The following is a 72,089-nucleotide window of genomic DNA, read 5'->3' as shown; positions in this document are numbered from 1 at the left end:
AAAGTCACCTGAGAATCTTTTTAACAATATAGATCTAATCCAGTAAATCCGGGGTGGGACCTGAGATTCTGCATATATAACAACCACTCTGATAATGCTGGTTCATAGCAAGAATGGAGGGTAAAGATTTGTAATGTAGGCTCCATAGATATGTGCCAAGATTCATGTAAACTATATCAAACTATAGACAATGTGTGTGTGTGTCTGCGCATTTTCAAGAGTGAATACTCATACATTTTGTATATTTTCAAGACCGAGTCACTTACTACTCTGAAGTATTTGTTAGCATTTCCTTAGTATGCTTCTTGTACTGGTATTCTTGTGGTATAATCATTGAAAAGTTTGGGAAATGATATATGTTATCTCTCTTGTGGATATTTAAAATGAATATAATGTGTTAATTACTTTAGAGGACTCTAGTTATTAGACTTACTTAACTTTCTTTAACCTAAGCTTCTGTTAAACTATTTAGTAATGGAATTCTTTTTTTCCCAGATTTTACCAAATAATGTTCCATGAGCAATAGAATAAGATACTGGCTTGCATTAAATAAAAATTAGTATCTAGATCTCTGATTTCCCTTCAACTACTTTTTTAGCTGTCTTTCTGTGTGATACCTTCATTGAGTTGATCTGTCTAATACCCTGGCCTCTCAATCACATGGTCTCTTCATTTTAATATTTTTCTTCAGCCTTGTTTTAGCCACCCATTCCTATAGACATGATTCAAATAAATTTGCCTCCTCCAAAATTTGTATTTTAAGATCCCATTCTCTGGTCACCACTTACTATCCTCCTGACTATGCGTTCTCTAACCTTTTATGGCAACTAGTTTTTATCTTATTGGAACAACCTGTGCATGTTTTTCACCCTTATGTCTTTGTTTCCTGCTTTAGCTTAGATTTTATGTTCTATCACTATAATTACTCTTTTACTTAGACCCACAATTTTTTCCATAGAAAGTACTTTGGCAAAAGCTATGCCATCTTTCACGTGGTGGCTATAGTCAGTGACTGGTTAAGGTGGGGACAGATCATCTCCTTTTCTCAGGTTGGGTGAATCCTTACTAGCTCCAGAGCTTCTCAGAGTATCATTTGAGGGCTCAGTGTCAGCTTCTCCTTTTACACAATCTGGCTTCTTCATTTCCTTTTAGGTATGTCTCCTGCGAGAGCTCTGCATGTAGTTCTTTCATGTAAGAATCTGTTTCCAAGAATCAATCTACGATATACCCTATGTAAAACTGCAACTTCATATTTGTCTGTCATTATTTACCTGGTTTTATTTCTTTACGATATTTATCACCATCCCGATCTACTTCGTGTTTTGGGTTTTTTTTTTTTTTAACATGTCTGTGTTTATTACAGTGCTCTACACAATCAGAGAAACTTCTCTAGTAACAAACTATAGAAATGATCCCTGAAAGTATAGTCTTTGGGGATTGTTTTTATGTCATTTTATTTAATAGAATGTAGGCTTACTTGGTTAAAAGCTTTGTCTTTTTTGTTCTGTATTGTGTCTCAAGCACCCAAATTATCCTTATTTAATGGTAAACATTGTACATATTTGTCAATGAATTTGTGAATTTTGTGTTTATTTAAAAAAAATCACTCCAGGGTAATTATTATGTGCATAGTTACAATGTTGAAAATATTTTTTAAATACTTGTATAATAAGTATCGTAATGATAGAAATTTAATTTACTGATAACTATTAGTGTTTTGATGTTGATATACCAGAAGGGAAAAATAAAAGGAAAACACAAAATCAAAATAAGTTAAGGAAGTATTCTCAATAGCTTTGTTATAATAAACATTTAGAAAACATTAGTCCTGTGAGTACCTCACTTTATATTATTTTGCTTAATATTCTAATCTATATTTTAAGAACTAATGATTTTGCTCTAGAGGTAAAGAAGAATTTGTGAACAGATGACATATTATTTGATTGAAAATCTAAAAACTTAGGCAAGCTAATATATTTTTCTTAATTTTCAAATACTGTTTGCAAATAGGACATTTTATTTGCAAACTGACAGAAGAAGAAATGGAAGCTGAGAGAAGCTCACTATTCACAGAAAGTTACATATCTTATAAATCAGAAAATTCAAATTAATCTAATCATAGCTTTGGCAGTTACAAACAATGCCATCTTGAGTGATTCACCTCACCCCTCAGACCTCTATACTCACATATAAATGAAAGGGCTAATTGTTTAAGAGTCTCACTAGTTCTATATGTTCACTAATGGAGTAGACTTTGGGAAGCACGGTCTTTTAAGGTCAACATCTGGACAAGAAAAGATCTCAGAAACATAATCTTAGATGGCACAAGTAGTGTGTCTCTGGCAGACAGAGCATGGTGTCTAGAAATGGAAGTAGGCAACAGATGGGAAGACAAGGTCCTGTCAGGGATTATCAATGATAATTCTAGAAGGCAGGGGAAGCCTAGTGACAGGGAACCAAGATACAGGTAATATAAGGAGAGGCAGAGGAACAGGCCAGCAGGAGCGCCTATCAGGACTTAGAATGCTCTAATATCAAGGACTGAGGATAAGAGTAAACCCCATTCTGTAGGAACAGTTGTACAAAAAAAGGCAAGGGGCCAAGGCATAGAAGCCTCGTTTGCCAATACTAGGGCCTAACATCAGAGTGGAACTAGCATACTCTTGATTTGGTACTGGATTGCAAAGGTAATCAAAGAAAAGTTTGTTTGTTGGTTTGTTTGTTTGTTTTGGTTTTCCTGGAGCTAGGCTTAAATAGGCACCTAAAGTATGTTGGAACACGCTTTAGGAGGAGAGTTGCAACACACTTTAGGAAAAGAGTGATCCTATGTGAAGACCAGGCAGGTCTGGGTTCTTGACTCCATCTGAAAGGTAATTATGTTCACCAAGATTTCTTCCCAAGGCCAAGGTTGACCCTTTTCTCCTTTTGATCTGATTCTTTAGGCAGAGCCATTCTTAAATGTATTATTTAGTTGCTTATAAACCTTTCCTCAGTGGTCTTTTCACAGCCTTTTGTGATTAGAGCATTCACTTTAGAAAGTCTTTTTAAGATATAAATGTATTTATCTGTATGGTTATTGTCTGTATTTAGCACAGATTACTTGATGAGAGTAACAGAGCAAGCTGGAACACTGAAATATGGAAAACATAACTGGTAGAGAGAGAGAAGTGGGAAAACTCTAGTTTTCCCACTTCTGAGTATGCTTCCTGAGTATGGTGCTTCTTGAGTATGGAAGTTTTCCAGGGAAGAACAGGTGGTATCAGAGCACTCTAAAAGGGCTTCCTTAGGAGAAGATAAGATAAAGAATACGTGAAGTTCTCTGATTGTACTTCTCTAATTTTATATAATCAGGGCCTTGGTTTTATTTATTTGTGTACTTGTTTATTTATTTATTTATTTATTTTAAAGATGGGTATAATTCTGGGCTAGGTATATGAGATGTGGTTTAAATTTCTAGGTAGTGATGTAACTATTGCAATTTTGTTTACATTATCAATTTTCAGTCTTGCTTTGCTGTTTGATTCAAAAACAGAAGTTCTCCTTAGTAAATAGAACAACCTATTGTATAGTTAAGGTCTCATTGCTATCAGAGTATATATTTCTTGATTTTCAAATTACATTCCACAAAAATCAAATTTGAAAATAGATTTCATATTTATCACACTGCACCAGTATGTTCAGCTATAGATATTTTATTGTTATTATATTATCTCTCCTGGATTCCCCACAATAACTACTAAACCAAGAAGAATCCTAAGCTCATCCCTAGCTTTTTTACAAAAATATTTTTCTATGGTGGTTAGAAATTTCTGTGTGGAATTTATATTGAAAAAGATGAGATGAGACGAAGTGAACATTCAAGAGGCATATTAGGCCAAAAGCATAAAGCAAAATTAGGCCAGCATAAATACTCAAATCCCCCAAAAATTCTCTTTGACCTCTTCTCATTACTCAAACTTTTCCAGGGATTTCCCATTTGATTCCACCCTCATTAACCATGTATTCAGAGATAAGTTAACTATTTTGTACATAAGAGACACCTATAATACCCAGAAAATATCAATAGACATGGACTTGATAGAATAATAATTAGGCTGATAGGATAGCTTCAGAAATTTCATAACTTTTTTAGGTACAATGTATCTATAAGCAAAAATAAAATGTCAATGCTTTCTGGGGTTATTTTTTGTATTCAAGTTCAACTTAAATGTCAGAAGTCTCAAGAAAGTGAGAGATGTGTACTTGTGGTCTGCTTGTATAGATAAGAAGTAGTATGAAGAACTCTCCAGTTGAAAAATGTCTTTTCACTCCAGTCTGTAAATTATATATTCATTTTCAGCTAGGTTACTACCTACTGTACTTTTAAAATGTTTAATGTACTCATTAGACATTTGAATTACAGACATTGACATTTTAGTTTGAATTTCTTTAATCCAAATGTTGATTGCCAGGGTCATTTTCACTAAAGAGTAAGAGTATTATTGAAAGAATAAATGAGGAATTGGAGGAATATTTATATATCAAGAAGACCTTTATGGCCAACAGAGATAGGATACTTTGTATAGCTTAAGATTAAAGAACATTTGGTGTCTGAAAGAAGAAACATTAGAAAATGAGATACAGATAGAAGGATACTGAAGAAAATCTCTGTCCACTTTACAATTTTTACCTGACCCTATGTGCCAAGAAGAATGATCTGGGTGCCTTCTGTGTCATGTGAGAGAACCTTCAGTTTGTGACTAAAATATGACATATACTTTATCAAGATAAATGGTTGAAGAAAGTATAGTTTTGCATTTGATGGGGAAAAAAAAGCCATCATTTGAAAAATGACAATTGTGCACAAAATGAAGATTTAAAAAGTACAGTCAACCCTCCAGCACCCAGATCATTCTTCTTGGCACATAGGGTCAGGTAAAAATTGTAAAGTGGACAGAGATTTTCTTCAGTTTCCACATCCATGCATTCAACCAAATGTAATCCAAAAATATTTGGAAAAATAAATTCTGCAAATTTTCAAAAAAGCAAAACTTGAATGTTCATGTGCATCGAGTACCATGTTGAATTCATGCTAATGAAGTGATTGGTAAGCATTGTATTAGGTATTATAAGTAATCTAGAAATAACAATGTATGTAGGAGGATGTGTGTAGGTTATATGCAAATACTATACCATTTTATATCAGGGTCTTGAGCATCTTCAGATTTTGATATCCATGGGGGTCCTAGGATCAATTCTCTACAGACACAAAGGGACCACTGTAATTTGACAGTGTTAGAATAGAACTGTAAATAAATGAAAGCATTTAAAAATTACTACATTAGCCGTTAGCTTCAAATTACTATATGACATATCAAAAGCTCATTTAATTAAAGAACTAGGAGGGAGAAGGGATATTTAAAAATTTGAAGTAATCTAAGTAACAGCAATGTTCAAAACGTCATAAAAATTAGTTTTATTATTATCAGTACTAGGTAGTTCTCCTATCGCATGTGATGTTGGATAACAGAAGGGCCATCTACTTGATTTGTACATAGGCTGCTTTAAAAATGGAGTGGTGAAGTAGCAGTAAATGTCACTAAAATATGGTTTTTTAGATGTGGTTTGGGTAGAGTTGAGAGTGTGTTATAAAAATGATGAATTGACTCAAATCTTTCTTTCCTGTTTTCTTTCCTTTAAACACAGTTATTTAAATTCCCTATATAGTTAGAATACATGCACTTTTAAGAAAGCAGAATGCTGAAAGTAATTGGGTATTTCCCACTACCACATAAATCTGCTGGCTGGTGTTTGATATTCTTGGAAAGTCAGACAATAGGCATTTATTTCTATCAGAGGAGACTTCAAAAGAGAAAATTCATATTGTTTTATAAAACAGAGAAAATTAGTAAATTCTACATAAATAAAATTCTTTGAAAGAAACCTTTTAAAACTTAAGAAAGCAAAACAGATCAACACTTTTGCTATAATGAAGATTATCTATGGTTGTTTCACTAGACAGTCACAGAAAATGTATCTATAGCCTTATTCATAATGGCATAATTATACTAGAGTAGCAGCATCAAGAAGTGGTTTAGAATAAAAGCTCTTGAGTTGAAATTTTTGAGTTTGATTCTAACTCTACCACTTAATATTGGTGTTTGAACTTTGAACAGGTTACTTGATTACTGTTTGCCTCTGTATCTTTGATAGGAAGAAGATAATAATGCTAATTATATCTTTGTGTTCTTGGAAGATTAAAGGCAATACATACAAATGCTCAAGAATAGTTTATTATGATTAAAATGGCTTTTCCTCATACAGTTTCAAGGTTTAAAGCTCAGGCAATTGATACAGAAAGCAAATTCACATTCATTTTCAATTATTTTCTGGAACATCGGAAACCCAGACAGTAAGAAAGCTTATAAAACAAGTATATTGAACAGGGAAAGCCTTTCAGTAGACATAAAAGCCCCACAATATATGTATTAAATTTTCATTCTTCGTGGTGGTGATGGAGAGTGCCTAAAAATGAAGAGATGAAAGTGCGAAGAGTCTCAATCATCACCTCTCCATCACACCAATGTATTATGAATCTGACTGTTCTTAAATGGCAATCCTCAAAAAGGAACACGTGAATCCTCTTTGGAAGTCAGGAGGATGCATATAGTTGGAAAACATTCCTCAAAATTACTCTGATGTTTTCAGACTCTTAAAATTGTGATTAGCTGGCATTCAACAGTGTTATTTTCTTTGTGGAAAGATGGGATTGCCGATAGCACTTTTGGAGAAATTTGTCTTCCCTCCTCAAATCATAATGTTTAAAAAACGTCTCCTTCCACTGTCGAGTAAAACCTAAGGAATTAAAGTGTATGCTAAGGCAAAGAAGTCAGTCTGAAAGAATTCTGCTTTCAATATTCTGCTGAGAGGAAATGATGTGTCAAATCCTGCCACAACCTCTGATATTGATATTCACTGATATTCTGATGAGGAGAATAGAGCTAAAGCAAAGTATGAAACCAGGAAATTTAGTTTGAAGTCTGTTTTAAGAGGAAGGTTGCCAAGGAAAACCACAACCTTGCAAGCCAGTGTAGCACAAGACAGAAATGTTGGACATCTGAATCAAGTAAATTATAACGTACAGCTCAAATGTGAAATGCAGCAAGAGAATAGGAAATGCAGACAATAGTGTTATTAAAAGAAAATCTCCAAGAAAATGTTCAGGAGAGGCTGGGCGCGATGGCTCAAGCCTGTAATCCCAGCACTTTGGAAGGCCAAGTCGAGAGGATTACCTGAGCTCAGGGGCTTGAAACCAGCCTGGGCAACATGGTGAGACCTCGTCTCTACAATAAATCAAAAAAAAAAAAAGAAAAAAGAAAAAGAAAAAAGAAGAAAGAAAGAAAGATAGAAAAGAAAAGAAAATATTCAGGAGATATTTATGTGGTTTTGTGTTGGGGAGAAGTATAGGCTTCCTGCATTACTCATATATAAACAGAACAGTATATACAAATGGAAGTAAAAATAGGAGTCACAACATAACTAGTTATGTAATGATTCTTATGGCTGGAAAGACAATATCATTCCCTTAAGGAAGAAAAATAAAAAGGTAGCAAGCACTCGCAATTAGATGCACTGTTTAAAATTATCCATTACATGTTTTTTTTTCTTAAATAATTATTTTTTAAAATTGAAATAATAACAACATGATTTACCTAGTATATATTATGTGCCAGACATCAGCTAATCATTTAATATAAATTACCTAATTTAACACCACAACCATAGGTTTTTGTGTCAAACATTATATCACAAAGTTTGACTATGTCTAAGTTAGACCTGTGTAGCAAGGAATGCCACCATGGTTATTTGACTCCTTAAACATGTTTGGTTCCCATCAATGTATTGAAGACAGAGCCCCCCCCCACCCCTTGTTGTCTGTTATAGCAATTGTAAACCCTAATTAGAGGTACCATGAAGCAGGTCCTTTAGACAGTTGCTTAACTCTTCTGTATCTTTTCCTACTAATAAGAAAAAGGTAAATGTTTACACAATCCCACCAAACTCATGCTGGCCTTAGGGTATCACACCTACTTCCCCTCACCACACTCCTCTTCCTCACTTTAAAATGTTCTACCTCTAGTTTCATAGACCTAAAGTATCTTCTCTAACCATTTTAAGTAAATGTATTTATAAATTGCTCTAAAATAAATGTTTGGCAGTACATTGTTACTTTCAGATTTGTTATTTAATTTCATATCTTTCTCTCCCAATGGACTTTAAGCTCAAGACCGTCAGGACTTTTAAAAAATATTGTTACTGTTTACCTTGAAACTAGCAAAGTGTCCAGCACATATTAGAGACCCAAGAAATATATGCCAGGTGTATAAATAAAGCAGAGTACACAATAACCATCTTGCAAATCAAGTTTCTATTAATTGTTAACATATGAACAAACAACATAATCTGCAAAATAATTAACAGAAAAAAATGTAAGAAAAATGCTAATGTACAAAGTTTATTCATTGTAACAACTTTTATTGGGTGCTTATTATATTCTTGACACTCTTTTTGGCAGTGTTGATTTAACAGATGGAGAAGACAAACTGGTTTCCCTCAAGAAGTTCACAGTCTAGCAGGGAGATACATGGGTAAAGAGAAAGATGAGCAGCAGCACGTTAATAATCTCTGCGTCTAGTTAATACTTTTGATAGTAAAGATGCAAATAATTGAATTTAACACAGTCTCTTTAATATTATACACCTGGTCGGTTAGTGATTACTTTCTTATGTTTCCTGAATTACCAATGACATAAAATATAGCATAAATTAATAACAATTTATAAATCAAATCAATTTATCTGAGTTACTTCACATTTCATGTGAGATGAAATAAGTTATTATCTTGTTTAACAGTATTTTAATCATTTATTCAAATGTACCCACAACCTGAATGAACTTATAATACGGACACTGAGTATTTTCCATTTTGAGTGTTTTAACCTCATTACTGGGATTTAGAAATGAGTGTATAATAATACTTTTTAAAATTAGGTAAGTGAATAGATTGGTTGAGCTATTCTATTTATTGTTTAAAAATAAAAGAAATTGAATTATTTAACAATGGGACCAACTTGCAAAAGTAAAATCAAAATATAACAATAAATAGTATTTGCATGCATACTAGGTGGCCAGGTAGTATACATTTTTTGTATATTCGTATGTAATTTTTACAACAGTCTCAGAGACTGTAAATCTTATTAACTGCATTTTATTAATGAAGAAACAAAAGTTATGGTTAATACTTTAGCAAAGGTTATAGAACTAATAAATAGCAAAACCCAAACTAGAATCCAGGATTCTGACAATAAGGCCCCAAAACTTATCTACATTTTAATGTCTCTATCTTATTTCTGCTCTCTATTTTGACATATCTTATGGTCTTTTCAGAATAATAGTAATCCTTGACTTCTGATTCAGAATACTCCCAGAAGTTCTCGAACAGTGGGTAGCAGTCATTTCTATGTTGGGTGGTCTATTGTTATGCCACACCCAATTACACAAGTGAGAAATATTCATCGACAGAGAAGTCAAAGAGTGCCTTGAGTTTAAATGAAGCTACTTTTAAATAAGCATCTGGAGTTGAAAATTCAACAATAAACTAAAATGTATCTATCTAGCTATCTGTTGAAAAATTGGATAAGTAAAATGAGTCATCTCAAAGAACAGAAGGAATCAGATTTCTTAATGAGAAGAGTCTATATTATAGCTGGGAAGAGAGAAATGAAACTATCAGAGATTCTGTGCCCAGACTACCTATAAAGTCAATGACATCCAGTTATAAGGATCTACAAGGGAGAGAGTTGGAAGTGGAGCTACCAACTATAAGTGCATATATGTACATAAAACTATATACGGTATGCTTGTATGTACATCTATGTGTGTATGTATATGGCACCTTTTCACACATGCCAATATTTACTATTGATGGCTTAGAAAGTTTACTGTAGGAAAATTGATTTCATCTCCCATTAAACCCTTCAGTCAATAACCTTTATGTAGTATACAACCTCTAAAACCATCCACTGAGGAAAAAGAGCTTGACGAAGAGAATTATTTAAGTTATATGGAGAACAAATAATACAAATTACTAATTGGGGCAGGGGAAAAGAAAAAATTTACTAATTATCTTATGACCTAATGGATCATATTTCTGTCGGTGACCAGCACTGACCAAGGGTGGGTTAGGACCCGCACCAGAGAATCTGGACAGCGAGAAGACCACTCGGAGGCAGTTCTTCTGGGAACAGTCTGGCCTGGACTGGAGCCAAGTTTATTCAAACCTTTTCCAACTTATATACCATTTTCTATACCCTCCAGCAATGTGATAATCACTCACTGGGGGCGTACAAGTTTCGTGCTTTACAAACTATGCATCACAAGACCACCACGAGATCTGCAATTTCCAAGCAAACAATTCAAATTCCATGATGCCTGCCGTGCTTACATTAAGGTCACAGGTGCACAATTTCAATACAAATCGTTCAAAGTGTTTTCCATAATGTTCAATGAATCATTCATATTATACTCTTTGCTCTATACCCTGATTAATACAAAAAACTTTCCTGAGTTAACTCTAGGTTCAATCCAAGTTCACTGATTCCCAATATTTTTAACAATTAATATTATCAACTTAACACTATACTATAATCTATAAGTTTAGTTAAATGACTTAACTGTCAGTTATACTATTATCCTATTACAATTTAACGTAATGCCTTATAACTCAGTTAAAACTTATTCTTAAACTACCAAACTTTACTATAATTCATATGTTTCATATGTCTAAACTTTAATTTTTATATGATCTAGTTATTGGACTTTAATACTATGCTATATCCTATTAAGCTAATACCTTATCGTTAATTATTTTATAAATCGTATAGTAACTATTACACTTGAATAATGTAGCAAAAGGAAACAAAACAGCAAGCATAGATTTACGCAACTATGAGTATACATGTATATATTTTATCCTAACAAGTCTACTCTAAAAATCAAATAGTAGCTGTCACACTCTTGAACAAGGAAATGCAGGGCTTCCAAGATGGCGGCCATGGGCTGAAGCAGACAGAGTTTCGGTAATTAACGAAACAAAAGAAAATGTCCTGCCTGGCTAGGGGCAGGTCGACAAAACTATCATGGTAATTTAGTTTCTAATCTTAGCCCTAGGGGAAACAGCTTTCGGGAACAAGAGCTGACTACCCAGTCTACCAGGAAATAGAAGTTAAAAAATATCTAGAAAGAAGTAAAACTTAGAAAGACAGAAATAATTCTGCTATGCACTTTCCATCAGGTGTATTGAGATTTACTTATAAGCTTTACTGCCATGTATGCACACTGGTCACTAATCACACGCCAATATTATAGGTATAACTGATATCCTACGTCAGAGGTGATCTTCCAGATGGGCCTTTACAGGCCTCAGTCATGTAGCTATAGATGTTGGCTCCCAACATATTTCTCTTTTCCTTTGGCTACCAGAAAGTATAATGACAAAACTGAGGGATATTAATAGTAATTCTGTTCAAAGTTATGGTTGGTTTATTTGTAGTCCTCTGTTTTTCATATTTTCTTTGTAGACATGTTTGCTTTTTTCATATTTTTCTATAAGCCTCTTAGCTCCATGATTATTCTTATAAGTATTAAGTCTGACAGGCAATAAAAAGCATATTATATATATGCACTCATATATGTCTATGTAAATGTGCATATGTGTATGTCTTTAGGATTTCAATTTGTTAAAAAGTGTGTAAATTATTATGTTTAGGAGTTCATTTTCAAAGTTTGCTGTTTGAACAAAGATATTATTTTGACATAAACAAGTGGTGTAAACTTAGGTTTGTTGGAACAGAGAAGTGGCATTGTTAATATCAGGCAACATGTATTCTTTCTTGGAACCTGGCAGCAATTATAAAAATTAACTTTTGAAATGCCGAAAGTACATCATATAAGTCAATTATGGAGAAAGCAGCCTCATTAGGACATGATTAAAATCACCACATACAGCTGTGTTCATCGAAAGTGTGATGATATTAGGCACAGATAGCATTTTCTTTAGATGACAGGATAGATCTGTGGTATAGCAGGATAAGGAACAAAGAAATTCTGCATTTTGGCTTGATATTCTGTGATGGCAGATGACATATTAAGTAGGAGGAAAATAGTCTAGTTCTTATTTAAGACCTTAAATGTTATTTAAAAATGTGTGGCAACCTCACTTTTTCACACATTTACCGCTTGAGAAATTATGATGTAGTGTGGAGTACCATATGTTAGAATTTACTTACTCTTGTCAAAGTCGAGCATTGTGTTTATCATTTGGGCTATAATATTTTACACTTTCGATGGGGTTTTTCTAATAAAATAATATGGATTTAAATGATCAGTTTTTTTCTTAAAATGTTGGAAATTCACTAGAGTGGAAGACACAAGAAGCAGCCAGATGCAGGAAAGGAAAATAAATCAGAGCCCATGGCTATACAACATTGAGAAAATATTCACAGATAATTTTGACTCAGGTGTTTGGTATAGATAATACTATAAGAAAATAAAGCTTATGCCAACATTCTGAAATTATATGAGGAAAGCAAGGGTGATTATAGCCCTTCAAATTATTATTGTACAGCTAACCTTAAGCAACAGAGCAGACCTGTAACGCTAAAAATAGGCAGTGAAATAAAGACTATACATACCAGTGAAAATTATTGTTTGCAGTTCAACAAACGTGATTGGGAAAAGAAATAAAATGGAAAAGGCAACGAAGTAAAAACTAAAGAAAAAGGAAATCAGACCAGATGTTGTGAATCTGTTTTTCATGCAGAGATGCTTAAATGCAAGGAATGGCCTAGGCAAGGTTGCTGAGATAATAACACTGAATTTGTTCAATATGGTTTGATTAGATGGTCTGATAGTGGAGGTTTAGAACTAAAAGTAGATTAAGGCACATAAACTAACTGGGTTGTTTGCATTTTAAAAATAAATTTCATATCTTTATTCAATATATTGAGTTGAATAAAAGAGAAGATGGTAATTTATCTGTTTTTTATTTAGTCTTAACATTAAAAAAATGTTTCATTCTATGTTTTCATTCAACTTTTCAATAGCTTACTTCTCATTACTATCAGCAGTTTTTGCTGTCATGTTACCTTTCTTCCTAATTTTTTATCACTGGCCTCATTATAGTACTTTTACTAGCTCTCCTACCATTGTTAGGGTCCGAGTAACAATCGGTTGCTAACCCTTGACACCAAAAAACCAAGAGGCAGGGAACTGGGCAAAATAAGTTTGTTTCTGAACTTGAATCCAGGGAGCAGACCCGGACTCCTGGTCTTTCTAAAATGGTTCTGCTCACCCTTCAAGTTTTTTTTTTTTCCTCTGAGTTGGAGTCTCACTCCCTTGCCCAGGCTGGAATGCAGTGGCATAATCACGGCCACCCCAGTGTCTACCTGCTGGGCTCTGGTGATCCTTCTGCCTCAGCCTTCCAAGTAACTGGAATAACAGGCACTCACTACCACGCCTGTCTAATTTTTTTATTTATTGTAGAGATGAGGTCTCCCCAAATTGCCCGGGCTGTTCTCAAACCCGTGGGCTCAGGCATAGCTTTAGACCTTCCAAAGTGCTGAGATTACAGACTTGAACCACCATGCCTGGCCACCCTTCAAGTTTTATAGTCCTCTTTTATAGGTTCAGGGTAGTTGGTATGTATACATGACTACATGACTGGCAGAGTATTGTATAGAGCTTAAGTTACAGCTGCATTTTGTCAATAATGGCATTTATGGTCCGCATTTCCTAGCCGCGATTACCAGAGATATCTCACAACTTCTCATCAGTAACACCCAGTAGAAAATTTAATCAAGTTTATCATAGAGTGAAGGGAGTTAACCAAGCCTAAGACATCATATATTACTACAGGTTGTTATACACAAAAGTCATATAAATCCAAGACTTAGATTACATTGATACAAAACTTATACAAATCATAAGACTTACGATTGATTACCTTGATACTGTAATATATTATTTAAACCTGTGACCACTAAGAAAAGGGAGTAAATGGGAGTTTACTTCTCTCAGTTAATTGGACACAGTCTGCAGGATGCAAGGAAATTAAGGATTCTTTGAAGTTACTTATCTGGAGTGCACAAGAGATAAGAGGAAGTGCTCCTTTTGTTTACTCTCAGGAATGTGGGTCCATGCAAGCCCACTGGAACACTTGCTGTGCCCTTCTCTAGGGGTTGTGGCAATATAGACAGACAACTGTGAGTCTCCGTGTCATTGAGATTCTTATTATATGGACATTTGCTCCTTGTGCAATTGTCTTTCCTTATGTTTGAGTCTTGGCAAAAATTTCTATCTACAATACCTTGTAGATAGATTACATTGGTACCATACAGTCATTGTAACTGTTGGACACATGACTGCTATTCATGCCAAATTCACTTTAGAAGTTTCTGTATGAGGCAAAAAATTTGTTCTTAAGCACAGATTTAGAAAATAAAAGGACTTTTCTTTAGTCTTTAATAAGTAGTTTTTACACTTTCATGCCTCTCTTTCCTAAATCTGGTCTAAAATAAACTAAGATGTTCATACACAAAGGTCACAAATTGTATTTTTGCAAGTTGTGAAAAAACATCTAAAAATAATGAAAATGTGCAAAGCAACAAAGACAATATACAATAAAGAAATTATTTAATAAAATAATATTGGTAAATTTGTTATATAGCATAAAATTCTCTTAATAAAATACCTTTCATGTAAATATCACTCTAGCAATGACTCCCATAGTAAGTCAGTGACTTGTCTCCAAACTCTCAATAGCTGTTGACATCAGTGCCTATTTAACATATACTTATCATTTTGATAGGAAAATGGCCCATCCCTACTCCAATCATCCAGGAACTTGTACATATGTAAGCTTTTAAAAATTATTTCTACAAAGACCAAGACATACACATTGTAATCAATCTGATTTTAATGGGCCAACTCAGAATATATAGTGCAATGTTGTACAAATATAGAAAGAGGAAGTAAGTTATTGGAAAAGGAAATGTTCTAGCATCACTTACCCATGTACATTATGACACATCATATTCTTTTAAGTCACTTGTTTAGGTGCTTATTTTTTATTAGATTGGGTTATTTTAAAGTAAAGACAGTGAGTTGTTTATCTTGACATTACATCTCACAAAATATCGAGTGGTAGGTTCTCTGTAAATTCTCATGAATGAGTTAATACCATTGTTCAATAAACAGTATATTGACTGAATTAATTATGTAATGTAGCATGAATATGTAAGTCCTCATTGAATTAAAAGTCAGTTTATAATTACTATAATTTTGCAGGCAGGAAGAGAGGGAAGAAAAGCAAATAAGGTCGGCATTAGTAGTATATATACTTCAGCAATGTATAGTTGTTAATAAATAGTAGTTTGTTTAGTTCCCTAAATCCTACCTATAGAGGTTCTCTGTTAATAACAGTTGCTAATTAAGTATAGAGCATAATTTTAATTAGTAATCATTAAAATAGTAATGCATATGTATTACTGCATAAAACATTTTATGGAAAATATGTAAATGTTTTAAAAATAGAAATTATTCATTACGTTACTATTGAAAACTACATTTAGGAGTTTGGAAATTTCATTCTTTTTCTGAAAAGATATTTAATTATACAGTATATTGTAGACAAACATATATATATATATACACTATGTATGATTTTTAAACAAAAGGTCCTGTTTTGATAGACATATATCCTGATTTTTTAAATTAAAATGGTCTCATAAGCATCTTTTTAGGAAATTTAATTATTTAATATGTTTTACATTGGTTTGTAACATTTTATTAAAGGAGTTTATTTATGTTCACCATTGGGTAGTTTTCTTTATAAAATAAATTCATTGTGAGTGTTATTTCAACCAGTAACTGTGGTTTAAATGTTATTATGACATGAATCCATAAACCTATGTATGGGTGGGAAGGTATCTTTGTTAAAAGGAAAAGAGTTTCTCTAAGAGAGATAATTTGGGAACTGTCATTTCCTGACCTAACTTCACCAATAAACAGAAAAATGATCTAATTTCTCTAGAATGTTTAGTAAGCTATTCCAGTGATTTGTTGTGATGCAATGGCTGAATTGCTCATAACATTTCTGTATCTGCCACAAACTGAATCCAGTTACAAGGTGTTAATACATATCAACTTAAGATGTCATCTTCATGTAAATGCTCAAGTTATAATTGAGATGAAAACCTTTAAAATCATTCTCTTGAAATTCTAACCTATGACAATTTTACTCAGTGATTTCAATACTTTTAAAAGTAAAGTTTAGTAAACAACCTTGTTGATTATTTCTGCCTGATTATATCATACTTACTAGGGAAAAAACTGGTTAAAAAATAATCAAAAGGGACTTTTATTATTCCTCATTTAATATTTGCGTAAATCTAATTTATTCAATAAGATTTGGGTCCAGTTATGTTTTTCGAGTTAAATTATAAAATCAAATAATAGTATGTAAATACACAGGGTATCGAGAAACAAAGAACTCTTAAGAGAAAAATTACCACAAAGTTCTAAGGAAGATTTTCTAAGGGTCCTACTCATAGTTATCCTGTAACCTCAATTTCCCTATGGCATATATCCACTTATGGTTTTGTTCTTTTTGTTACTCTTTTTTTTTCCCATGTGGAGAGAGACCGTATTTTGAAGGTAATCAAAATAATTAACATTATACTTAATAGTCTGAGGGGGAAAGAACCAAAAAAAAGTAAAATTTACCAGGTAATAGACAAGTCATTTATTTTTAATTTTATCTACACATTTGCATTTTATGTACCCTACTTCTTAGGGTTTCTGTTCTGTTCTATGTGTCAGATATCTCTGGGAGATTATTTTAAGCTGTGACCAGATTTGTATCTCTGTGCTCAAAAGTATAGATTTCATAATTGAACTTCCAAATTGTTCTGTATTTTGAACCATGAAAAAAGACTAGCACTCGATTGAATACTGACTGTTTTTTACAAGAGTATCCAACAACAGGGGCTTCCAACATTAGCATCCAATGTGCAGGAACTGAATGATTTTATTGCATGATACAGGAGAATTGCTCACTACTGTCTGTTCCTGCTGACAGTCCTGATGTTCAATTTGGCAATATCCTCAGAGCTTATCTGTTTGTTTGTTTGTTTTTAACCCAGTGCTTTGTTATTAGAAGTTAATAGGTTTTTGGTCTATGGGAGAGGAAGCAATGGGACAATTAATGTGAAAAAGCTGTGTTGGAGGAGTCAATGGAAAAAAAGTATAGTCAGAATGAGAATGCCTAAGGTTTGTTTTACGTTCTCTATTTGTTTATTGTGTCATGATAAGGGTGGCATAAAATGTAATAACCTAGACTTTAGCTCCTACACCAGAATAGCTAAGTAGCTGAGGCATTAAACTTCATTTGTTAATTTATTATTCTATGGACGTCTTCCCTGTGATGTTTCTAGAATATTTTAAGTTCCCTCCAGCTGGGATAGCTCCATACAGTTGCAAAATATTAACTTTACTAGAGCACTTTCCATGTGAGCTTTGCAGAATTAAAATTATCCTTCTAAAAATGCAGAGAAGATATGTTATGTCCAATTAAAATTAGTGTGAAACTTATAATGCATTCAGTTATATATTATAATAGTATGAACAATGCTTTGCATCATTTCTATAAAATTTAGAAAATACTCTAAGTCTACAAATTTCCCTTCCTGTCATACATTTAGAATAACTGAATGATATAATTATAGAATCACCACATCTTAAGATCAGATGAGACTTCAGCATTAATAGAACCTTAGCAGGTTGGACAGACTTTGATTCCGAGTTATTACTGGATTACCGGAACTTTGTGAATTTTGGAAAGATACTTATTTGTGCAAAGCCTCAAATTCTCTTCAACTATAAAAATGAAATGTAACAGACCTATCTCTTGGAATTATAACAGGAATTAAAATAAGTAATACGTATATGTTGCCTAGCACAATGTCTGGATAAAAAACAGGCACCCAAAAAGTATTTAAAAACTTGAAAAAGTCAGTCAACAACTGGAAGATGTTACTGTGTGAAGTTTAGAAGATTTAAGGAATAATAGCACCAAACATTTTAAGTTATATGCTTAGAAAAGTTGAAATATGTTCAAAATTCCTACCTGATTAATTGTAGACATCTGTAAATAATGTGCATTACTGGGCACATAGGATTAAACATTTCACTATCTATTTCATTTCTAAAATTATATTTCAATTTGAGAAGTGAAATAGAGTGCTTATTTGAGGTTTAAATTACACTTGACACTAATATAGGATGTTAGAAGAATCTCTTTTTTTTATTATTGATGAGCCAATATTCATACATTATTATTAACCAAATTCTACAGTTTACATTATTAGGGCTTAACTCTGTTTTGTAAATTCTCTGGGTTTTGACAAATGTGTATCGATATGTATTCACCCTTATACTATTCCACAGAATAGTTTTACTGTTATATTATGAAAATCTCCTATGCTGTGCCTATTCATTTCACCCTCCTTATCCTAGAGTTCCTGACAACTGCTGGTCTTATTAATTGTCTCTAGAGCTTTGCCTTTTTCCAGAATATCAGATCATTGCAATCATACAGTATGTAGCCTTTGCAGTTAAACTTCTTTCATTAGAAGTATGCATTTAAGTTTCCTTCATGTTTTTCCTTGGGTTGATAGCTCATTTCTTTTTATACATTCCATTGTCCATTATTTATCTGTTCACCTACAGAAGGACATTTTGGTTGCTTTCAAGTTTTGACAGTTGTCAATAAAACTGCTATAAATATTCATATGCAGATTTTGTGTGGATTTAATTTTTAAGTTTGGTTTGGTAAATTCTGAGGAGTAAGGATGCTGGATTATATAGTAAGAGTATTTTTGGTTTTTTTAAGAAAGTACCAAATTGTCTTCCAAAGTGTACCATTTTGTATTCTTTTTGGCAATAAACGAGAGTTCCTATTGCTTCACACTTTCATCAAGAAGTGGTGTTGTCAGTGTTTTAAATTTTAGTCATTCGATTAGGAGTGTAATGTGTTACTTTGATTTGATTTTCCACAGATAACTATGTGAAGCATCTTTTCATATGCTTAGTTGTCATCTTTATATCTTCTTTGGTGAACTGTCTTCTCAGAGCATTTGCTCCTTTTTTAATTGAGTTTTTGCTTTCTTATTTTTTAATTTTAAAAATTACTTTCTTTGATACCAATTCTTCATCAGCTACATGTTTGCAAATATCTTCCATTTTGTGGCTTATCTCTTTTGTCTCTTTAACAATCTTTGGCAGAGCAGAAGCTTTAAATTTTTATGAGTCCAACTTAGCAAATTTTACTCATTAATTAATTTTTGGTGTTGTATTTATTTATTTATTTATTTATTTATTTATTTATTTATTTTTTATTTTTTGAGTTGGAATCTCACTCTGTCACTCCAGACTGGAGTGCAGTGGCCACTTCCGTTCACCGCAGCCTCTATCTGCTGGGCTCCGGTGATCCTTCCGCCTCAGCCTTCCAAGTAGCTGGAATTACAGGCATGCGCTACCACGCCCGGCTGATTTTTTGTGTGTGTGATTTATTGTAGAGATGAGGTCTCGCTGCCCAGGCGGGTCTCGAACCCGCGGGCTCAGGCAATCCACTCACCTCAGCCTCCCAAAGGCGTGGGATTACAGGCTGAGCCACCGAGCCCGGCGTTGTTGTATTTAAAAAGTTCTTGTCAAACCCAAGATTACCTAGATTTCTTTCCTCTGTTATCTTATAGAAGCTTTATAGTTCTGCATTTTAAATGTATGTCTATTATTTAACATATAATTTTTATTTTGCATATTTTTCCCCTGGATAGAACCATACTGAAAAATTAGTAGCTTCTAAGTCAAAGCATACAGTCTACTAATCCTTTTCTAAATTTGAAAGCATGACTTTTACAAATTTAAAGTGAGCATTTGTCAAAAATTTATTTTGGAGAGCCACTAAGATGATAAAGCGTGTTTAAAGAAGATTGAATAAAGAAAGAATGGCTCATTAAAATTTCTCATTTAGGAAAAAAACAACTGGCTAATGTCATACAGAATGATAAAACTATAACCTTAAGGATTATCATTTCTACAAAAAAATCATTCTCTTCTCCACCATATACAAATGTTATTAAATTACTATGTGATAAGACTTTTTTACATGGCCATCCATTTTTAAAATTAAATAAGCATCAATTCATATAGAGTTGTAAAATATCTCAATCAACACTAATGGCAAGTGGAACAAAGGTATAGTATGCATTCCTGGAGAATTAAATATTTGCCAAGTGGGTCTAATTTGTTATGTCTGCCAAGGAGGACATTGAAAGGACAAGCAATAGTCTATTTGACTATTTTCAAGCTCTTGACAAATTTCTTAGCAACTTCACAAAGGAAGTTGTTAAGACTTATGACTTATGAAATACTGAAAGAAATATGATGAAGGCTTCAATGCCTTTGTGTGTGTGTGTGTGTGTGTGTGTGTGTGTGTGTTTCTATAGAATTGTGTGTGCATGAGCACTACAGAATGCCTAAAAGTATAGTTGATAAGTAGTTTGGGAATATCAATATTAGGCTTTATATTTCTTTTGATTATTGTCAATGGAAGATCAGATAAATGCAAGCTGTATGAAAGCTCAAAAAAGCATAAACAGCTGGTAATGAAAAGAAATTGGGCAAAATTTTGTGACAAAGTTTAATGAAATTTTATTAAATTTATAAAATAGCTATAATTTGACTATCATGTTTTGGGAAGAATAAAAGATAATTAACTAAAAATTGGTTTTCCACCTTTACTAGATTGTAATCTCTTTGCAGACAGGGACTATTCTTTATTTTTTATATTATCTACAGTTTCTAGCATATAGTAAGACTTCAGTTGAAAAGAGGAGATAGAGGAAAGGATTTAGAATATGGAAAAGAAATGAATCTATTACATTTTATATTTAGCAATACAGTGCACATACTCATTCTTTTTGTGGTATTACTTTCTTAAATATTTATGTGGGTTATTGGTTAATTTGGAAACCAATCATTATGATTAAATTCTAGCCAAACAGAAATCTTGACCATCTTTAAGAAGATATATACCCAAAAATTAACCTACATACTAATACATTTCACTTGCTTTTTAATTTCACATATGTTTGGTCAAGGTAAAAGAAAAATGATTGTATTTTTATTTTTGTTTATTGAACATTTGTGTAGTTGCCTTTGTCATGGTTTTAAATTTACTTAGCTAAGTATGCAAAAATGGAAACTTGTGTTCTTATAATTAAACTTAGCTTAACTCTGAGCATATATACACTGGGTAGCTAAAGTTAATCTTGTCAATTTAGAAAATTCAATCTATTTTGGATTATAACTCAGTTTCTATAGACAAAAATAGTTAATATTCTTTTTTTTTCTCTTTTTCGTCCATTCTCCTCAGAATCTTTGACTTATGTATTGAGATTTCAGGGGAAGAAACTGTTGATGGTGTATTATTTCTGGGTTGATGGATTATAGTGTAAACTTTCTTTCCTTTCAGGATTTGCCATTGATGTAGTCAAAGTTGAGCTTTGGGAGTTAAAAAACAAAACTCTCAACAAAATCTGACTTTTGCAAATAAAATGTACTTGTACGTATAGTCTACTCCTGGACTATAGATGTATAACATTCTACATTGGAGGTAAAAAGCCAATAATGTAACCTTTTCTTCTCACTGGATTTTGTCTGTTTTCTACTTTCTCTGGAGCAACATATTTGACCTTAAATTCTGCCTTTAATTGCTGAAACTGAAGAGTTAAGAAACAATTATAATTTTTTAAAAAGTGCACTTCAAAATATTATGTGCTATACTTGCTGAAGTGATTGAAGAAGGTAATCAGAAAAGTTTATAATAAATGAAGTAACTTTTAGTCAAAGATCAGTTATTCTATTATCCTATATATGACTGTTTTCCAGTATAATAGAAGTCATCCTTTGCTTCTCAAGATGGCCATAAAATAATTGATAGAAATTGTTAGTTATTCAACAATTCTTTGCTAACATTAATGCACATCAGCATTTGCACTAATACCAGAACCTTCCACCCCTTACTGTAAATCCAGTGCTAAGCTGATACTCTTAAGGTGCTAAAGTAAATCTTCCCTGTGTGGCAGTCCTTTAAAACATAATATTCTAAATGTGCTTATTTCCTTAATCTCTTCTTTGTCTTTTAAAAATCATTTTTTAAATGATACAATTGTGGAGTCCAAGTGTATCTACAGTACAGAAAAAATTAATTGGAGTGGAGGGGAGCTCCTAATGGCTTTGCTGTGTCTAATGAGAAAACCCATTCCATCAGCAACGTCTTAAGAGATACAATAGTAGGAAGTTTGATAAGAAGTATTCGGTGGCTTTTTACATTTCCTAAGGGTTTAAGATCTCTAGACGTAAAAACTCAAGCCATTCCTGAAACTTAAACTCATCTGAAATGTTAATAACAAAGAAATAATAATTTTAAATAAATTAGTTTAACGATTCATTATCGTGCATATGTGGGAGGTGCCCATCATTTTGATTTTCTTTTTCTGGCATACTATGTTCAGAGTTTCATGCAAATAGCTGTTTCTAGCATTCTGTGAAACATTCAGGGTAATGGGAAGGTTTCACAATAATAGAAAATTAGCAAATCTTTTAAAAGACTTTTGTGCTATCTTTACTCTTAGTAATTCCAAAGATTACTTAGGCAACACCTCCAACATTCTCTTTATAGCTGCCTTGGATTAAGTCTAGTTAAATACTTCTTGCCACTTATTTCACTTATTATTTTTCATATCATATATGTTCATGTGGAACTTTTATTTTTATATCTGACTTTGCCATTATAGTTCTTCAACAAGATTTAACACCATGGCTTCTGACAGCATTATTTAATTGCAAGCAATAACCACATAATCTTCTGTAAAGCCAAACAAAAAAGAACCAGAAAAATTCTTGCTGTATTTTTATTCTGTGTTTTAAATAATAAAATAAATTTGTGGGCATCTAGATCATTATTCTGTAGAAGAGCTGACCATTCAATTCGTTGTTAGTGAATAGTCTGCATATTTTCTCCTGTGCAAAATTCACTAGGAAAAATAATAGTTTGTGGCAGCTATAGTTTCATTTTTAATTAAACAGAAATTACAGAGTTTATTATGTAATTAATCTTCCTAGAATGAGCATTGTTTTTCTTCCCTAAATATTTTTTCACTTTTGTAAGACTAGGCAAAAATAGCTCTGCAATCTAAAATTAAACACTTTTAGTGAATACAGATTTAAACAATCATTGTATACATATATGTTGTGTTTGTTTTAAAAAAAAAACTTGCCAATGTACTTAGGAAATAACAATTTCTTAATGTGTCATTAAAATGCACGTCTGTGGACTTTAAAAAGAAAAATGAAGATCATTATGCCCTCTAAACTGAAACTTGTACTTTTGTTTTAGGAGAATATGATAGTGATTATACATATGTGTTTTCTGGTGAAATGGGACCATGCTTTGAATTTATTTTTGGCGTTAATGATACATTAATAACTAAACACTACAAATTAGATTAGTGAATTTATAATGAAGCTTTTCAGTGTTTAACCTTTTCATGTAAATGACCTTAGTGTCCTTAATATGGGTTAAATCTATCACATTTCAGGCCACAGAAATGTGCCTACTACTTATGCTCATGATTTAGATAAAATCATTTTCTGCTCCTAAGTATGTCTTATAGGAGAGTTTCATTTATTCATGCAACAAACATTCTTATTAGCCTAATGAGCACCAAGTATTAAAGCAGGTACTAGATATAACACTTCAAAAGTAAAATACAAGTTCTGCCTTCAGATATATTTCACATTCTTCTAGAGAGACAGTTTTATATGTATGCAATTAAAGCACAGGAAGAAGCTCTAATGAAAGCATATAAACAATTTAGGAATCCCAAACATCATGGAACTAAGGTGATCTTGTAGGGAATGAGGTCAGCATGTTATCTCCTGGGGAAGGAACATTTGACTGGTTTCTTGAAAGAATAGTAGAAGTTGAATAAGCAGACCAAAGGGGATACGGTGTGTAGGTCAAGGTTCTAAGATGTCCACAGGACAGAGGCATGGAAGCACAAGGAGGATTTTAGAAATCATAAAATACACATAAGTGAAGCATCAGGAGCCTGCAGAAGAATGATAGAAGTCTGGTCTAAAAAGGACAACAGGAGCCATATACTATGGTAGTTTGATTTTATTTCCTAAACTTTAAGAGGAAAGTGTGACTCTGTAAGGAAACTGTGAATGATTATCCTCTTTAGCTTACACACAGTCAACACATATACACATGCAAACTGAGAAACAGAAAGGGCGAGAAGAGAGGAGGGGAGGGAATGGGCAGGGAGGGAAGAAAAGAGAGAGACAGAGACAGAAAGAGAAAGAAAGAGAGACAGAGAGAGAATGATATGTTCTGGAATTACTTAGATCTTTTTGTTATAATTGTTTTCTGTGTGTGCTTTTAAGAAATAGTCTTTAAAGTCATGTGATAAAGCTAGAAGCCAAAACCCTAATTCTTTTTAGCATTCTTTTAATTTATCAGAAATACCATTGCCCCACTGCCCATGTTTGTTGATATTCCATGTATTTGCTTATCTTCCCTCATTAGTTTTATCTAGAAATGTTAATCATTTTATAGAGAAAATATTATTGTGCTATGTCAAAAATTCCCTGCTATCTTCATGCTCTAATCGTGTAAAGAGGGAGAAGAGGAGGTCAGAAAACACTCTTCAGAGTAAACAACTTTCTCTGGGATTCATTTGCTTCAAATCAATCTTTTAAAAGCCTTACATATACATACACACACACAGGTGTTTTCACAGACCTTGTAAGGTTGCAGCTTTACAACATAAAAAATTGTAATTTTTTACATTTTTATTACTTATTAATTTACAACTTTTCTATAATGTGCTAAGTCTCATTGTAATTCATTGAACATTAGTCAAATGGACTCCACAGTTTCATTTTTTAATATATTTAACAAAGGAGGTTTTTTTTGCAAAGTTTTACAATCCATATAATATTGTTTTATTCAGAATGCAGCTTTCCATCATTATTTTATTTTCATTTTAATCTATAAATTGTCTTCAATTTTCACCTATATGTCACTTTAAACTCTAATCTACTAAAACTAGAATCTAGGATAGTATGTGATAAATGAAAGTTGCACTTAAAAATGTAAAATGCTGCATTTCATGAGTTTGCCAATAAAGAGTAAAGGGACATAAGCAAAATATGCCTCTAATTTTTCTTCTTAATTCTCAGTGTCCTTCACTTCCAATGTGCACTGTATTTGAAGTCAGAGTAACATAATTATAATATGCTAAATTTATGTGATTTTAAAACACAGATGCACATAAACTAATTTGATTTGTTTACTTACAGAAAGCCATATCCTGGAAGATGTAAACAAGTGTATCATAGCCTTAAGAGACCAGGATGCTGATAATTTGGACCGCGCTGCCGGTGCTATCAGAGGCCGGGCAGCAAGAGTTGCTCACATTGTCATGGGTGAAATGGACAGCTATGAGCCAGGGGCTTACACTGAAGGTGTAATGAGAAATGTCAACTTCCTTACAAGTACTGGTAAGTCTTAGTGCCCTATAGCAGCTGCACCATTTCTGATACTTGAATCTGTAGAGCTATCAAATATTCATATATATGGAAAAGAGATCTCAATTTGTGTTGCTTATTTTGACTTCCATTGCTATACTATCTGATCAGTGCTTGCATACTGTGGTTATGTGATTTGGAATTTATCTCTGAGAAGTAAATTTCACTGGTGAAAAGAGGTCTTTTATCAATGCATGCATTATATAAATTACCCACAGGCCTTAACCACTTTTGAATGTTTATTAATTCCAGAACTGTTAGGATATATAATTAGGCCAATATGGTATTAAGTATCTAATAATCTCGAAACCCTGTTTTAACTGCATCATTGGTACCACCAGGTTTTTGTTGACATTACTTAAACACAGCATATTTGTCCTGTTTCCAAAGAAATGCTCTCTACCTTTTTTTGTAGTCTGTTTACAAAACAACATTTTCTTCTTGCACATAATCTTCTTTGATTGCATAAGAAATATAGAGCCAGAATTTTATTTTGGCTGCAACATCCAAGTTAATATTTTCTAAACTTTGCCAGTAAATAGTTAGTTTTTGAATCACTCAGGAAAATAGCATTCTTATTTTTAACACTATTGCTAACATTTCTCCAAGAAACTTACAGAAGTGTCTGAATTCATGTGGATTCACAATGAGGACAGTCAAACATTTTTGTGAGTCATATTGGCAGAACTCCCTCCTATGAAAACCCTCTGAATCTGTGAAATCTTCAGGTTGAATTTTTTTCACTATTGCCTCTTAACACTACAGTGATGGTGCATCGGTGATTACTAAAATATTTGAAATTCCATAATTAAGTCATCGATCCTAAAGAATCATTTTTATGTTATGCATATGGAATATTAAGTTTGATACGTATATTGTTCAACAAAAGAAGTAGAAGGGACAATAATAAGTGATTTTTTTTTGAAATTTTTGTTTTGTTTTCTTTTATATTGAAGCTATTTCTTGAAATGAATTAATTAGGAGAAATATGCCAACAGCTGAATAATCTTCACAAGAGACTGGTTCTGAAGAGCTATGCCACAAAGCAAGCTTTGCAAGATTTTCAGGGAATTGATGATTAGTTTTGTTGTTTTCCTAGCATGTTGATACAGAAAAATCACTGATAAATCTTGGCACATAGTTTTCTCATTATCTCTTTAAAATATTTCTAAAACAATGAAACACTAAAAATGTTCTAAGGAAACATGGAGGATGTACAACTGCAACTGTTGATATTAGACTTATAATTCTATACCTATATCTCAAAGTCATTGGTGTCAACAGGGCACATAGTAACTGCTATCCAATGAGTTGTAGTAAGATGATTGTGTCATGATAGTTCAGTATCTCTTCCCTAAAGTACATGTAAGCACTACTTTCTTGTTGGTCAAAATCAAGCACAGAATTATCTGTGTTCCTGATTTTTTTATGCTTTTGGAAAATGGAATGTGAATAAAATAATGCATCAGGAATTCTTTCTTTAGTCAAATAAAAATTTCCTACAGGAAACTGAGTGGGTAAAACCTACCGGGAATCCTGTATCTTGCTTCTGCCTTAGTTTTGTGATCATATTAGTAAATCTTGTGAACATTCTCTTTGTGATCATGTCTGTATGAGGTGCCAGGTTTACAAGTTTGTACTCCATAGGTTTTATGTCTATGAGATATAAAGAGTTCACATCTGCCATATTCAAAGAAAAAAGTGTAAGTGAAATTCTAAAGTGCTCAGAATGTGAATTGTGTAATACAAACGCTATTTACAATCAATCTGAAATCAGAAATAGCAAAATAAAATGTTTATATATTTAATTACAAGTTTGTTAATACCTCTATGATTGACTTTCCCAGATAACTAACCAATATGGCTCCATTGTCACAATCAGAAGAGAAATAATTTCCTTTATCCTTTTATTAGTTGTATGTAATGTTAATTTAAATTTTTCAGTAAATTATGTCCTGTATCTCAAGTATAATTAATGTAGAATCCTGGGTTATCCTTTATAAATAGCAGCTTAGTAGTAATATAACAATATAGTTTCTGACTTTTCCAATTTTGTCATTTTAGTTTTTCAGATTTTTTTGGTGTATCTTTGGAAAAAAGCTTCTCATTTTTATTTATGTCTAATTCCAAACTTTTCTCCAAACAGTTTTCTTAAAATTTATCAAAAACATGTGTTAATAAAGGAAATTCTAAACAATCAGCTAGATGAAAAGGCTAATTAGGTCAGTTTGATTCTAACCAAAGCAGAAAAATATGAGCATTTTCTCTCCCATAGAGATATGGTCTATGAAAAAGACTTTCCACAACTCTACCAATTCTACAATTCCAACAATGAACTAATAGGAGATGTTCATCTTTGTTCATATCTTCTTCATATCTTTAACTTATTATTTATAAATAATGATCAAATTAAATAATTAGAAATGTGATATTTTGTGTTATAAAGCTTTAATAGTTCAGCTTTTAGCAAGTGAATGTTAACATATGTGGACTGTTTTTCTCTTTGTTTCTTTTTATTTTATACAGTCCTCAGATCTTAACCCTGCCTCCTGAAAATAACTTAATGAGGAGCTACTGTGAATTGTTTGTATTACTCAGAGAATTCCTTATCTTTGCAAAATTTACCTTCACTGTATTGTCATCAGTGATGAAACCTAAGCCATACTTATCTAAATCACAAAGAATGTGTTTAGAACATAACACCTTTGGTTTTAATCTGGCTTTGCAGCTCATTAGCACATTTTCAAGATTTGATGATTTTCTAAGTGTTTTCTCAGCATTAAGAAACAGAGTTGCCCTAATATATTTCAGGTATTAATTATTCACAAATCCTAGCATTTGATTTTGTGTAAAATGTACTCAACATCTGGAATGCTGCATTTCACTCAGACAGAAGAATAATACTGTAATCTGTAGAGTGAAATTAATCACTCTACCCCATTCTTCTCTGTTATTAAGTTCCTTCTTCTGTCTGAAATTCTTGATAGGGAAGAAAAAATCTATTAGCATTTTTGATAAAAACCTTTTGGACTGCAATATGAAGATTCATAAGTTATACTCTTTGCAGGGGTATGCTCCCACCGGGTGTGGGATTTCCTGAAGGAGAGAGGAATAGGCAAAAGAAGGAACTTACAATGAAAATAATAATATACTTGGACACCTGCTTGCAGGCCAGAGACCTGCAGGACAAATGACATTTAATGTTAGTTAACAGAAAGCTTTTATACCATTTGTAAGGGGCAAGACAAAGAAAATTCCTTCATGTACATATCCTTTAAAAGTTACCACCATCTAGCGGTCTTAGAAGCAACAAACAAGCCAAGAACACTATCGGCTAAATGATAGTTTTAGTCCAAAGTCCCGAATTACAGTCCTTGAAATGTCTCAAGAAAGTTTCCAAGTACACATTTCTCCATGTATCAGGAGTTTTCTGTCTGGGGTTTCTATGGCCTTCAAAGCTTCATAATCGCCTCTCTTGTTCAGGTGTATTCGTTACTTTTCTCTTATCCTGCAGTGTTTATTTCTAAAGAAAACTCAAAAGAAGCTTTTAGTGATGTTTCCCAGGCCCCCAAGGTTGCTTTCTCTATTTAGTTAATTTATCATTAAAGTATCCAATTAGTATATTATGAATTCAGTGGAAACCCACTCTATAAACGTTAACTTAAAATTTTAACTTTTGAATTAAGTAAAAACCTTAACAATTAATCTTTATCCTAAATCTGTGAAAACAGTTCTTATAAATCACCTACATAACTCCTAGATAAGTGTTAGAACTTAAAATGAATTCATAATGAACTTACTATAAACTTGTGCTTCTAAAAAACCTTATGTCTAAACACTAAACTACATAATTCTAAATCAAATAAGGAGTGAATGTACTTATATCATTTTTACTCAAGCAATATCTAGTAACTTATAACCAAGCGAAAGAAAGCATTCTTGATGTGCTTCAGAGTTTAACCCTTGAATACGTTAGAAAAGGCCAAACGGCATAGTGGGAAATGGAAAAATGAACCATGACATTTCCAGGTTAGCTGTGACTACTTCACATAAACATGCCATCTTCTTCTTCCACGACTACACAGAATTCTTCAGCCATACCAACAGCAAAGATGGAAGACAGAAGGGCCTCAGTTGCCCAGACTCACTCTGTGGCCGGGGGTCCTCAGTGCACCTAGACTTTGTCAATCAGGTGGGCCTCCAAGGCTGGCTCCCAACAACTCTTAACATCAACTTCAGTTCTTTCATACTAAGTTGGGGATAAACCTAAACCAGGTAGACTGACACAAGATATTTTTGCGTGATTTATGAACTCTATCAAAATCAGAAATTAGCAGGTCCAGAACTATCTGTTGCAAACCTCCAAACCCTATCTGGTTTTACTATCAGCCAAGCTCATAGACCAAAAAAGAACAGGCACAAAAATGAACCTGACCGAGACATCCTGGTGGCATCCACTGTTGGCAACTGGTAGTAATGCCAAATAAAATTTCATTTATCAAGTACCTGATGAGGCCCAAACTGGAAAGTGTGTACCCAGAATTCCCTTCTTCTTAGAATGGACAAAAGCAATAGAGTTACTTTTTTTTTTTTTCTCAAAGGCAAAAGAGATAGTTAAAAAAAATCCTGAGTCAGCCGGGGTCGGTGGCTCAGCCTGTAATCCTGAGCCTTTGGGAGGCTGAGGTGAGTGGATTGCCTGAGCCCGCGGGTTTGAGACCCACTGGGCAACTTGGCGAGACCTCATCTCTACAATAAATCAAAAATTAGCTGGGTGTGGTAGCGTACGCCTGTAGTTCCAGCTCCTTGGAAGGCTGAGGCGGAAGGATAGCCGGAGCCCAGCAGGTCGAGGCTGCGGTGGCCGGGAGTGGCCACTGCACTCCAGTCTGGGTGACAGAGTGAGACTCCAACTCAAAAAAAAAAAAAAAAAAATCCTGAGTCAACAAACATTTCTAAAATTGTATTGTAGCTTTTTTAGACCAGTTTAAATGGCGGATAAACTTTTAAGCTGCATTTCATTTAAGATTAGCTTAAAATCCTTTAAAAGCAGTCAGTAGCCCCATCAGTTTCCTTTCATTTAATATATTTTACATATATACCCTGAATTCTGCAGCTTGATTAAAACATGCTACTTTCTTTATGTTGTATCTTTGTTCTACAACCTTAATAGCTGTCCTTCTCATTTTGAATATCCTTACTCCTTGTTTCTCACATCAAATTCTATCCATCTTTCAAGAAAAAGTTTTTATCCCTGTCCTTTAGAAACCTCTGGCAATAGTGAATAATTTCTGTTCTCACATACTATAACTCTTAAGGGGCATGCCACTCAATTACATCATTCCAGACAAGTATATACTGTTGATGAACTCTCCAGATATACAGAGAGTGCCAACAAAAGTATATACACATTTTAAGAAAGGAAAAAAATGTATTAAAATTGTAATACTCAATATATGCTGATAACAAAGGATGAATACAAATCATCTTTGACTTCTGCTGTTACAATATGTGCTCAAAGTGGTTACCATTGGTGTCCAGACAATTCTGATTATGGCGTACTACTGCTTGAGCAACGTTGACCAAAGTGTCCACTTGTATCGCCGTGAGTGCTGTTTCAATTTCTTCCCAAAATACTGCCAGTGTAGCCGGTTTTCTATGGTACACCACATTCATTAAGGTCCCCCATAGGTAGAAGGCAAGGAGTGCTAAGTTAGGAGAACATGGGGGAAACTTAACCACAATGTTCCATTCAGTTAAACTGTGCTTCATTAGACCAAACCATTTTCCTCACAAACTCTTCATCCTCTTGTACCATGTTTTGGAACCACTCACAATACTGCACCCTTTGATCGGCATCATCTTCATTCATTGCATGTAATAATCTTGGGAGGAAATTTTTTATTTTGCTGTTTTAAGAAAGTGTCATATGCTTGTTTTGCTAACTCCTGTCTCATGTGCACAATGTTTGGTAGACTTCTGTGGTAAGCATGTAAACTGTTCCAACAACATAACAGAATAAGCAGGATTTATTACTGTGTGAGGCCTCCCAGATCTTCCGTTGTGCACATCACACACAGTACCATGCTTCTCAAACTGATTGTGAATGCATGCAGTTGGGAATGTTGGAGGTTCTGTTGCATACTCACACTTCCATTGTGGTTGTACTTCCTCAACGTTATCAAATTTCAAATACCACTTCAAAATGCAAAATGGCCTCATGCTCTTCAAACAATTGTGCTTCCACCATTTTCTTTCACTGTCCTACTTGTCGCAAGATGATGTTAATATTCACTTGATTAACACCATCTTTTGAGCAAATACCATACTACACATTGTACAATAATTCAATTCAACTTTGAAAAGTAATACAAAGATAACATCTCTTAAAATGTGAATATATTTTTGGCACCCCCAGGGCTTATATTAAAATGGCATCTCTTTCAAAATAGATATAAGCTACCAAAGAAAAAGACACTTGTAGTATTTCTTTTTGTGTCTTTTTCAGAATCTACCATTGCATCTTGTGTTCAATTAAAAACAAAACCTCTTGGATTGAGCCTCTATATCTTTGTTAATTCTAATCCTGCAGTTGGAATGAATGCCTTCTCTTCACTACCACCCTCTCAAAATATAATTATTCTTCAACACTTTCACAAATGCTACTACCTATGCAAAGGAGCTTCTGATTCCTTTTCAGTTGGAATTAATTTCCCCATTATCTGTGTTACTATGAGCTTGTCCTTTAATGTTTATTTCACTTTTCACTTTGCCCTGTATCTGATCAGCCATTTACATACAAGTTTTTCCTACTAGATTGTAATGCCCTTAAATGGCAGACACCACGCTTTATTTATTTTTATCTTTTCCAGTGGCATCAACACAGTAGAAGTGCCCAATCATCATGATCAAGTCCTTTTCCAAACTTTAAAAGTAAATTTTACAAAAAGATTATGCAATGATGCAGTCTAATATAATAGGCAAGAGAATAAATTGTCATCCCAATTCAGAAAAAAAAAATCAAAGTCTCAAAAGACGTGAACTATGTCAAAGACTGGGGCAGGATAAAGATGAAGGAATTGATTCATTACTGTTCAGAGTTAGATATTAGCCACTTCCAGAAAACTTGGGGTCAGATTTTTTAAAGGTTCTTCAGCAAGATTTTGAAAAAGAGATCATGAATTTAGTGTATTCAATTACTTACAAGAACCATCATTGAACTATAACTTTTGAAAGTTTCCACTGAATCTCGTTTCACTAATGCTTCCAGCAAATAGCTGTAAGGGGTAGCAGCCATGCCTTTATATGAAGAAACCATTGTGGGCAAACTTCCTCCCCTAGTAGCAGTCTGAGATAGGTTTCCAAATTATGTACTTTCTCTTTTTTTAGGGTGGGGCCAGGGAGGCTTCAGCTTTAATCTGACACTTTTTTTATTTTTGTTTTCTTTTGAGTTGGAGTCTCACTCTGTCGCCCAGACTGGAGTGCAGTGGCCGCTCCCGGCCACCGCAGCCTCGACCCGCTGGGCTCTGGCGATCCTTCCGCCTCACCCTTCCAAGTAGCCGGAATTACAGGCGTGCGCTACCACGTCCGGATGATTTTTTGATTTATTGTAGAGATGAGGTCTCGCTGCCCAGGCGGGTCTCGAACCCGCGGGCTCAGGCAATCCACTTGCCTCTTTTTAACAGGGTTAGTTAGAGCAGTGATGAGAGTCTTCTGTCTGTTGGTTCCATGGCTAATATGGATGACCAAGTGTCTTCATGTCGATGACTCCAAAGTTGGAAGTTAAATAGCAACTCAGTCTCTCTAAAGAAAAATAAAAACCCATGGCTTAGGAAGTTCTTCTGTTCCCACCAAGTGTGGGATCCTGGGTAACAATGTCTGAAGAAAGCAGCTACTAGAACTTCCAAGTGGAGAGCCTGTTTTCTGTCTGAGGTTGACTGGCTTTAAATAGGATTCATATCCATTTAGGGAACTGAAGATACTTCTTATCTTGCCGTTTTAAGAAAATGGAAATACAAACTTGTCAAAAAAAGAAAGTGCTATAGAAACTGAAATTTCCTATATGCACTTTGTGATGCAAAAGCTTTTCTGACCTTTTTGATATGGCGCATAGCATAATCTAAAATGTCACTCTTGGTAATAGTCTTATTAACAAAAAAGAATACATTCTGACACATTGGCAAAAAATTTATTGTCAAAAGAGGACATCATATAAAGGGCTTAAGAGTGGATTTAAGAGAATCATAAAGTGGGACTGAAACATTGCTGTAACTGGAAAATGTAAAATATGTAACTTTGAGGTGAATGCTAAATGAAGGATGGATTAAGAATAAGGGAGATGAATTGGCATGAGCTAAAATAAAGAGAGAATTGGAGAATAGGAACCTGCTGTGAGGTTGTTCATCAGTGCAAGGATGCTCTGAGGTCTTATATATTTTTTTAACTCTTGAACTCCTGGAACCAGCCTCAGATGCATCTTCTCCCGGGCAAGTAAGACACTATCTGGAAAGAAATAGGTCACACTTTCGTTCTGATCCCAATTTTGCCTACTTGTATAAAATGACTAATTCAGATTTACTCTATTTACTCTATGATCCTTAACATGGTGACAGCAATCGGAAGAAAAATAACTTATATTTAAAAGGATTAGGCATGAAGTATTTGTTTTGGGTCTGGGTTACAAACAACCGAAAATAACAATGGCTAAATTAAGCACAAAAACAAACACAGGAAGGCTGAAGAACAAGAAGATAAAAGTGGCAGCAACACTGCATATAGAAACCACAGTTAAATTCAACCCAAAAACAGCTGTTTGAGGTGCCATTCCAGCTCCCTCAGAATATTTAATGACACAATGACATCATAACATTATGACACTGAACCCCACAGGTGGGATATTTATTTGTTACCACATTCCAGGTACTTTTACTACTAGAATAATCCTAAAATATCCTTGCTTTTGCCCCACTTGCCTTGATCTAAGCTTCCTGAGCAGAAACGTTGTATTAGAAGCGTGTAAATCATGTGCCCGCCCTTGGTTGTCACTTTACAAAGGGGGCAAGAACCTGGCCTGGGAGCTACTGTGGAGACAGTGATCTGCCTCAGACCGACTCTCACACTGACAGATCCCCCAGCATAGGAAGGGGCTTTGGAGTCTCTAAGCACAGGGAAAAGTTAAAGGTGATAAGAGGCAAGAGAGGGTGATTATTAACAGGGGAGTACAATGACCCAGAAAAGTGAAATTGAGTATTGATTTTACTAATTTGATTGGTCACCCCTGGGGCAATGGGACCTCCTGTATGCGTACCACCTAATCAGGAATATTGCACTTCAGTAACTTGTTACAAACCCATTTATTTTCGATGTTTTATGAATCATTTAAAGGAAGCATAAAACATAACATGCTTTATTCGTGGTAGATATATTAGACAAAGCACAACTATACCCGATATAGTTTAGGTATTTGTCTCCTTCAAACCTCATGTTGAAATTTGATCTCTAATGTTGGAGGTATGGCCTAGTGGGAAGTGTTTGAATCACGTCACGGGAGTAGATTCTTCATGAATGGCTTGGCTCTGTTTTCACAGTGATGAGTGAGTTCTAGCTTGATTAGTTCACACAAGAGCTGGATGTTTAAAGGAGGCTGGCATCTCTCTCACTACCTTTCTTGCCACGTGACACACCTGCTTCCCTCCATCTTCAGCTATGATTAAAAGCTTTCTGAGGCCCTCACCAGGGGCAGATGCCAGTGCCATGCTTCTTGACAGCCTGCAGGACTGTGAACCAAGTAAACCTCTTATATTTATGAATTCCCCAGCCTCAGGTTTTCCTTTGGAGCAATACAAAACTGATTAACACAATACCACTCTAAGTCTAGGTACATTATATATTCTAGGGAAGATGTGTCTTAGCAGACTATAGGATGTGAATATGATACTATTGCCAAGATTAAAGTGGCTTAATAGAATAATGTTTGTTTTACTGCATCTATAAAACATAAAGGAGTCTATGAAGGTTTTTGAAAAAGGAGGAAAGTGTATCCTTCAGTGATATACTGAAGAAGTTCCAGTTTCTTCTTTTTTTTCTTTATTTAACTACAATTATAAAATATTAACAGGCCTGTATCCTATTATTTTTCAAATATAGAGTGATACTGTATTGAACGCTATCATTTTGTTTTAAATCCAAAGGGATGAGGACTTTGACTTCATTTTAAGAATGCTAAGTACTAGACATTATTGGTAATAGCATAGACTAGTTCCTTCTAAAATTACAGTGTTTGCACAGCCACTGGGAAAAGAGAAGTGGCTGTTCAAGGCCAGAGGGGAGCAGAGGTTCTGGAATGTCAAGCAGTCTTATTTCCTTTCCAGCTACCCTGAGAGCTAAGGGGATCAATATCTCAACACCCTTCTAACTCACTAACACATACCAGTCTGCCTCAGCAGGTTGTTAGGAGCTTTGGGCTACATAGCTACCTACTGGGTAATCCAACAATTAAGTCTCTTTGTAAAAGAATCACTATAAAATGTTTTATAAACTGCAACTTAGCATATGTTTTTAAAAATGTTGACAATATCTGGCAGAAGTCTTCCTCCTTTTACTTCATCTTGAAAATCAGATTTATGAAACTAATGAAATAACTCCCTTCAGTTGTTACAAGTATCTATTTCATGCATTAATAGTCCTCAGCTGCCAAGACAGTTAAGTTTACTTTTTTTAGAGATCTTTATATATAGTCTGGAAAGTCTTGTTATATTTTTATTTATGTGAACTGGTAAAAGATTTATATATACTCATCTGTAAAATTAAATTTGAGGTTCAAGGTCACTGAGGCTAGAGAATAAACTGAGGCGGTATATTCCTTAGTTTTTCTTTCCTCTGGCTTTGGAGAGAACATAAACCATGTGAAGTCGAGTGTATAAATCAGATTGCATTTCCCTTGGCGGTGTAATTGGTGCAGACAACAAAACTCAATTGGCAATGGTTTTTAGCCATCTCATCCCTAGCCTCTTCTTTCCAACTATGTTTTTCATGCCAATTTGTATGGGGTTCTTTGAATGTAGTCAGGGTTGGGTGTGTATGGCCGCAATAGATACAGAGGGTGCCAAAAATGTACATACCATTAAAATTGTAATACTCAATATATGCCTGCCTGTCACATGGTGATACTAGCATTCATTTAATTAATGCCATCTTCTGAGTGAGCATCATACTACACATTTCTACCATAATTCAATTCAACTTTGAAAAGTAATACATAGATAACATCTCTGAAAATGTGTATACATTTTTTGGCACCCTTGGTGTATTTGTATTGCCACACTTTCAGCATAAGAGCAAGTTTAGTAAGTGAAGAATTAAACATTTGAGGTGAATGTTATCTATATGTCTGTTACCAAAATAAGATCTATTACATTATGCTATCAGACATCATGAAAATGAAAGCAAGTTCTGAAAGGGCATATCATTGCTAAGAGGAAAATAAACTGGCAGACCAACATTTGCAAATGGCATTACCTACCAGCTTTATTAATAGATGATAATAAGCCGGGTGCAGTGGCTCACACCAATAATATCAGCACTTTGGGAGGCAGAGGAGAGAGAATTGCCTGAGTCCAGGGGTTTGAGGCCAGTCTGGGCAACTTGGCAAGACTTTGTCTCTACAATAAATAAATTTAAAAAATAGCTGGGGGTGGTGGCATGCACCTGTGGTTCCAGTTACTGAGGTAAGTTCCACTTACTCAGGAAACGCTGAGGTGGAAGGATCACCTGAGCCCAGCCACTACACTCCAGCCTGGGCGACAGAGTGAGACTCCTACTCAAAAAAAAAAAAAAAAGTTAATATTTTCTTCGATGAAGTCAATAAATTGTCATGAATGAATGACTTGAAGATTATTTACCTCCCTTTCACTTGGGAAAATTATAAACATAGTAGATATCTCAGGATCTTCAATGAAGAAAGGAAATATTAACTGAAGGTGGGAAGGATATTTTAAATGATAGCCACAGTTGGAAGAACAATACTGGGAGCAGAACAAGAAGGTATTGATTAGGTGTTCAGCTAACCAGCTCAGGGAGATAGAGGTAGTTCAAAAATAAAATAAAATAAAATAAAAAAGCCAAGGAGATTTTAGGCAACCAGAAATCTCTTCCAACCATGTGCCATGCTGATTTCTTCTGGCATATATTTTTACTTCACAAATCAAGTTTTCTAGCTCATAGTAATTTACAACTCCTCTTTCATCAATTACAAAAGAAAGTATTACTGCCTAACAATGCCACACAGCAGGCTAAGGAGCTGGGAAGAGATTTCTTCTTCTGAAATGTATTAGTAACCCAGTGGTATCTTGGAAAATGTAATATATTCTGGTGATCATCCACCATTTAATTTTACTGTCTGCCAAAATCTGTAGTAGTTAAAGTTAAGTGAACAATTTATATTATAAAATTTCTCTGCTGATATAGGGATTTTTAAAGGTATCATTTATTATAAACACTGTTGGCAGTATTTCTATAAGATTCCAGATATTTCAAAGTCTAGTGTTGATTGTAGGTTGTAGTGATTTAAGAAAGGTTACTCCATGTCTCAAAATTCTTATATAACTAGAAAGAGGAATTAAAGCCTGGATGTTGATTCAAAAAATTATTTTTGAGGAAAGAAGCAATAAATAAAAATATTGTACTTATCTTTCCATCTTTCATACCTTATTTATTTATGCTTCTTTTACTTAATACTTCTGTACACAAAAGGGAATAATGGCAAATGTATGACTATTGCATCGTCATAGAAAAAAATTCAGAAGATAGAAAGCAGCTGGGAATATGCAGATAGATTAAAGAGAGCATAAAAAGCTTCAATCTAAAATATGCAAGAAGGAGCATGCTGAGGGTCCGTGGGTCCCTCCTAAGCTGATATTAGACTTAGATCAGCAACCCTGAATTCTGCAAGGCAATGAAGCAATGCCTTCACGTTCCATGAGAAAATTAACATGAACCTAGATTGTTATATTCATCCAAGTTACATAGCAAAATAAAAATCTTTGTGTATGCATAAGAGCTCAGAAAAATTTTAACTTGCACAGTCCCTTTTTGAGAAACGACTTGAAAATGTGCTCAAACAAAATAAGTGATAAATATATATATATATAGTAAGACATGGAACGTGGAAATATTGAATCTAAGAGATGTAATGAAAAAAAATGACAGGAGAGCAGATGTCTAGCAGGTCTAAAAAGCAATTGATCCAAATTAGAACACAAAGTCAAAGGGCTCCTGACTTTGAAGAAGATGAATTCTGAAAGGAGTCTGGAAAATGACTTCGAAAAACAGAATCACTAAATCAGTCTTATGGTAAAGAAAGCAATTCACTCTCCTAGCTAAAAGATGTTAGTATACCAGTTCCCACCCAGCAGGCACAGAGTATCAGGAACCTAACTACATGACCCTAAAACTTTAAAACTCTGATAACTTTGTTATCAGCTTGTGCTTATGTTTTTAATTTTTTCATGATCTAGTGTCTTAGTCCAGGCTGTTATAACCAATTACTGTAGACTAGGTCGCTTGAACAACAGAATTCTATTTCTCACAGTTTCTGGAGGCTGAAAGTCCCAGTGTGCCAGCATGGTCAGGATCTGGTGAAGGTCCTCTTTCTGGCTAGCACAGCTTCATTTTTGCTATCTTCACATGACAGAGAGCAGAAAGAGAGGAAGCAAGTTCCTCATATCTCTTCTTATAAGGACAGTAATCCCTTCATGAGGGCTCTATCCTTGTGATGTGATTTTTTTTGAGTTGGAGTCTCACTCTGTCACCCAGACTGGAGTGCAGTGGCCGCTCCCGGCCACCGCAGCCTCGACCTGCTGGGCTCCGGCGATCCTTCCGCCTTAGCCTTCCGAATAGCCGGAACTACAGGTGTGCGCTACCACGCCCGGCTGATTTTTTAATTTATTGTAGAGATGAGGTCTCGCTGCCCAGGCGGGTCTCGAACCCGCGGGCTCAGGCAATCCACTCACCTCAGCCTCCCAAAGGCGCAGGATTACAGGCTGAGCCACCGAGCCTGGCAGGTGATTACCTTTCAAAGCCCTATCTCCGAATACCATTATGCTGGGTCATAGGGTTTTAACATATGAATTTGGTGGGGGGAGGGGGTTGGGAGCACAAATATTCAGTCTATAGTAGCAGTCCCCAACATTTTTGGCATCAGGTATCACTTTTGTGAAGGACAGTTTTTCCTGATTGAGATGGGGGAAGGTTTCAGGATGATTGAAGCACAGAGCATGCATTGTGTACTTTATTTCTATTATTATTACATTGTAATATATAATAAAATAATTATACAATTCACCATTAAAAAGGGAGGCATGGACAGAAGTGGTAAATAAACCAATGGGCGGGCCACACATGGGATAAAATAAGTGTCAGATTCTAACTTAAAGCCTGCCACCAGATGCATCTGTACAACTGAAGTACATCAACTCACTTGCCACTAACTGATAGGGTTTTATTTATTTATTTTTTTAGTGTGCATGTAAATCACCCGTCATGAAATGGGCAAACGAATAGGATTTTGATATGAGTCTGCAAGCAATTTATTTATCATGATTTCTGTGCAGTCAAACCTCACTGCTAATGTTAATCTGAATTGCAGCCACTACCCAGCACAAGCATTACTGCCTCAGCTCCACCTCAGATCATCAAGTATTAGATTCTCCCACAACCTAGATCCCTTGCATGTGCAGTTCACAATAGCGTTTACACCCCTACGAGAATCTAATGCCACCAATGATCTGACAGAACATGGAGCTCAGGCAGTAATGTGAGCAATGGGGAGTAGCTGTAAATACAGATGGAGCTTTGCTTGCTCCCTTGCCGCTCATCTCCTGCTGTGTGGCCCCATTCCCAACAGGACACAGAACAATCCCCACTGTGTCCATAGCATCTAGGTTTATCAGTTTCTGTCCTTCAACTTAAAATCATTATTGAAGAGAAAACATTTAAAAAACTCAGATTATAAGCATCATAGGATATAGCAAAGGATAACTTTTGCCTGATCTTTGGGATCTTATTTCTATTTTTGAAGCAAATGGCTATTGCACATGCTTAAGAAATTAAATGGCAGAGGAAGCCATGCATTTTATATAAAAAAGTAGTGAGAGACTAAGTTATCTGATCTGAGTTTGTAGTGAAGGCATTTATTTAAATATTTTTCCTTTTTCAGAAACAATCCCTGTTTTAGAGAATTAAAACGAGATCAAGAATATATAATTAATATATAGAATCATTTAAGTGACAGAGGTCAGTTTAATTAAAAGCAAATTTGAGAGTATCTCTGTAAATGAAACCTTTTCATTTAAAATAAATAAACATTTGACATAACTCAGAGCAAAGATATTTGAGGGATTCTTTAGAGCTTTCAATTTGTCAATTACCTTTCAATAACTTCATATATCTTTTGTGATACTTCTTGACAAATATTGATTTGAGCAAGACCAGTGATTTCTAACTTTTATTAAAAGCTCTATGTTATCACGTAAATATTTTCTGATATAACAAAATTTAATAAACTTACCCAAAAGAATACACCCAATGCAATGAAGGTGCACCATTTAAAACTTTATTAAAGGAAGAAACAGAAGGATGGAAGTGGAACATAAAGGTTGATGATAGAAAAGACTACCCCCATCTCAGAAATAATGGTTGGTTTAAAATATTATACCTTAAAAACAGGCTTCCAAGATGTGTCCTTATTCTCCTTAGAAAACATGTATCTGTCCAAAAAATCCAATAAACTCTGCTTTTAGATTGGCCCCACATTTTAAAATTGAATTTTGGGAAAAAATTTTTAAATTCAATTGTCATATTCAACTACTTCTGAGTTTTTGTTCAATAATGAGCAATATATATTTCCCACAGAAAAATCTGAAGGCTACACTTCAAATGATTGCCCGTTCTATAATGAAGGCATATAAGTGATTAGCTATAAAAGAACCTTCTATTCATAGCTTCCCTCTTTCCCCGGCAGGAGCAGGAAACCCCTATTTTCAATATACAGGTATTCAATAATGTAAAACTATAATATAGAGTGAGGAATAATTGACCAAGAGTTTTTAAAAAACATTTTCATGTGTTTTCACATATAGGTATAGTACTTAAAAAGTCTTCAAATGCTGAGCAAATTATGTGCAGTAAAATGACTGACAGTGGTATGCAATTAAGTCACAAATCAGAAATCACTTTAACAAACTGCAATTGAACTACATTAATGCAACCACTGTACCTACCAAATAATGAATGAAGAAAAAAAAAAGAACTGAGACATAATTCTTCCTCTCTGGGAGAATAAATACACTGGGGGAATGACAATTTTGAACCCTTAGTATGAAACAGTATAGAGACATGCACAGTATCTCCTAATTGATGCTATTATCTGGGAATGATAAAATCTAAAATCTAGTAATTAGGATACTCAGATTGTAGACAATTGGAAAAACTACTGTGGCACAAAATATTTAAGAAACCAACTTATTAATCAGCTCTATAACAAAATTATAAGTGACCCTTCCTTCCTGGTATTCCTGGATACACTCCTTATATTCTTAGATAGTTATTGGGCCTAATTTGGGTATCACCAGATTTTCTAATGCACCATTATAAGATGAGAGGTTTATCAATTCATAATTCCTATTCTCAACGAATCCCCATTCACTCACCCTTATCTCCATCCATAATTGAAAGAATAGGACTTCAATCCCTGAAAATAATTGCTGTGCTTCTTTTTCTGTTCCTTCTTTACTACCTCCTTTCTGTCAACATTTATCTATAAGGAGCCTGTAAAACTGTCTCCAGCTTCTAAGACTATAAGTGCCTGAATGTTATCCCCTCTACTACTTGAGGGCCAGAATATAATGAAGGATTAAGCTTGCTTTACTTGTTTTTCAGTCAAAATATATTTGGTATTTACTCACTGTGAGTATAGCATTAAGCTGAGTGCTGAAAAGTAGAGCATGATCCAAATCTTCCAGGTGTTTAGCCGTGCTTGAGGAAATATTAAATAGTAGGATTATTTTATGAGACATGGCAGGAATACATTAAGGGAAAAAATGAATAATACAAAAAAGGAATAGGTCAGAAAATAATGAAACTGTAAGTCATATAAGTTGTGTATGTCAGAGAAGACCACATAGAGGGTGGAAGGACAAAAATAGCACCCTAAACATTATTTGAATTAAATAGGAAAGTACATCCTTGCTGGAAAGTATGTCAAAATACTTGTATTACATTATGATGCAATTAGAGATAATTAAAATTATACTGAGCATAATTTAATCTTGTTTTGATTGAGAAGGCACTTCAGGTTCTTGTAATGTTTCAAGATCATCCTTAGGGTATTGTGTCCTTGAAAGAAAAATGAATAAAAAGGCACGTTGATTTTCCCAACAAGTCAGGTAGCTTATGTTGCCAATAAGTTGTAAATAAGATTGCATAGCTGGTGGCATCAGCCCCAGTTAAAAATGAAGTAAATATACTTCTCCCTAACTCTCCTGCCAATGACAACCACAACTTTGGACACATACATAAGGCAAATTTTGGAGGACTCTGCCAAGTAAATAACAGAAGACTGAAGAAGAAATCAGAATTTAAAGAACAATCATATACAATTATAGGCTCCCTGTACTCCCTCTTTTCCCCCCATATTTTCTGGCTGAACTCTTGGGCAACCTGAATATGGGAACTGTGCACCAAACACAGACAAAAAAGCTCCAAGAAAAACTCACTTTCTCAGGCTTGAGGACAGATAAATGAAGATAGTATGGGATGAAACTCCTTTAATTCTCCCAATCCTATGAGAGACCAGTTCATATCTGAGGTAGTGGTGGGAGCAGTTCCCCTACTGACTGAACAGGAGAAAAGAGAAAATAAAAATTACCAGTATCAGTAATGAAAAGTTATATAACTACAGAACCACAGACATTAAAAGGATCATAATAAAATACTACAAACAAAATACTACATTTTATTTATAATAACAAAATATCTACTATAAATTCTATGAACATACACTTGATAAGATAGATGAAAAAGACCAATTTCTAGATGAACACAAACATTTAAATCTCATGAACGAATAATAACAAGTGTTGGGGAAGATGTGGAGAAGAAACAAATCTTCATCCACTGTTGGCAGAAATGTAGTATAGCTTCTTTGGAAAATAGTTTGACAGTTTCAAACAGTTAAACATATGGGTTACTATATGATTCAGCAATTTAAATCCTAAGTAATTACCTAAGAGAAATAAAAACATATGTCCATACAAAAATTGATCCATGAATGCTCATAGCAACATTAATAATAGCCCAATGATGAATGAATAAATAAAATGTGGTATATCTATACATAGAAATACAACTGACAATAAAAAAAATGAAGTACTGATATATACTATAGAATAGATGAGCTTTAATAACACTATACTACATGAAAGAAGCTGGTCAAACACTACATATTGTATGATCCCATTGATATGAAATGTTATTTCATAGCAGATGATAATAAGCAAATATATAAGCAGAGAAAGTAGAATAGTAGATCACCCTAGGGAGACTAGGGGTATTTGTGAGTGATGGCAAAGGGGTGTGGGGCTTCTTTTCAAGGTAATGAAAATATTTTGAAATTGATTATGATGATATGCACAACTTTGTGAATATACTAAAACACAATGAATTAATTGTGCACCTTAAATGGATAACTTTCATAGTATGGGCATTATGTCTTAATAAAGTTGTTGGCATAAGTCACCAAAGAAAATAGAGACATATTGAATGCCGTGTGTCTATTAAATAAATTGCATTTATAGTTTCAAAATTTTCAACAAATAAAACTCCAGGCCTGAATTATTTCCCTAGTAAATTTTACCAAACAGTAAAAATTTAAGATAAAAAGTAACATTAAGTGTATTTCCAAAAAAATAAAAAAGATGGAATACTTCTCAACTCATTTTATTAGGACAGTAATACCTCAGTGATCAAACTGAACAAAGCACAAGAAAAAAAAATCCAAAAAACTATATACTAATATCTCTCATGAATCTACAAAAAAATTAGGAAATCTAATCCAGCAATATATCAAAGCAATTAACTGTACAACCAAGTACAATTATCCTAAGGATCCAAGGGCAATTAAAAATTTGAAAATTAATTATTATAACTCACTGTATTAACTGACTAAAAAAGGAAAAATTAGATGATTATATCAAGGATACAGAAAAAAGCATTCAACAAAGTTTAAATTTCATTCATAATAAAAATTCTCTATATATTAGAGAGAAAGGGACTCTCCCAATTTGATAAAGAACATCAGCAAAAAACTTGTAACTAAGATCATACTTAATAGTAAAAGAATGAATGATTTCCTCCTAACATCAGTAAGAAGACAAGAATAGTTATTACACTACTTCTATTTTACACTGTATTAAAATAAAATTATTACGTTGTGTGGCAAGAGAAAGAAAGAAAAGGCAATTCGTTTCGGAAAGAAAAGGCAAATAGTTTTGAAAAGAAAAAATAAAACTTTTCCCTGTGTAGATGGCATGATTATGGGTTACAAAGATCAGCAGTACTTTTATAGACTAGCAGTGAACAATGGGAAACCAAAAGTATAAAGAGTAACAGTTACCAACCTCCAAAAATTGAAATACTTAAGCATGTATATTTAAAAGTGTTACATCTATATGCTGCAAACTACAGAAAACTAGTCAAACAATTTAAAGAAGACCTAAATTAATGGAGTAACACATCATATTCAATTACTAGGAGACTCAATATAGTTGTTAATTCATCCTAAATTAACCTATGAATTTATTACAATCCCAGTCAAAATCCTAGCAGAATTTTTTTCTAGCTATAGACAAGCTGATCCTAACATTTATATGAGAAGACAAAGGAACCAAAATAGACAAAATTATTTGAAAATGAAGAATAAAGAAGCTACACTGTACCTGATGTTGAGACTTATAGTAAAACTATATAATTGAGAGTGATATTTACAGAAAGGGTAGCCATGGAGATCAGTGAGATAATTTAGAAAGTCCCGAAATCAAACAATTCTTGAAAAAAATGCAAAAAGAATTCAATAGAGAAAGGATAGCCTTTTAGACAAATGTCTGTAGCTGTCTTTCCAGTAATTCCAGTTTTGGATGTATAACTGTAGATTATGATGATGCTTTGAATTCCAGTACACTAGGACTAACTTTGTTAGACACATGGTTTCTATTTCAGTGTTTTTCTGGTCAACAAATATTTATTGAGCACCTATTATGTGTCAGGCACTATCTTGGATGCTGAGATGCCATTATGTGCAAGTATGTATCCTTAAGAAAAACATAGTCAGTTTGGAGGGGAGAATCAGCCCATGGCGATTATACAGACTAATGAGTATCTATAATACTTTTTAAAAAAGGAATCTGATAACATTGAGGAATTTTCAGAGTATATTTCTATGGACAAAAAGGACACAGAAATAGAGAAGCATATACAATATTTTGTAAAGATCTAATTGGCTCCTTTTAAAATCGATATTTCTTATTGGAATCTTATTGGAATAGGATCCAGAATGACTTCTCAAAATACATGAAGTATAAACCTAAATAAAAAGAGGTTAAGGATGTTACCCAAATAAAGAGGATGGAAAAAAGAGGAGGAATTTTCAATGACCCACTTACTCTAAAATACAGACTCTTAACTCAACTCCCTTTAGATATTTTGCTGCAAATATTTAAAATTCAGATGACCTGCCTTCAAACTCAAGTTCAAAGAGTTATCCTAATTCCGATTTTCAACTAGGTAGTTCAGAACAATGTGTTTTGTGAGGCAGAAAGAAGCAGGACTGGATATCTTACTGTTGTTTCAGGAACCAAAGGAGCCAATGCTACAGTTTCTTTTCTAGACACTAATGAGGAAGGAAATCTTTTTTTTTTTTTAACTGTTCAGATAATTTTTACTAATGCCATATATACTCCTATGTAGATGATTATTTTTCTTCATTATTCACATTTTTACACCTTTTAAAAAAATCCTTTTTTACTCTTTTCCCACTTGGACAGCAAAACAAAACAAAAGGACTCCTCAATTGTTCTTTGAAACTTCGTTTTCATCTCCTGAGATTTACCACAGTGATTCTTTTCCCCTGTTAAAAAAACTATCTCTGAGCTGATTCATCTCTAGTTCTTCCTGACTCTTTTTTTCTGCATCAACCCCGAAAATCCAGAGGGAAACAAAGTGAAACAAATAGGCTATCTTAACTTTGCTTGGTTGCTCCCCTGGCAGGATGAGTGGGTAGACTGACCAGATGTCTGTCCTAATTTATGTGGATATCTTTACTTCTATGTTCTTTTCTGCTTGGCAGAAAAACACGTCACACTAGTTCATTTTCTTGAGGTTCTCCCTCAGGCAAAAGCTACAACTTGATTCTCTGGGTATGAAAAGTACAAAAACAAGACAATATTTTATTTTTGTGCATACCAACAGATGTCTGCCTCAACACAGTGAACTGTGCAACCAACAAGCTAAGAAAAAATTAAAAACATAGCCTTTTAAGCATATATAATTGAACCTACTGAATTTAAAATTGTGCCCATTTTTGTGAGCCCTGACACAGTCACTGGTTTTATAATGAAAATGAATCTGGTACCATAACAATAACAATTAGGAAAGAACCAATCTCTCTCTTCCCTAAGACTATTTTTTTTCCAAACATTAAAAATACTTTTTTAAAGGAATCTGTAATAACACTGAGAAATTTTCAGAGTATATTACTATGGACAAAAAGTAGGACCCAGAAATAAAGAAGCATATACAATATTTTGTAAAGATATAATTGGCTCCTTTTAAAATCAGTATTTGTTTTTAATGAAATGTATCATACATGAAAACTACACAGTGATAATAAAATACCAGTGGCGCAGCTTAAGAAATAGGATTTCCTTCATTTTTGGAAGCCTCCTTAGTGCTTCTTCACCGTATCCTCTTCCTACTGAACCATCCTATCCCTCCCGGAGAAGCCATTGCGGTTTTTTTTCTGTGTTGTTGATCATTTTTTTTCTTTCAAAAATGTATTTATTTGCTAGATATAAATAGAGTCTATAACAAAATTCAGCTCAGCTGTAGATTTTGTGAGATTTACAAAATGGAATCATTCTGTATTTTTTACATGACTTGCTTCTCACTTGTCAATTCATCCCTGGCTTCACAGCTATAATAGTTCAATGGAACCTTGAGAAGTGAGTCTTTGTGCCAGTTAAGGGAATTTCATGACAAAATGCTTGACTACGTTTAATGACACGATTCATTATACGGCTCTTTTTGTCACCGATAATTTTGTTCTTTCCCTGCTTCGCATCAGTCACAAAGAACTAACATCTAAGTAGGAAGGCAATCAGGGTTTTTATTCTGTAGCCAAAGAACGGAGACCGGGAGCTCACACTCCCGAAGGCACCTCCTTTCTAGGCAGTGATAGGTATGAGATCTAAAGAGTTGGATGCCTGGAGGGGAAGGTAAGCATGTACCTGATGGAGTTCCAGGTGAACAGGAGCAGTTCATGAACATGCTTCTTCGTACATGCAAGTACACAAAATGGTGGCAATCTTCTCCTAGGGGATGGGTTTTTATAACGATAATAAGCAAACGGTAACCGGAGGTCTCTTGCTCAGGTCTGCACCTGTTCTGCGCCGGTCGGGAACTCCTCTGGTATCCCGCAAGGGGTCAGGTGGCTATTTGTGGCACCCAGGCCATGTCGTTTCTTTAAGCTGCTGGGCCTTTAGATACACAGACTAATAAAAAGAAATGTCACACTTTTCCACCTGTTCAGTCAGGGCCGTCCTGGTGGCGTTTTCGAAAACTCCGAAGTATGCAATGTTGTTGGGCTAGATGGGTTTGGATGAGTTCAAGGACCCATCTCAGTGCGGTGCTGAGAACTACTGTTTTCCTCCGTCATTCACTCTATTTGTTGCATTGCTTTCTGGTGCTAGTCGTCTTCTTTTGTTTGCATGAGTACCTCTATCTTCCTTGAAGATTTGGTTCATTCCGATCTCTCTGCAATGTGTCCTACACATGTTTGTCTATGCTTTGAGCATAATTGTTTATTGTATACTCCCCACCCTTGCCACAAAGAGGCTCCACCTTGTAAATCAGTCTGTGAAATGACAAGGAGGGAGGATAGCCTTTAAAATCCCAAACCATATATATCTGAGTCATCATTCTGACTCAGCTAGAACCTTGTTATCTACTAAATATAATGAAATATCCCTTCTATTTGACTCTTTCTTGCTTCTTGAAATTCTACTCTTTAAATCTAATTACATGTCATCCGTTTTTGGAATCCTTCTTAATTAAATCAGCTTGAAATCCTCCATCTCTTTAGTGCTTCTCCTTCTCATTTTGGTATACAATACTTCCTTCATGATGCTTATAAAATTATTGTTAAATGATTATAATTAAAAATTATTAAATCTATTATCACCTCCTAAACAGTAAAAGTAAGATTGGAATCCTCTTACAACTGATGTGCTTAATGGCATGTGCTAGATAGTCACTAAATACTTGCTAATATGAATTAAATTTGTGTTATTTGTACTATAAAACAATTTAGATTTTCAGATCTCTTTTTGTACAAAATGATATATGAGAGATCTTTAAGACTGTAGTCCAAAACATTCCTGAAAGGTTATATTAGGAAAATTTTTCAAAAATTCACAAACCTATTTAGGATATATCTTATAAACTGACTCAACTGAAAATCATCTTGGCATTCCCACAGCAAATCCTCCATGCCTCTAAATACGGCAGCATAGAATTTTATATATTAATTTTGCAATTACCTGCAATGTCCTCATGTTTTTAACCATGCACTTATGGCATACCATAAATCTAACTTAGGAGTTGAGTTTTACGACATTTGATTGCAGAGAAATTAGGAATCTTAAGCAGTCCTGAAGGACTATAAGATGTTATTACTCAATTTTTAACATTTACTCAGAGATATTTTTTTGAAAAATGGTTACTATTTAAAAGCAAGGACAGAGGAATCAGATTGTCTGCATTCAAATCTCAACCCTGCTTTGCCTTACTACTCAAGTTACTTAACTTCTCTCAGCCCCAGTCTGATCATCTGAAAAATTAGAGGAAATAAGAATACCAAATCTCATGGGTTGTTGCAATAACCTTATATTCATTGAATGCAACAGCAGAGCCATTGGCACATAGTAAATTCTTTATACACAATAATTAATACTAGAGAAATCATGATTATCATATCCTTAGGGAGATTAATTTTCAGATGTGTTCCCTGAAGCAGAATGAAATGTAGAAGCATGGCCAACTGAATTCTGCCATAAATGAGAAATGAGATTGTTGAATCTGTGTATAACATTATAAACAATTTGTTTTTTGTTTGGTGTTTTGTATTGATCTATACAAAGAATTTGACACAATATATTAATTCATATTTACTATGAAAATCGCTAAATAATCATTGTTTACTATTGAGGTATCAGAGGATTGTTATTTAAAGATTATTTGGTATTTAATGAAGTCCTTGGATATTTCTCACAGGATCTTGAGGAGTTTTTGTGTGGATAGACAAGGCATTGTTTTCACTTAGAATACACTAAGTAAAACCTCAAAAGGGGATGTGTAAATAGTGTAAAATTCAGGATACTCGAAGACCAAACACATTTCGCCAACTTGTGTGTCGTATGTAAATAAACCATTCAGCTACTGAAATCTCTTCAGATGACATTGATTTGCTCATTTGTTGTCCCCTCCTCGGAAATTTCTCCAGGCATTTTTTTTTTCTCAATAGCCTTGTTCCATTTTCCATCTTTTTTCAATAAAATGTGGAAATATCTTTAGCTATTTTTTTTTTCGGCCCTGCTTTTTGAGTCATCTTCTATTCATTGAGTCCAGAGACAGAAAATATATTTCCTGTCCTTATCCAGATAAATCTGTTCAACACTCTATTTTTGATGAGAAGAGAACACATTTCTAAGCTTTGCTTTTTGTTTGTGGACAAATGCTAAGAAGTTTAATCCAAGTTCCTCTTTCTCAGAGCAAATAAAATGCTTCTACTATTTGCCTAGGCAATGACAGCAAAAAGATTGTGAGCTTCCTTTCCTTTCTCTTCCCTAAATCCTTCCTCCAAGATTCTTGCCTCCATGTGTAGTCCTGTGGATCTTTCAGTGAATCGCCAAAAATGTTCACAGAAGAGCCAATTAAGACACTTTGAAGTATTTCACAAAAGAGGATATTGCAGTTACTTGGACAACACATTCTGAACAAAATTTCCAATTTATGCCTGCTATCTAGGGCAATTTATACTCAAATCCCAGAATAATCCTTAATACTGAACGTTACAACTTTATACCACCAATGTCTTACATTGCTGTAGTAGAGGAAATGTGTGGCTTCCTGGAGAGTTGAAAATATTAGTAAATGTCCATTCATTTGTCTTTCTTTGGCACTGTAAATTGGCTCTAAGGAGGACTACAAGATCAAAGCCATTGATGGAATTACTGAAAGGTTCTGTGTGTGATATTCTGAAGAATAAATTAAAGAGTGTTTTATATTTGCTTTGGTTAGTTTTGATTACACCATTTCATTGTTAATGTGCATTAGCAAAATGTACTTATAGGACCATAAAACCACCTTATTTGAAAATTCCTTGATGCTTTTTAGTAGTGAAAAAATAATTAGAAATTTATTGTAGGGGAAAAAAAAACTTGTTCTTGCATATGTGACACTCTCTAGCCTTTAATCCCTATGAGTACTTTCCCTTTGGAAATGGTTTTTCTTTCTTTCTTTCTTTCTTTCTTTCTTTCTTTCTTTCTTTCTTTCTTTCTTTCTTTCTTTCTTTCTTTCTTTCTCTCATCAGGAAGTGAATGATGTCAGAAGAAAAAGATAATTTTAAAGATTATTTTGTTAATGCTTTTTCTTGAGATTGCAACTTTTGCATAACAGAAGTTAGTACGGTTGTGGAATTTGTGAATGGCTTCGGAAGAAACAATTTGCCTTTTCTTTGTCTCCATGAGTCACTATCTGATAAACTCTCTCTTTTTCTCCAGGTATATTTGTTATCTATTACTGCCTAACAATATTTCAATAAAGTTATCAGCCTAAAACAGTACCCATTTATTAATTCATGGTTATTGTGGATCGGAAATCCAGGCATAGCTTAATTGGGTCCTCTACTTAGAGCCTTACAAAACAATGAAGGTGTCATACAGGGCTGTGGACTCCTTTGGGGCTCTCCTGAGGACGAATTCTCTTTCAGGCTTTTTCAAGTTGTTGATAGAATTCAATGGTGTAGGAGTGTCGAGGGCTTTGGTTTCTTCTTTGCTATTTGGCCAGAGGCCATTACCAACTTCTAGAGGCTGCCCACAGTTCTTGCTGTGTAATTTCTCCAACATAGTTTGCTTGTCATCTCAAATGCCCACAAGGAAGAGAGACTTCAGCATGACAAGAACTACAATTTTATGTAACATAATTGAATAATCATGAGCATGAAATCACATATATCTCATCAACTTTGTCATTTTCTATTGCTTAGAACCAAGTCACAGTTCCTGCTCAAACTCGATTGAGGGGATCATGGTGACTACCTTAACAGTCAGCCTGACATACCAGAGAAATACAATAAAATGCATACCTAAACCATAATCCCTTGGTACAAGGGGATTATGTTGTTTGAGCAGCCCGCAGGTGATCTAATCATAAAAAATAGTAGGATGATTGTAGACACATGGAATATTTTATTTAAATCAGATTCTGGTAGATATATCATGTAATCAACAAGTGAACACTTGTAGAATAATTCCTACAGACAATAATAACTTAGGAGGCAAGTTTGTTTCTAATTAGCTTCTTCTCCTTATGAAAAATAGTTTGTTTCTATATTATATAGGAATTTAAAAGTAAACTCTTGATTCTTTCTCAATTCAAACCCAGAGTTTACTATTATCTTAGGTTGACCCAAATGGAAATGACTGATACTCAACTTCTGCGACCTACAAAAAAATCCATATGGTTCAACCTGACACTTCCCACATATTTTGTTCTCTACATTCCAGGAAGAATGTTAAATTGTATATACATTATCACATTTAATCTTCACAAAAATAGTATACATAACATGGAACAGTATGCATTGTATAGATGAGGAAATTGAATCCCAGTGGGATTATGTGATTTGACTAAATTTACACTGGTAAATAGCTAATTGAATGATAGGGTCAATAGTGAAATACAAATCTGCGATTCACAGCCTGCTTTCTTAGCCACTATGTTAGGGTCGATTAAAAAAATAGTTTAATTAATTTTACTATTACATTTTATCTAAGATGAAGTTGTTGTGCTTTAGTTTTACAATAAGCACTGAAGACATAAGGAGCAAAAGTAGACATGAGGAGCAAAAGTTTACCAGTCAGTATTCCTTACTAAGTCTGCTGTCAGTCCGTTATTCATTTTTTGGTATTCTTGGTACTTTAAAGATTTTTTTTTTTGATTGTTGGTGTTCTGCAGTTTCACCAAGATGTCTCCAAATGTGGATTTGTTTTAATTTAGACTGCTTTTGAAGGTATATATATTGCCTCCTGTCTGCAAACTTATGTCTCTAACAAATTTCGGGGAATTCTCAGAATTTTTTATTCAAATATTTCATTTATTTCATTTTCTCTATTTTCTTCTCCTGAGCATCTGATAGCATACTTGATGAATTTTCTCATTTTATCCACCACATTCTTTTTTTTTGAGTTGGAGTCTCACTCTGTCGCCCAGACTGGAGTGCAGTGACCGCTCCCGGTCACTGCAGCCTCGACCTGCTGGGCTCCAGCGATCCTTTCGCCTCAGTCTTACGAGTAGCCAGAATTACAGGCATGTGCTACCATGCACGGCTGATTTTTTTTATTTATTGTAGAGATGAGGTCTCGCCAAGTTGCCCAGGCAGGTCTCAAACCCACGGACTCAGGCAATCCACTCACCTCAGCCTCCCAAAGCGCGGGATTACAGGCTGAGCCACCGAGCCTGGCTATCCACCACATTCTTAATTCAGGTTTACGTATTTCTAAGACTTTGTTTTCTCTGTACTGCAAGCCAGATAATTTCTGCAGACAACTTTTCCAATTTACGAATCCTCTATTCAGTTGTGTATAATATAATGATTAATCCACTTATTGGCTTTGTTATTTTAATTCACACACAATTTTTTTTTTATTTTTAAATATTTAATTAGATTCTTGCTGTTTGACTTTTAATAAGACATAAAACTTCCTTGGACTTCACTCTTCACATTTATAAAATAGAAATGTCAAAATTGTTCCTATCTCAGGTAATTGTTAGAGAATTAAATCACTTAATGTATTTAAAGCTTTTATATAGGTCTTGGCCCATAGTAGATGCCAGATAGATAGATATAAGTAGATTTCTACTATTTATTACATTTGTCTGATGATTATTTTGTTTGCTTATTTTGTTATTTCTCATTTCGATCTCCATCTTTGGACAAAAAAAAGATACTGTATCAAGTGATTTCAGTACATCAAATCCTTGAGGATTTAAATCTGATATGTGTTGTTCATGGCTTCTCATGGGCATTTTTTTTTTTTGTTAGAGAAGATCTGTATTTGCCTTTATAGATCACAGACCGCATTACCCTATTCCAGAGTTCCCAAGTATAATCTAAATTCTTGCTTTCATCACCTCTGTTTTCTTATTACTTCTGTCTCAATACACATTCACAGTGCTAATATGGGCATGTCCCCACAAAAGCACTGTTGTCTTTCACAGTTGAGTACAACTCGTTCTCCCTCCTATTCCCTTCAGTGAGTTTCCTGATTCACTGAGTTCAAAAAATGTGATAAAAATAATGTTTTATGTAAGTTATTAGGTAGAGACCAAGTTATTCCAATTGTCTACTTTACCATACAAGTAAAAATCTCTAATCTAGTCATTTTTGGTCATACAAAAGTTATGTTGTGAGAGCAGTTAACAAGAATTTTTAAGTATTATAAATATAATTGCCATCCAATTTAATTTGCTACATTGTAGCAAATTGGAGGGTGTTTTCCTCATTCTTTCTATTATGAGAACGGAGGCTATGGTTTTAAACTAAATAGTCGTTAATATATTATTTTAGATATTGAATATTTTAATGTGATTCAGAAGACTTTTTTTTAAATTTGCATGCAGCTTATTATTATAAAAAGGGCTTCTCAGTAATTAGTGTTGCTATTTTATGAAGAAGAATTCAACCAAATGGTGCTTTTCAAAGTGAAATCATGCTCTTTAAAAAAAATTTTCTATTTTAGATTCAGGGGGTACACGTGTATTTGTTACATGAACATATTGTGTGGCAGTTGGTATTGGGTGGTAGGTGGCCCATTCCCCTGTGAGGGCATATTATGCCCCGTAAAGTAGTTTCTGAACCCTAGCCTCTCCCCGCCACTTGTGTTTCTCAGTGTCTATCATTTCCATCATTGTGATCATTTATCTCCCTCATATGAGTGAGAACATGCGGTATTTGGTTTTCTATTTCTCTGTCAGTTTACTTAGGATGATGATCTCCAGCTCTTTACGTGTTGCTGCAAAGAATATGATTTCATTGTGTTTTTACAACTGTGTAGTATTCCATGGTGTATATATGTAACATTTTCATGATCCACTGATCAGTTGATGGGCATTTAGGCTGAATCCACATCTTTGCAATTGTGAATTGTGCTGTGATGAACATGCAGGTATAGATGTCTTTGTTGTATAATGACATCTATTCCTTAGGGAATCCCACTCCCAGCAATCAGATCTTCATTTTCTAAGACTGTACCAAATCCCAAAATTTCTAGCTGCTTTGAGTCAATTTATTTAAAGAAAAAAATATTTTTAACCTTTCCATGGAGACTGGAAAATGGTTTCAAACTGTCATAGAAAAAGTAATTCTTTCAGTATAAAATGGTAGAATAATGACATCAAGGAGCACAGCCCATCAGGCATGAATACTTCCTAATTTAACCCTGGCTATCAAAGTCAATATGGAAATGAACATTTTTTATCTTTGAAAACTTTGTTTAAATATTTTCAGAGGAAGCATGGCTTAAATATATTTTTTTATTTTATTTTTATTTTTATTTTATTTTTTTGAGTTGATGTCTCACTCGGTTGCCCAGACTGGAGTGCAGTGGCCGCTCCCGGCCCGACCTGCTGGGCTCCGGCGATCCTTCCACCTCAGCCTTCTGAGTAGCCGGAATTACAGGCATGCGCTACCATGCCTGGCTGATTTTTTGATTTATTGTAGAAAAAATAAATCTCGCTGCCCAGGTGGGTCTCGAACCCGCGGGCTCAGGCAATCCACTCACCTCAGCCTCCCAAAGGCGCGGGATTACAGGCTGAGCCACCGAGGCCAGCTAAATATATTTTTTAAATGATGCGCTACATTTTCCAGAAACCATTTACAATTTCCACTGTAGTGGGCCAAATTTCCTCTAAACTGTATTCTAGCCTTTATTGTTTCTCCTGGCATTTTGCTTTTGTTCCCATACATATTGTTATTTAGCAACAATATTATTGTAACAGCAGCTTTGGTGTTGGGAATGCCAGCAAAAATTACATTCCTGAAAATATAAAGATGATGCCATATATTTTTTAAAGTTACTAGAAATGTTATCACTTGGTCCTGCTCTTCTCCTTCAGTGATCTCACACTCCTTCTCTATTTCGAAATTAGCCTGTGACTTAGCATTAAAATGCTTCTAAGACATGTCTTATTATTTAATTAAATAGTTAGTGAAGGACTAGAATTTTTTACACCTCTAGTTTCCACAGAAGAAACATTTTTTTTGTTGTTGTTCTATATTCGTGACCAAGAAAGCATTCATGTTTATAATTGGATACACGGGAATTCCCGAACCAGGAAAGACAGAATGTGAGAAGATTGTGATCATACCAACTGACCTTCTAAATAGATGCCTCTATTGCCAGCACCATTGGTCATATTGTCTGAAGGATATTTTCTTCTATATAAATAATAAATGTTTAAAAAAGAGACTTACTTTTGGGGTTTAGAAATATAGAGAAGACTTTAGATCATGAGTATAGCGATGGTTACTTTCTGTTTATTTAAGTAAATAGTGGCAACAGTTTTAATTTTGGATTTCTTAAATTTGTCTCAGAAAAATAAACTAAGATCAGTTTTGTAGAGACATCATGGAGAGTAAAAATCACAAAATTGGAAGATTGAGAGAGTTCGTGCTTTTAATATTTAAATTGACAAATAATAATTGTGTATATTCCTGGGGTACAAAGTAATGTTTTGATATATATAATACATAGTGAGATGATACGAGTAATTAGCACACCCATCATCTCCAATATTTATCATTTCTTGTTGTTGGTAACATTCAACATTCTTCTTCTAGCTATCTGCAGCTATATAATATTTTTAACTCTAGTTATCCCATAGTGCTATAGAATACCAGAACTTATTTCTCCCCTCTAGCTGGAATTATATATCCTTTAACAAATCTCTCCTTATCCCTCTACTTCTTCCGGCCTCTAGTATCCTGTATTCTACTTTTCACTGTTATGAGATCAACTTTTTTGTAGTTTCTATGTATGGGTGAGAACACACAGTCTTTAACTTTCTGTTCCTGGCTTATTTCAACTAACATAATGTCCTCTAGTTCCATTTGTGTTGCCACAAATGACAGAAATTAATTCCTTTTTTATGGTTGCATAGGATTTCATTGTATATACACACTGTATTTTTTAACCATTCATCTGTTTTTGGACACCTAGTTTGATTCCCTATCTTGGCCATTGTGAATAGTGCTGCAATAAACATGAGGGTGCAGATGTCTTCTCAATATACTGATTTCCTTTCCTTTGGATAAATTCCCAGTAGTGGGACTGCTGAATCATATTTGTAGCTTTTTGAGGAACCTTCCTACTGTTGTCCATAGTGGTTGTACTAGTTTACATGCTACCAACAATGTATAGAGTTTCCTTGTCTTTGCACTGAGAGGGCTGATCTTCACTTTAAGCTCTGCCAGGGATTAATTTTGTCTTTCTGATCATCATTATTCTTAAGTGTAAAATGGTGGCCTCAGGGTAGATTTGTTGTGAGAATTAAGTAAAATAATGTAATGAAAAGATTCTTACTGCACGTTGCATATTGCTGTTTTCAATCAGCAAATAATCCAAAAAATTCTTTATATATAGTGAATATAATAAAGCAAAAATGACATCTAAAAATTATTTAAAATTGAGGAATAAATCCAGAATTTTGAAGAAATAATAAAGATCCTGTGCTGTAACTTTTATCATAACAGTTTCTAAAGCAGTCCATTTTTTTGATGAATAAATCAAGGAATTAATAAATTATATGACCAATAATTGCAATGTAGAATCAATTTCTTTCCTTGAATATAGATATTTACAATAAATTATTAATTTGGAGAAAGTTTTCTTTATTAACAATAATAGTAAACAACAAATATTTCATACATTTTATGCAACATTATATGCTAAAATGTTAATTGAATGTGTAGAAGAGAGTAATATTTGCTTACATAGAAAATATTCTCTGTCCTTCCCATTTCTACACTGACAAGATATTTGAGCCATTTGGAGATTTCATACGTTTAAAAATGTGATTTAAAATGCTAGTGTTTATAAATATGCACAATTTTTAAATTAATGAATAAGTGTATTTTTCATCTACTCGATTACTTATTCATTTGCTTTTCTTTATTAAGTTTTTGATCAGTGCTAGGCATTTTGTTGGGCTTTGGGGAAACAGTGATGATGACATGATCCTGGCCTTTGAAGCTAGTACATTTTATCAATTTAATCAAGAAACTTCACTAGGCACTATATGCTCAGTACAGTTTAGACTATTAAAGTTTATTACAAAACCAAAGTATAATTTTCTAGGACTTAGATGAAGCCTACCACATATGCCTAAGAATCAGAAAAATTGAATTTGAATCTTGACTTTGTTCTTGAAGTCTATCATCTTAGGTAAGTTACAAACCATCCTTGTATATCAAGCTCATTATTTGTTAAATAATTTGTTTTCAAAAATCACATCTAGATAGATAGATAGATGCCTACTACATGAAGGTGGTATGAGTATTAATCTTCCCGCTATGGTTTCTGAAGACTTTCTATTCTATTTCCATATGTTTTCCCCTCTGAAGATAATACCTAGAGAATCATACCAACAATGGAAAATAGCTCCCTGACCAACACATGGACTCAGTGACCATTCTCAAACTTCCCTCAAATTAAGCTCATTTAACTATGCATCATTGCAAAAACAAGTATGAAAAGGTAAAAGCAAAAGTAATGATTCATTTTAATGTTTGTGTGTTTACATCTGTTTTCTTAGATTTTATTCTGTGACTCAATTAGGAAGATAACCCCAAACAATTATGCATAAAGAGAAATCTAGAAATGCAATTTACTATATTCATTATTTCTGCCAACTTTAGTAATAACTACTGATGAGCCACACATTTAAGATATACAGCCTAGGAGGCATATGTGTATCCAATTAGTCCTATTTCTTCCTAGAACTAACAATACTCTTTTATTTGTAGCTTTAATAGCTTAATTTTGCTGATGCTATAATTTGAAATGAGCTTAGTCAATGTAGCCTCTGACACCCAAAGATACCAGGTTTTGCTTTCACTGAATTTATTTTCAAGTCCCTTATTATCTCAAGTTACAGCATGGCAAAGAGATGACTTTATTTGCATTTAGTAAACTTTCAAAATGTGTGCAGTTTTGATAGCTTATAATTTGCTAGAACAAGCACATAAAAAATTTGATGGTTGCTAAGGTGTTTATGGTTTACTAAAAGGAGATTGGTTTTATCATCTTGTGTCATCCTGTTTTAACTCATCAATTAACATGTTTGAGTCTCAGGAAAACGTCTGACAATCACCATGAAAGTTGGTAGGAGTCTGGGATGATCATACTTAACAGCATTTAATGTGTAACCACTTGCCAATTTATAAAGACGTTTGGAACCTGTTTCAATTCCAAAGGTACATTTTTAAAACCTGATTCTAGTTAGCATTACCTCCAAAATCCTATTAAAAATACATTGCGAGGAAGAAAGCATAATGTATTAGAATCAATCCTGTACATTGAGTCTGCAGGCCTGGGTTCAAATTCTAACTCAAATAAAAATAACATTACCTTTGGATAACATTCACCTTTTGTTGTTCCACATTTTATTCATACATTAAAAAAGGTAAGAATACCTTATCTGTGTATCTCAGTATTACTGTAAACATTAAATAAAATAATATTTGAAATTTCTAATCAAATGAAAAATATATTATTTGAAAACTATTTCTAATATTCTTTCATGCTTCAATATAGCAATAACCATATTACTACAATTGCTTGATAATTGTTAAATAGAATTAGTAGTAATGAATCTTGTTAGAATAGAATCATGTAGTTAGTATAGGCCCTTGCCTTCAAACATAGTAATATTTAAAACAAATACAGAAAATTTCTAAGCATATGTGCGATCGATAACATCTGTCCAGTGGAATATAGTAAGGCAAACAAACAGTTCTAACATCTCTAAAATTAGAGGATACGTTTTAGAATATAGTCTTTGGTATATTGCCTAAGGAATTAGCTGTGTCTCCTTTACCTCTCTGTCCCCAACTCTCTAATTCTCTCTCTTTCTCTCTTATTTAAGTTGAGTTTTCTCTCTGTCAGTAAGAGTGAAATGCAGTGGCTCCATCATGGCTCACTGCAGCCTCGATCTCCCACTAACTCAGCCTCTTGAGTAGCTGGGACTACAGGTGTGTGCCACCATGCCTGGATAATTTTTTGACTTTTGGTAGAGATGAGGTCCCTCTACATTGCTTAGGTTGGTCTCAAACTCCTGGGCTCAAGTAGTCCTGCCTCCTCAGCCTCCTAAAGTGCTGAGATTATAGGTGTCAGCTACCACACCTGACCTATTTTCAATTTATCTCTGGAACTAGATAGATGTGTAATTCTTATCCACATTGGAAAAATTCTGTAGTAGAATCAAAACTTTATATAATAAATGTGACTTTTTGAATGCTATTAATATTGGGATTTGAAGAAACAGATTTAACAACTCATAACTCAAGAAAGCTAGTCAGGCAAAGGAAGCTGAGTTTCTTGAGTATGTGATAACAGATAATAGATGATAATTTAGGCATGCAGTTAGGGTCAACCAAGACCCACAAATACAATACTATACTGTATTATGAATATGTAGCAGGTATACACAATCATGGCCATTATTGGTAAATGTGTTACTGACCACAGGTTCTTAGACTCTCATGTAATAGAAATTGACTTGAAGTCAAATAGATTCCCAGACAAGGCTTTAATGGGACTTGTACAAGAGAGAAACCTCAGGAAGAAGAGTTCTCTGGCTGGCTCTCCAAAGGGGATATTCTGGGACATTTTATTAGATAAGGGAGGGAGTGAAATATACTGTCAAAGAAAAGGTATTAAGAAGGGGTTTTAACCATGAAAATGTAGAGTAAATGTATACTTCATATGCCATGTGTACAAAAAATGGCAGATAATACCCACCTGGGTTGGAGATTTTAGTATTATAATAAAAGCAAGGGTTATAATTGGACACTCTCTGATCCTTGTGTACACTGTGAAAGGGGCATGCAGGAAGCCATTGTCCCAAGAAGATTTATGGTGAAACATTATCTTAATAGGTTTTTTAAAGTTTTGGTCTGTAGGATGATTACATCTAGAGTGTTATGAAGTCTAGTGGTTAAAGTATGTGAGGGGGGCTGAGTCCTATCCCTGCTTTGTCTCAAGTATAATATTAATTATGAAATCAAGTGTATACTCAGCATGAGGGATGTCTGCAAGACTCCAGTCATTGGGCAATATTTCAAAGATGAGATCTTGGGGATTCTAGTAAAACAGATTCAGCCAAAACCTGGTGTCGCGAGTAGGAGAGCCACCCAAGCAATCTGGTGCCAAAGGAAAAAAGTTACTGATGTGAAGTACAAAGTGATGCCTTAATTTCAGGGGTAAACCAGAAGTCAGTTACTAGAATTAGCACAAGGCCAGAGCTAGATTATCTACAAAATCAAATTGATTCTGTCCTTTTGAGCATTGGTTTTTTAAAATTTCTTTTTCACTAGAGAAAGGATAGGAATTGGGACATTAGACTGAAGTCAAGTAGCAGGAAGGTGTCTGTGGCACTATCTGTAGAAGTAAAAGGAATTACAAGGCTAGGAAACCAAGTAGGATATGAGAATCAACCCTGGATGAGCTTTCAAAATCTTTCTTTTACTGTCTTCATCTCTATTTAGCTTATAATTGTTTCTTTCCCTTTCCCAAATTTTTATCTTGTCAAAGTAGGAAATTAAAACTGATAAAATTAATATCTCTGCTTAGTCTATAAAAGATGTCCAAGTTTTAATAATCATTTTAATGTATATAATACAGAAATTAAAGATTGGTTTAAATGTTTATTCATGTAAGTGCCATTTTTTCTCTTTTTTATTTGGAGTAAGTGATTTAAAAAGTCTTATTCTCTTAATAGTTAACTTAATTAAATCTGTTTTATTCTTATCTCTTATTGACTTTCCTGTGTCACTTCTTCTCAATTGATAACAGAGTTTAACTTTAGATAATCCCTTACCATGTGTTACTCACTATATTTAAGAATGCACGTGTTTCATATGTGTTAGCTACATTTAAGTCTCTCAAAAAAATACATAGATTTTTGTTGGTAGATCTAGGTGCTAATATTGTCTTTTTTCCAGATGAAAATACTGAATACAATCTCAGTAATTAATGCTAACATTAACTTAATTACATAATAACTCACTATGTAAATAGAGTTATTAACTTATATCTTTAAAGAATATAGTTAATTTTCAATTTTTCTATTGTTGTAAATAGTGACAAGAATTTACTTATTGAATTATTTTCTGCATAACTTTTTTTTCAGGAGTTAAGTCTTTTTTTTCCCCTAAGGACATTGGGAAAATGTCATATAAATCCTTGAATTATATAACATTGGGAAAATGTCACATAAATCCTTGAATTAAGAGAAATGAAAGTTTAGAAATTATTTCTATTCTCACATTGCTTTAGACAAAGACTGTTCCAATCTGCCTAGTCCCAATTTTTTTTTTTTTTTTTTTTGAGTTGGAGTCTCACTCTGTCGCCCAGACTGGAGTGCCGTGGCCGCTCCCGGCCACCGCAGCCTCGACCTGCTGGGCTCCGACGATCCTTCCGCCTCAGCCTTCCAAGTAGCCGGAATTATAGGCCTGCGCTACCACGCCCGGCTGATTTTTTGATTTATTATAGAGATGAGGTCTCGCTGCTCAGGCGGGTCTCGAACCCGCGGGTTCAGGCAATCCACTCACCTCAGCCTCCCAAGGGCGCGGGATTACAAACTGAGCCACTGAGCCGGCTAGTCCCAATTTACCTTAAGAATTTTTAAATAACAATATCAACTTGCCTCCCTGATCTTTGCCTCATCTTTCCTTGCTCTTTTCTGTTTAGGTTTTCCTTCCTATCTTTATTCCGTGTTGATAATATTCTTGTATTGTGTCACTCATCTCTATGAAGATTTCAATCACTAAGTTTGTATCTTTTTCTTTGCTATGACTTCACTAGGTTAATATTTCTTTACTATATGTCCCTTCAGTATTTTATGAAAGGAGATTTTTCCAAATAGATATTAGTAATTCCATGTACGATTCTTTACATCTTTATTGGGGAATAATGTATATATCATATTTATCCATTTCAAGAACACAAGTCAATGATACTTAGGTTATTTGTTGAGTGATGCGACTCTCACCAAAAATTAGTTTTAGGGGATTTCATGGCACAGTAAAATCTTTAATGTATATTTACTGTTAATCTTTGTTCTTACCCCCAGCCCCAGGCGACCACTTATCTACTTTTGGACAGTTTAAATTTGTCTTTTTCTGACGTTTTATATAAATGGAATTATGAAATATATAGTTCTTTGTGGCTGGCTTCTCTCACTTAGCAATACGTTTTTTTGTTTTGTTTTGTTTTTGTTTTTTGAGTTGGAGTCTCACTTGGTCACCCAGACTGGAGTGCAGTGGCCGCTCCCGGTCACCGCTGCCTCACCTGCTGGGCTCCGGCGATCCTTCCGCCTCAGCCTTCCGAGTAGCTGGAATTACAGGCATGCGCTACCACACCCAGCTGATTTTTTGACTTATTGTAGAGATGAGGTCTCGCTGCCCAGGCGGGTCTCGAACCCGCAGACTCAGACAATCCACTCACCTCAGCCTCCCAAAGGCACAGGATTACAGGCTGAGCCACCGAGCCCGGCTAGCAATATGTTTTTAAAGTTCATCCATGCTATTGCATGTATCAGAACTGCATTTCTTTTGGTGGCTGAATAATATTCCATTGTGCAGATATACCACATTTTATATACCCATTCAGTTAATGGGCATTTGGAGTTGTTTCTGCTTTTAGGCTATATGAATAATTCTGTTATCTACATTTATCTACAAGTTTTTGCATGAACATATACTTAATCTGTCTTAGTTATATAATTAAGAGTGAAATTGCTAGATCATATAGTCACTCATGTACAGCTGCTTGAGGAACTGAAAAACCTTTTCAAAGTGGCTGTACCATTTTATATACCACCTGCAATGTATAAAGTTTCTTTGCCTACATTTTTTATTGTCTGGGATATTTATTATTGCCATTCTAGTTGGTATGAAATCATATCTCATTAGTGTTTTAATTTATATTTTCTTTTCTGTTTTTTTTGAGTTGGAGTCTCACTCCATCGACCAGGCTGCGGTGCAGTTGCACGCTCATGGCCACCCCAGCATCAACCTGCTGGCCTCCGGCAATCCCTCCACCTCAGCCTTCCAAGTAGCCAGAACTACAGTTATGTGCTACCACACCCGGCTAGTTTTTTATTTTTTTACCTTAGAGATGAGGTCTCATCAAGTTGTCTAGGCTGTTCTCGAACCCGTGGTCTCAGGCAATTCCCTTACCCCGGCTTCCCAATGTGCTGAGATTACAGGCTTGTTACACCACACCTGGCCTTAATTTACATTTTCTAAATGACTTTTAGTGTTATCTTTTCATGTGCTCAAGTTTTTAAATCTTTCTTGAGGTTGAGTAGTGCAACAATTTAGAATCTGAAGCTTGACTTTAGTCGTCAGACCTAGTTCAAAGCCCACTGCTTCTTTTTACCACCTCTTGGTGAACACCCTGACCATCCTGTGCCACAAATTTCTCTCCCATAAAAAGAGAAGAGCAATATCTGGCTCATAGTGACGCGGAGGATTAAATGATATAATGTGTAAAAAGTGACTAACTGATGGAACAAATTCAATACATGGTAGTTATTATTATTAGTTAGTGTATTTGTATTTATCCTTTTGAGAGATGCTTAAAAGCAATGATTCTTAGACTGTTTGGTTTCAGGTACTTTTTATACTTTTTCAAATAATTGAATACTATAAAAAGCTTTTGTTATGTGGATTAGATTTATTGATATTTGTTGTATTAGCTATTAAGCCTGATTTAAAATTTTTATTTACAAATAATCTTTGAAATAAGTATAATAAGCTCACTAAAAGCTAACATAAACATTTTTATGGAGAATATACATTTTCAGAAAAAACAATTTTGTGAAAAGAGTGTTTTTATTTTTGTACATTTTGCAAATCTATTTCATATTTGGCTCAATAGAAGACATCTGGAATCTCATATCTGCTTCTGCAGTCAATCTGTTGCATTAGCCTTTCATGTAGCCTCTGGGGGGGAAAACACAGTTAACTCACAAGAGAATAAGACTAAAAAAGGCTAAAAGGTCTTAGTATTATTATGAAAAGAGTTCAATTTTGCAGATCATCTGATGGGCTCTCAAGGCTTCTCAGAAGCCCTGGACCACACTCTGAGAACTTTTGCTATAACAGTTATGAGAGAATTTTTTGGTCCAATTAATTAGATTATATTCGGCACTATGCTCAATGTAAGTAATTTTAGGCTTATTTTTAAAAAACTTTATCCATTATTTGAAAGGAAGTATAAGTGGAATTTCTGAAATATTAGAAAAAATCATCAAATTATAAAAAACAGAGAATTATAGAATAAACAATATTACAAAAATAATATATAAAGAAAGACTATTGTGGGCATCTGGGAAACATTTGTGAGATATTGATGAGAAATGTCTTAAACTATACAATGATTTCTGGAGGATAGAGACTGTGTTTAATAGATTATTCTTTTTAAATAAGCAAATATCCCAAAGTTATTATTGAATGACTAGACAAATAAAAGGTGGTTACATTTGGGATAATCAAATTAGGTAAGGAGAAAGCATGTGTTCACTGGTCTTCCATATTTTGTGATCAACCAATGAATTGGATGATTTTATTTTGGGGATTTGGAATCAAGTCCTGTCTAACCAGGTGTGCAATAGTCATTTGATGATAAAGACCAAGTTCCAGAATATAATATGAGAGTTTCAGATGAAAAACATCATGAGGAATAACTTATATAGTATATGTCCTAGTAACTCAGTAATTTATTTTAAAGTCAAATGGTTTGTGCTTAATGACACACAGGATGTTATATAAAGTAAATAAAATTATGACTGGAAAATGGATTAAGCTTGTCAATTAGAGGCAGCCAGAGTGTGTTCATCTACAAAGTAAACCAAGATAGAGAGAGTTTCCTTGGTGCCCAGAAAGAAATGGGTGTGGCAGCATGCCCCATTCATCAAAGAAGTGATAATAGCCACATTGTGCAATGCGGGGGACCAGCCCCTGCAAAGAGATTTAGAGGGTCCCTGGGAGGTGTGGTGGTGTCAGCGATTATTCTGGAGAAATAAAGAGAAAGAAAGAGAGAGACCAGGTGGGGGGGGGGGGAAGAAAGACTGGACTCTGTCTAGTGCAGAAGCCGTTTAATGGGATGAACCATAAGCCTTTTATCCTAAAGTTTCACAGGTTAAATCACAAGACTTCCACATGAACACAAAGCCAGGTGGGTCAGGGGCATCCCCCACTTACCAGGTGTTTCCTCAGGCATGAGGAAGAACAATCCCAATTAAATCACAAAACTTTTACATAAAAATAAAGCCAGGTGAATGAGGGACATCCCCCACCCACCAGGTGTTTCCTCAAGCGTGAGGAAGGAGGATCCCAAAATTATCTCACTGTTCTGCATGCTTGGTTAATATTCCTCAAAAGCAATACAACAATCATAATATTCTAATAATCAATAACTTTTAAAACTTATTCATACACAACACCTACTGACCAACTTAAATCCCGATCCCTTTCTATTTTATGCTAATTCTAGCTACACTATAGAAACTCTTAATTATAGCCCAAATCAGTTCCTAAGGAATGCGGCCCAGCCCAAATTTTGTGCTGGGCCATTTCTAGTAACTCTAGATAATTAACTATATTATTAAGATTGAAACAGCACTTTATATGTATATACTAATTCTACAAATATATTTTTAAATCTTATAAGGAAGCTTGTACCATATTAAAGGCTCCCAAATGTGACCTGAGTTTGAATTATGTTAAGTTTAAAGCCAAAACCGCAGTCTGTGAGAAACAGGAACAATGGACTCCTAAAGTAAGCCACACCTGTTGTACTCTCAGAGCTTCATGCTTAGAACATCAAAGTCCCTGCTAGTGGGACATGCCAAACAGCAAAGAAGGGAAGAGGGACTGGGCCATCAGCTCCTGAACTCATCCTAGTGGTCTCAGGGTCCGCAGCCTACCTGGATCCCTAATGCTCAGGCGGGCCTCCGTGGCTGGCTCCCAACAGTGCAAAGAAGAGAAATATCAGTAACCCTGTGCTGGAACTGTCCAGAATGTCAACTGAATTATAGAACAGACAACAGGCAGTCTCCAGACACAGTGGGAAAGGTGAGTGAGGGGAATTCAGGAATTCCGTGCTCCTGCCATGGACAAGAAGGGCCCTCTGAGCCTTGTGAGAAGCCAGTTCCTCATGGGAAGATGCTTTACCCACATCCATGTTCTGCCAAAACCCACATAGAGTGATGCAGAGGGGAAAAAAAAAAAAAGCCCTGAGCCGCTCCAGCTGCCATATCCCAGTAACTCAGCCTTTGGTAGAGACTGCTTTCTAGGCAACCCCAAGGAAAAACTCCACAGTGGCAAAGAGTTCCTTCCTGGGTTGGGCTGTGGCAAGAACACCTGAGGGCCTGAAGCCAGCTACAATTTGATATTCAAAAGGCAGACTACCTGAGGCTAAGGTGGGAGAGCTGTGGGGGGAAACATTCTTCTAGTAATCTTTCATTCCCAAAGTAAATTCTTTTGTTCATCCTCTCCCAATAGCATTACCCCAGTGGCCAGGGTCACTCTCTCAATCCCTACTGGGATAGCCAAAAATACACATTTTGGGAAGTTGAGCTCTTTTCTGCCAAACTACCCTCAAAGATTCAAAGCAGACAGAGAACTTGTGTAATCCCCACAGACCCAACCCTGTCTAAGTTGACTGGACTCTTCCTTGAAGCAGAACAGACCAAGCAAAAAAGCCCACAGCCACCATGGTTGCTGGCTCTCTCTTGTAAGCCCCACCTCTTGACCAGAGGTCAACATCACAGCTCATCACATTTGATATAATACCTTAGCTTTGGAAAAGATCATGTCTAACATCACTACCCAAACCAACCTGACTGCTCAGGATGCCTTGAGCTTGTGCAGATACACACCGCAGGACTTCCAAAGCTGGTAATTGAGAAAACTCATCACATCAAAGCTATATATAACCAAGGGAACCCTATACTGTCTTCATCAATCCCCTGACAACCTCAATTAAGAAGAAATAGTGTAACCAAAAGAGATGGAACCAGAACAATGTTTCTCACAATACTGAGACAGGAGATAGCTAGAGAAAGGCTAGGCAGACTGACAGGCAGGTCCTCTGGTGGCAATGTAACAAACTCCCCCAGGCCTCTCAGGCTCGGCATTGGTAAACAGGCTCCTCGTGAGCCTAAAGCTAGAGCTTAAGTACTAACTGCTGGGATGGAAAAGCAAACAATCAGCTAACCATTTGGCTCCTATCTTCTGCTGATTGGTCCTTAGTACTGATCAATCAGAACAGCTAAATGCAGACCCATCAGTTCACAGCTAGTGCTAGTCAATCGGCTTGGATTTAGGGCTATAAAAGCACCAGGTTTTGACTCCAGAGGCAGGCAACTCCTTAGGGTCCTTTCCCACTGTGGGAGCTTTTCTGTCTTCAATAAATCCTGCTATCTCACTTTCCGGCTGTTCGTGTCCCTCATTCTTCCTGGGCATGAGACAAGAACCTCGATTCTGAAGGGCTGCAACCTGAAGAGCTACAGAACATCACTGGAGCCAAAAAGCCATGCACCCCAGAGATTGACAGAGGCCACTGAACCAGGAGATCTGCCAGGAGAAGGTGAGATACTGAAGCTGAGACATTCCGATGGCTAGGCTTGCCAGCCCAACGAACCAGCAACATTCTCAGGACTTGGCTTGCCAACCAATTAGAGCTGATACCTAATGCTTGCCAACCCATTAGAGCTACCAACCCCTCCAGACTACCGTCTATGGGACTTGGCTGACTAACCCATTGAACTGACACTCTCAGAGCCCAGGCTGACCTGAAAACTCCACATCAATATGGAACAACAGATAAAAAGCATCCTCAAAAGACCACACTAACTCTTCAGCAAGAGACTCTAACCAAAATGAAATTTTTGAAATTCCAGAGACAGAATTCAGAAGGTTGATTATAAAATTGCTCAGTGAGATTCAAAATAAAGTTAAAAACCAGCATAAAGAAGTTAAAAAAAATGGGGGCATAAAATAAAAAATTCTCTAAAGAGATAGACATTTAAAAAAAATTTAGAGAAGTATAAAATGCAGTGCAAAGTTTTCACAATAGACTAGAACAAGTAGAAGATATGATCTCAGAACTTGAAGACAAGGATTTCAAGTTAACCCAATCAGACAACAAAAAATATAGAAAAAAAAGGAATCAAGAAAACAAATAAAAGTCTTCAAGAAATGTGATATTATGTAAAATGTTCAAAACTAAGAATCATATGTGTTCCTGTTCGAGGAAAAAATTCCTTGAGCTTGCCAGGGATCTAAACATGAAGACACAAGAAGCTTAAAGAAACCCTAGATGATTCATACAAAGAGGTCCTCCCAAGGCATATAGTCATCAGATTATGCAAAGTTAATATGGGAGGAAAAAAAATTAAGAGCAGCAAAACAAAAGCTTCAAATAATTTACAAAGGTAAACCTATCAGACTAACAGCAGACTTTTCAGAAGAAAGCCTACAAGCTAGAAGGCATTGGAGCCAATCTTCAATCTCCTCAAACAGAATAAAAATCAGCCAAGGATCTTGTACCCTGCAAAACTAAGTTTCATAAATGAAGGAGAAATGAAATCTTTCTCAGAAAAACAAACACTAAGAGAATGTGTCACCACTAGATTGGCATTATGAAAAATATTCAAAGGAATTCTAAATGCTGGACAAAAGGGTGAAATGCACCTGTTGAAAAACACTGGAAATCATAAAGTTCACAAGGTTTATAAAACACTAACACTATAGCGAAAATAAATAAATACATGACATACATACATAAAGCAACCAGATAACAACCAGCATTATGAATGGAATAATACCTTTCATATCATTATTTACCTGGAATGTAAATGGTCTCAGTGCTCCACTAAAAAGATAGACACTGGCAGAATGGACTTTAAAAAGCACAAATAAAATGACTGCTACCTTTAAGAGACCTACTAAGCACACAAAGACTCCTATGGACTCAAGGTAGAGGAGTGAAAAAAATATTCCATGCAAATGAAAACAAAAATAAGGAGGAGTAGCCATTCTCATATCAAATAAAATCAAAAAACTTTAAATTAACAACATTAAAAAAACCTGACCAAAATGGTTATTACATTATGATAAAGATATCAATCCAACAAGAAGACATAAAAATTTTAAATATATATACACCTAACACCGGACCTCCCAGCTTTATAAAACAAATTCTACTAGACCTAAAAAAAGAGAAAGACAGCAATACAATAATGGTGGGAGACTTCAACACTCCTCTGACAGCAATAGACAGATCATCAAGGCAGAAAGGCAACGTAGAAACATTGGAGTTAAACTAGAGCAATTGGAAGAACAGACATCTACAGAACATACATTTTTGCCATCAGTACATGGAACATTCTCCAAGACAGAAAACATGACAGGCCACAAAGCAAATCTCAATAAATTCAATTGAAATTATATCAAGAAACTTCTCAGACTACAGTGGAATAAATCTAGAAATTAAGTCCAAGAAGATCTCATTAAACCAAACACAAACATGGAACTTAAGTAATCTGCTCCAGAACAATCCTTGGGTGAACAATGAAATCATGATGAAAATTAGAAAATTTCTTGAAATGAATAAAAACAAAGAAACAAGTTATCAAGACCTCAGGGACACAGCCAAAACTTTCCTCAGAGTAAAACTTACAATGCTTAAGGCCTACATTAATAGAAAGATTACATATTGCCAATCTAATGTCACACTTCAAGGAACTAGAAAAACATGAACAGACCAAATCCAAACCAAGGAGAGGAAAAGAATTATCAAATGTTAGAGCAGAACCAAATGAAATTGAAATAAAAACTGCAAAGAATCAGCTGTGAACAGTGGCCCATACCTGTAATTGTACCACTTTGGGATGGTGAGATGAGAGGATTGCCAGAGTCCAAGGTTTCAAGATCAGCCTGGGCAACTTGGTAAGACTTCATCTCTACAATAAATAAATAAATAAGCCAAGCATGATGATGTGCACCTGTATTTTTGACTACTCGAAAGGCTGAGGAGGAAGGATCACCTGAGCCCAGCAGATCAAGGCTATGGTGGCTTGATTGTGCCACTGCACTCCAGTCTAGATGACAGAGTGAAATCCAACTCAAAATCAAATAAAAAACAATGAAACAAAAAGTTGTAAAGACAAATAACACTGATAAACTATTAGCTAGATTAATTCTTAAAAAAGAGAGATAACTCAAATTAACTCAATCAGAAGTGAAAATGGAGACATTACAGCTGATATAATGGAAATTCAAAAAATGATTTGAGACTATTGTGAAAACCTCTATGCAAAAAAACTAGACAATTAAGAGAAAATCAGTAAATTATTGGAAACATAAAATCTCTCAACCTTGAATCAGCAAGAAATAGAAACCCAGAACAGATCAATAACCAGTAGTAAGACTGAGACAGTAGT

This window comes from Carlito syrichta, unplaced genomic scaffold (genome assembly GCF_000164805.1).
Source record: "Carlito syrichta isolate Samal-C Ts95f unplaced genomic scaffold, Tarsius_syrichta-2.0.1 Scaffold305287, whole genome shotgun sequence".
Taxonomy (NCBI): Eukaryota; Metazoa; Chordata; class Mammalia; order Primates; family Tarsiidae; genus Carlito; species Carlito syrichta.
The sequence above is the reverse complement of the archived record's forward strand: the minus strand, read 5'-3'. Positions refer to the sequence as shown.